This window comes from Pistacia vera, unplaced genomic scaffold (assembly GCF_008641045.1).
Source record: "Pistacia vera cultivar Batoury unplaced genomic scaffold, PisVer_v2 Contig219, whole genome shotgun sequence".
NCBI lineage: Eukaryota > Viridiplantae > Streptophyta > Magnoliopsida > Sapindales > Anacardiaceae > Pistacia > Pistacia vera.
The window spans coordinates 181940-253111 of NW_022196023.1; the positions used below are offsets into that span (position 1 = coordinate 181940).

Here is a 71172-nt window from a genome sequence, read left to right on the forward strand (position 1 = left end):
TAATTATTCAATTGGGTATATAAATAATTAAATGATGATAGAATCCATAGTTGGACTAGACAAAATTGTTGTAGATTAGTTATGGTATGTGTTCATTAGAAATGATATATTATATATGGTTAATATCTAATTTTCTTTGGTATACAAGTTCCAGTCACAAGCATAAGTTTCCCTACATTATCTGATCTTTGTCCATGAGTTATACAATGAATTTTATCTTTTGATTGTTGTAATTAATTAAGCTCTTTTTCTTATAATTACTGAGTACTCCTTTTCAAGAGGAATTCAAATAAAAGAAAACTATATATTAAGAATCAGCCAACTTAGTGCCCTGTCTGAGTAGTGGCTAGTGGAGCCTCATGTCTCTCCTCTCCAGCACCAATGATAGATTTTGAAAACTATAAAACCGAAAAACCAAAAAGGAAAAAGATTTTTCAATCATTATTGTTTCAAAGTGATTGGCTAGCTTCAAGATTTTCATTTATCATTTATTTTTTTAATGATAAGAAAGTTGCAGAAATACTTTACTTATAGAATAACTTCTCGGTTGAGGATTAGTTTTTTGACAATTTGTAGTGGCCAGCCAGATGGGAATATATACAATGAAAGGAATAAAGAGACATGTAATTCATTTAATCCTTATAATTTAACATAAGTGTTTTTGTTTTATGATCTTTAGAAATAAGCAAGATGGTAAAGAATAAAAATGAACAATGGAAATTTAACGATAATGTTTGTAGCTGATTTAAAAGATCATCAGAGTAATTTTATTTAACTTTACGAAAATTAAGTGAGTTAGATTGTGATTAATTTAATATACATAAGTAATATATTTGGTCCTGATCATAGCCACCGTCGACAACGGTGCGCTCCGTTGTCAGCAAAATGATTAGCAGAAGTTGATATATTTTGTGACGTTTAGCGCAAGAGGCGAAGATATATTAGGCTGCCTCTTGTCTTGTGGCCAAATGCCACAAGATACACTTAGTAATTCCACTGGCATCAAGTGGATTGACTTCCAAAATTGGTTCATCAAACACTTTTAATCATAAAGTTTAAGAATGGAGTGATTAAAGTTAAAAAATTGGAACAATCTCAAACACACCCTTAATACTTTAAAATAATTTTAAAAAAAAAAAAAAAATGTGGTTCTTGAAGTCGTAGATGCAATTGCAGGTAGCAAACATAAATGAAGATGATCTTGAGAGGTGTGTAGATTTTTCACTTTACATGTAAAACATCTAATCTCATGCCTGTGTAAATACTAAAACCTGCAGATAAAGAGAACAGCAGGTATTTAATGGCAATGATCTGTCATACTGGTTTTTAGTTTCATCTCATGTTCATTCATATTATTCATTTCTTATTGGCCTAAATGAGCAAGGATAAGGACATTACACCCACCCTACACCTATTCTCGACATTTGACATCCCACATGTTTTTAAACTAACAATCACACCCTTAATTGTTAAATTTAATTCAATTACAAATTACCCTTTCCAAATTCATCACAAAAATATTTGATGAAACAAACTGTGAATCAAAGAAAAAAAGAGTTGGTATAGGAACAAATATGAAAAAGACAAATATTCCCCCGTTGTTTAATATATTAATTATTGTACGGTGCTTTAGTTTTGAAAATCTGGGGGCGTTAATGGTAATTTACCACATAGATCGAGGTTTAATTAGCAGATGGATATATTATGTTGTAATATTACAAGGAATGGAATTTTTGCCGGTGAGTGATACATGTATAAATCCATCGTCTTCTTCGTCTCTCTCCTCTGCCATAATAATTAATAATTTCATCTTTTTATGAGGCCTATAAGGGAGCAGTTGTCTCTATCAAAGTGAAGTCTATGGTGTACGTTTGAACATTTAAGCTACCATACATTCATGTCAATCGAATTGTGAGCTTGAGCTTACGTTGACTTTCTCTGCATCTTTCTAGACACTGATCTCAATCAGATCATCTCTTATTACGAGATGGCAATGCGCATGAGGTTAAAAGTTTAAAACACAGAGAAACAGTCCTACTAGTCATGTGGTGTGTTTTTGAAGGTCAAATTTCATGTGGGCTAGCTATATCTTGATTTGGATTGTTCCTTTGTGGTAGGAGAGGCTCTGCTTTAGCTTCGATACCCAGTACCCAATCAATAGAATTATAACTGTTAAAAGGAGGAGGAATGGCGTTTTATTGTCTAGTTGGTTTGCATGCATGTCTACATCACTAAGTTAAAGGTAATTCACCATATTATATAAACTGAGATTAAAACAACTAATAAGCACTTCTTTTTGAATTTGAAGATACTCCCTTGATCAATTACAAAATTAACAGTTTTACGCATGGAGTTTAATTAATTTATGGCCTGCATATACATTTAAAAAGTAAACGACTTTTTCCCACCCAAGGTTTGCATATACATTTATCGAATATGTAATGAGTAAGGGGTGGACTAGAGAAGCCAACAGGAGGAGTATAAAAGGGAAGCTGTGAGATATGTGGTAAAGGTGTTGGTAAATGAGTTGTTGTGAGACGGTGAGATAGGGAAGCTAGATGATACTGTCCCTGTGATGACAGAAAAAGGTTTATCAATGGAGGTGTTCAGTGAGGCAACATGTGCTGAACTTAGTGAAAATTAGGGGAGTTGAATTTCTCTAATCTCATCTCATACTTTTGTAATAGGTATTGAGCTTCCTGTAGAGTGACTGAGTCAAATTTTCACTCAATTTTGGAGGTCAAATTAACAATGATTGCATCAAATTCCAGACCGAAATCATCTAATAAATGTTGAAGCAACTCATCATATGTGATTATGTGACCATTGGCCGACAAGCTCTCAACAATACTTCTCATTTTCTTAATGTAATCACCAACACGGTACTCAATCAGAAATTTGATCAGCATTTCCTCGATTGGTTTTCCTTCACTTACCCTACTTCTTTAATACTAGCTAAGATTCAAACGTATAATAAAAATAAGAATGCTAACGTAAATTTATTAAATCATCAATTTGAAATTTTTTATCATTCACAGATCTGTTGAAATATGAATGTCATGATTATGGCTAATTACTAAGATTATGTCGATCACTAAAAATCACTCAATCAATCAATTCTCTAACCGAATATAATACATTATTTTGTTTCCTTATTTTATAACTAAACTTTTGTATAAATAGATGATGTATTCACAATTCAAAATAATTCAATATAATACAATTGAATTCATTCTTCAAAATATTTCTCTTGCCCTCTTAATTCCGACAAGATCTAGTAATATGTGAACATAATGATCAAATATCTAATTCGGGAACATACATATGAACTTCTTAATTCTTGACAAGACAACCAAGTAAAAATCCATGTATCGATGATCACCATGCAGCTTTGGACACTCTCCCTCAAAGACAGATGGATGTGAAATAAAATAAAAAAACAAACCCGTGTCTGGATAAATGATTGTTTTCCCTTGTATGACTTTTATACATATCTTGCACACCTGCTAAATCATATTGCATTCAATTTGATAATCGTTTTCGATAACAGAGGCCTCATTTAAAACCAAGAAGCAAATTAAAGTTGCTTCTCTTTACGAATGAAATTAAATTAAATTATGGGAACTGTGGAACACATTTTACAAGTTTCTGAGAAAAAGGTGAAGTCTATAATAATAGGTAAGCTTGCTTGGTCGGTGTCTAGAACTTTTAGTCTCTATGAAATGAGTATGAAGGTTGACAAACACTTTCTTTATCAGAAGAGCATTGAACATATATCTGTGCTTTATAGCCACTGTAAAACCGTAGCAAGTGAAGCGGTATGATTTTTCCGAGGCCCGTGAACATGTTGGTAGTTGGTACATGTTCCATGTGCGTTTGCTTGTCCTTTTTAGATTCTTCTATACATTTTTAGAATTTGTAGATCCTAAAAAATTTCCTAAATATATTTCTTGTGGCCCAACAAGTACTTTTACATTGTCGCATAGAGTTCCTGCAATTAAATATCAAGCTACCTGCTCCGCTATAGGTTAATTTTCTTTTCAATTATATGTATATACGGAGATTATAAATTCGGAATACAGAAAACACGTCGCTAACATTTGCAGATCTCTCAGAAACTAATATGTACGATCAAATTTAATCTCTTAGTGATGATATGTATATGTGATGTGAGCTTTGGTTCCTAATCATAACGTATTTCGTTTGTCAGAAATGGATGGAGGCACAAAATCAATTAAATAAATAGTTGTTGTCTGTGGAACTAGCTAGGGCAGTGTTTCAAGGGTCCAGCAGCATGCGTGCATGCAAGTAGGTCATGGTTCAAATAGATTTCGACTTGAAAGGTGCATGCATGGAGCTTTACTCATCAAATATCTTAAATCTCTCTACTTTGGGTGCCATTTTTGTGTATAATATCTACATAAAATAGATGCCAGATGACACATCTACTTCTTCAGACTGGTAGCATCTTGCTAACCGAACCTTTCCTAGTGTTAGATATTTTTAGAAGCCTAAAATTATAGCATGCATTTCCTGTTATCTTGATCTATGATACTGTTACTGTATTTCATATATTGAAATGTAAAATTAAGAACAACCGTGTATAATATTAGCATGAATTACATGCTCTTTAAGGAAGCCAGAAGAGAGACTAATTAAGGTTCTTAGATCTTCTAGCTTATAGTTAAAACTTAAAACTACCACTACCACTACGACATTCGATATTGGATCATAGTGACAAAGGTGGTTAGGGATTTGAATTAGAAGTAGAAATAAGCACATAATTACGCAAAACTAGTGTAATAAATTTGACATTATTTTTACGGAATTCAACTCTATTGCCCAAACCCAATTCAGCCAAGAAGTCTGTTAATTTCTTTGCGGCTATGCTATTGGGTTTTGTCAGCCCAATCTGGGTGGTTTTCAGTCAGCCAATTGCTAACTGTAATGATATAATTATCGATTATGTACTGAGGCCCAATACTTGCATTTCCATAGCAGGACCTATAAAAAAGTTTGTGAAATTCCTAGGCCATGTTCTGGTAATGAAGATAATGATCAAGAGTGAGAGAGTTCTGGTACCGGATTCTTCTGTTTCTGGTATGTCCTGTCCTAATGTTTTTTTGTTTTTTTTTTTGTAAATATAAGGAATAAGTAAAGTGTTGTTGAGATAGATTAGATGCCAAAGTTTATCTAAGAATATTCCAATTAATACATCAATTTGAGGCCACACATGTGGAGGATCGGGGCTTGGTCCCCCACCATCAATGGGCTTCAGGGCTTGGTCCATGAGTATATATAAAAATGATGTGTCAATAAATGATTAGATGAGATTATTATTATAATCAAGCANACAGAAAACACGTCGCTAACATTTGCAGATCTCTCAGAAACTAACATGTACGATCAAATTTAATCTCTTAGTGATGATATGTATATGTGATGTGAGCTTTGGTTCCTAATCATAACGTATTTCGTTTGTCAGAAATGGATGGAGGCACAAAATCAATTAAATAAATAGTTGTTGTCTGTGGAACTAGCTAGGGCAGTGTTTCAAGGGTCCAGCAGCATGCGTGCATGCAAGTAGGTCATGGTTCAAATAGATTTCGACTTGAAAGGTGCATGCATGGAGCTTTACTTATCAAATATCTTAAATCTCTCTACTTTGGGTGCCATTTTTGTGTATAATATCTACATAAAATAGATGCCAGATGACACATCTACTTCTTCAGACTGGTAGCATCTTGCTAACCGAACCTTTCCTAGTGTTAGATATTTTTAGAAGCCTAAAATTATAGCATGCATTTCCTGTTATCTTGATCTATGATACTGTTACTGTATTTCATATATTGAAATGTAAAATTAAGAACAACCATGTATAATATTAGCATGAATTACATGCTCTTTAAGGAAGCCAGAAGAGAGACTAATTAAGGTTCTTAGATCTTCTAGCTTATAGTTAAAACTTAAAACTACCACTACCACTACGACATTCGATATTGGATCATAGTTACAAAGGTGGTTAGGGATTTGAATTAGAAGTGGAAATAAGCACATAATTACGCAAAACTAGTGTAATAAATTTGACATTATTCTTACGGAATTCAACTCTATTGCCCAAACCCAATTCAGCCAAGAAGTCTGTTAATTTCTTTGCGGCTATGCTATTGGGTTTTGTCAGCCCAATCTGGGTGGGTTTCAGTCAGCCAATTGCTAACTGTAATGATATAATTATCGATTATGTACTGAGGCCCAATACTTGCATTTCCATAGCAGGACCTATAAAAAAGTTTGTGAAATTCCTAGGCCATGTTCTGGTAATGAAGATAATGATCAAGAGTGAGAGAGTTCTGGTACCGGATTCTTCTGTTTCTGGTATGTCCTGTCCTAATGTTTTTTTGTTTTTTTTTTTGTAAATATAAGGAATAAGTAAAGTGTTGTTGAGATAGATTAGATGCCAAAGTTTATCTAAGAATATTCCAATTAATACATCAATTTGAGGCCACACATGTGGAGGATCGGGGCTTGGTCCCCCACCATCAATGGGCTTCAGGGCTTGGTCCATGAGTATATATAAAAATGAGGTGTCAATAAATGATTAGATGAGATTATTATTATAATCAAACATTAATAGGGGAGGTTGAGGAACCTACAGTAGAGTCACCTATTAGTATTAAAGGGGCTTCTTGTCTTTGTCAATCTTGACTATAATTGAATTTTAAGTTCAACTGTCATTTAATTAAACAATATGGTGGAGGTGGAGGTGGAGGTGGTGGACCCATTGAGATTGAGTGATAATTTCATTTATATAAAAAGAAAATTGTGAATATTGAATAACAAGTGTACAGTGGTTGACTTACTATTTTAATCCCACAGAGGCCAGGAGTTCCTAAAAGTTAAAACAATGAACCCAATTAGATATTTTGACTTGTACTTCCTTTACATTGGATCAAGATCAATCTTATCTTATATTATTAATCAGTGAAATTCTTCAATTTATTTCTTTTTTGGGTATATAACCATTTAAACTGTCTTATTTGTATATTGAATAAAAGTGTTTAAACAACCAACACCACCTAACATTTGAATTGGCTATTATAGTCAGGATTAATTTATTTATGTGTAATTTTTAGGACGTTTTATAAAATCCTATTATTATTATTATTTTGGAGAAAATCAATAATTTTTTTGAATTAAATAAAGATAATGCCAACAACAAAACAGTCCTACAATCAAAGTTATTAAAAATATTATGCGATAAATTATAAATACATACAAATCGGAGGGCAGAGACAGGTGTCACTTCAAAACACCCATCGTCACGTATCTGAAATACCCAACCAAGTTATCCAAGAAAAACTCTCCATTTTTTAATTTAGAGAGTGAAAGAACGAAACGTGGCTGTTGGGCTACACTTTGCTTTTGTCATATTTTATTGAAGAACAACTACCATCAGCATTTCAAGTAAAAGACATATATTTTAAGGTAAAGAAGGGTCAAATTATTACCGGAAGAAGCAGATATCACCGAAAGAGTGAGTGTGTACTTTGTTGTTGGTTGGTTGGGTGGGTTTTTTTGGTTAATATTTTATGTATGATAGTGTAATTGGTGATAATTGTTTGTGAAAATGGTAGGTGAAATGGCGAGCTCAGAGACTGCAAATGAAGAAGTTTGCTTTGAACTTCCAGCTCCTTCTGGTTGGAAGAAGAAGGTCATTCATTCTCTCTTCTCTTTCTCTATTGATATGCTTTCTTTTTTTCGGGTCTACTTTTGATGGTTTTTTTTGGACTTACTGTTTGTTGATTATATGTGGCTTTTTTGGTATGATTACTGTTACTTGGTGTGAATTTTTTAGGGGTTTTTCTACTTGTCAAATTTTATGGGGGTTTCATGGTGGAATTTGGTACGGTATAGTTAGGAACTTTAAGTTAGGGTTTTCAGGGTTGTTATGATGTTTATGCTGAATTACGAGTTAATTTATTGTTATTTCTTAAATCGAAAGTTGATTATTTAGGTTTATGTGGCTAGAGTTTGCTTTTCTGTTTTTACATTTGTGAGAAATAGTGGTGTATTTGTTTGCTTTAGGTAGAATTGCCCCTAATCTACTTGTGAATTATGCCGACTGTCTTCCTTTGGTGTTTTGATGTAAAATATTACTGACTACCGACTGTGCCTTTGGGAAATCACTATGGTTCTTTATTATTGGTTTCTTTTGTCAGTGTAATAGTTCTATGGCATTGAACTTTCATGAGATAAAATCCATGAATTATTTTTCCATTCTGCACTTAGGGTTGGAAAAGTTCTCTGGGAGTGGGATCTTTGCTTGTCTAATAGGGAATGCCATAATGAAACAACTTATTTTAATTTTGAAATTTCCAATTTTGTCGTATTTGTGGAGACTAAATTATATGATCCTGTCAAAAAATTATATTACCCTGTGATTTTGTAATGGTAAGGAAAAAAAAAAAAAAAATCTTTTGAGCTCTGGGCTATTCTATCGATTGTATATGACTGACTGTCTGTTGAGATGCTTTTAGCTTGTTTTCTCTCCTGTACATCTTTGTCACTGTGTTGATGTGAACAGTGTGCTGCTGGTCACTGTATTTTTACTTCTTGACTTGCAAAGAATTTGGACTTTACTGCTTTATTAGAGAAGGCTTTGCTGTGTACTTGAGTGTAGGCATTCATGTGGAGAAATGATTCTGTTTGGCACGCCAGCTATTTCAAAGAGTAGAATAGTAAATTGGCACAGTGTGATGTTTTAGTGTGAAAGAAAGGGCTAAAACAGTTTCTTAGTTTCCTCTTATACAGAATTGTATATTGAAATAAAGTTTCATATAAAGTCTTTTGACAAACATTTGATTTGGACTGGCTGTTGGCATAGCATCCAGAGCCGTGAATGGTTTTGCTGATCTTTAAGTTTGTTACTTGACTAGAATTTGTGTCCCAAGGACGGCACAAAGATGTTACTTGATTGCCTTGGCTCACATTGTCTCCTTTCCTATTCATTGCGTAGAATTATAAAGCTATCAAGGTGATAGGAAACCAAGGATTTAAACAGAATTTAGGATACAAGCGAGACAATGATGGATGAATTCACTCAACTTTTTAGTACTATTTCAATTCAACTTAACATAAGAGAAAACAGTACAGTCGATTCAGAGAGACAAAAATTTAAAAAAAAAAAAAGATAACAAAGGAAAATAAACTCTAGCCCTTCGAAGGTGCCAAAAAGCTCCCAATTTGATTCTACTTCCAACCCTCCCTTTTTCTCCCTGCAATTCCCTTCTTATTCCTTCCATATATAGTCATCCTGAACAAACTCTTCTCCCCTGATGATGACATGTGGTCCTCTCTGCTAACAAACTCCAGCTCAGCAATTGATTCAGTTATTTCTATTTTTCCTTTTCACGTACACGTGCAATAGGAGGTTTAATTCCCTCAGTACCCCTCTCAGTATTCACTTGGTTACTCAGTGTTCTATCAATACACCCCCTAGGAGACTTGCCTTGTCCCCAAGGTGAAATTTAGGATACTGTGCATCAATTGTATCATAGGATTAGGTTGCTTCAAAGGAAGGTAGATCATGCCATTAGATTAAAGCCTCTTTAGATCCATCCGAGAGATCCCTGATAGCTAACACTGACTCAATTTGAACCATTAACTCCAAGTCTTCAACTCTTCCCTCCATTATGGTATTCACCATAACCCACATCAGCTCTAATACCAAATTGATAGGAAACCAAGTATTTAAACAGAATTTAGGATATAAGCAAGACAACAATGGATGAATTCACTCAACTTTTTAGTACTATTTCAATTCAACTTAACGTAAGAGAAAACAATACAGTCGATTCAGAGAGACAAAAATTAAAAAAAAAAGATAACAAAGGAAAGTAAACTCCAACCCTTCAAGGGTGCCAGAAACCTCCCAATTTGATTCTACTTTGAACCCTTCCTTTTTCTCCCCGCCTCTCCCTTCTTTTTTTTGCTTCCATATTCAGTCATCCCAAACAAACTCTTCTCCTTTGATGATGACACGTGGTCCTCTCTGCTAGCAAACTCCAGCTCAGCAATTGATTCAGTTATTTTTATTCTTCCTTTCATGTATACTTGTAATAGTAGGTTTAATTCCCTCAGTACTTGGAACATACTCCTTCCGTGGGCAAAATGAGATTTAACAAGAATGAGAAAATTGTTTAGTCTGATGGAGGAGACTACGACCTTGTTCAAGCTATTGCTCAAAGGTTTGGATTAAAATCTGATGATCTTTATTGAATGAGCCGACCCAATTTATACAGAAAAAATCCCAAAGGAATAGCAACGGAGAAAGACAAGAAAGTTGCTAAACTTCAACAACTACTCCTAGAACTAAGGAAACAAATTTGACTAGCGATTATCTAAAATAATAACAGAACAGAATTAAACATTATTTCCTAATATCTTGGAATATCTGGCCGAACTCATAACAATTAGAAGACGTTTGCATGGTTGCGAACTGGAAGGAGCCATTGACTGCGGAAACTGTTGAAAAGAGAAAACAAAGGCCCACGTGCTTGATGCCCAAATTCACATGAGAGACATGCGCACGTAACAGTACCCCTCTCAGACTTTACTTGGTTAGTTGGTGTTCTATTACAAGGTTATATTATTTTGTCCAAGCAAGACTTATGTCTTGGTCGAATGTCAATTTTAATGCCACTAGTTGGAGGTCATGTATTTGATTGTATCTCATCACTACTATAAGAGGGAAATAGAAAACATATATGTATATCATCTAATTCTTCATCTTGTGTATGACACCTCAAACTTAGGCAGGTAGTTTAAACTAAATATATTAGTCTCATTGAAGTATATGAGCTATTAGTTGAATGACAATTCAAGTAGGCATGTTATCTTATGGATGGTGATACATTTTGGTTAGTTAAAGAATAAAGCTCCACTGTATCTTATATGTTTTTCTTGAAGTTGAAATTATGTGACGATTAATTTAGCACTTACCTAGAACATCATGATTTTAAAAGTTTGAATTCTAAAGTACTTAGTTCTCTAATGGACTGTATTAAATAAAATGAAAATAAAAGTAACATGATTCTATGGCTGTAGGTGGGTGAGTCAGAGTTTTCCTATTAGTGTTCAAGTGCTTGAGCATTGGACCAGTGTTAGGATCACTGGGTAGCTAAATCAGAATACTATTATGCATGGGCATTATGAACTTCTCAGTTGCTGGTTTTGTGTAATTTATATTGACTGTATTGAATAAAGTTTATGCCACACATATATTTCTTAACTTTGATATATATATGGCATTACCTTAATTTGTGATTTAGGAGTTTAAAAGTTTTGTAGTAATTTATATTTATTGATTCCATTATCACTTATTTCACTAGTCAATTGAGCCAGTATAACCTCAACGTTTATGTCCATTTGCAGTTCATGCCCAAGAAAGTTGGGACCCCAAGGAAGAGTGAGATTGTATTTATTAGCCCAACAGGAGAAGAGATCAGTAACAAAAGACGATTGGAACAATACCTGAAAGCACATCCTGGTGGTCCAGCATCTTCAGAGTTTGATTGGGGCACCGGGGAGACCCCAAGGAGATCAGCAAGAATTAGTGAAAAAGTCAAGGCATCACCAACAGCAGAAAGTGAATCCCCAAGGAAACGTAGTAAAAAATCATCAGCTTCAAAGAAGGATAACAAAGAAATAGAAAATGCCCCTGAAAGAAATGAGGAAATTAATGAAGTTCATATGAAAGAGGCTGAAAAGACTGAGAAGGATAATGCTGAGGTGGAAGAGGAAAAGGATGTTGTGAAGGAAAGTCAAGCTGAGAATAAAGATGAACAAGATCCGGATGCCAAAAATGAAGCTCCTCCTAACAGAGCCAAAGCTGAAGAGGATGTTGATATGTCTAATGATGCTGTAGAAGCATCCAAGAAAAATGCTGGTGCAGAACCTGGAAACTTACAAGGGGCTCAGAATGGTATTCAAGATGATGGTTTGGGAGTAACTGAGGATAAGATAGACATGGAGAGTGCAAAAGATCAAGAAAAGGTTGGTAAACCTCAGGTTGAGACACAGAAAGAGCTTAGATCTGGGGAACAGGACAAAGCAAATTTAGCGACTGCAGAAGGAAAGGGAAAACAGAAAACTGATGGCAGTTCTCCTGAAGCTGAAGGAGAGCTCAAGGAGAAAGATGCGGCGAATATCAATGATGAGGAACTGAATAAATCTGGTGTCAGTGAGATTAGCAAGAAGGTGGAAGAAGTGATTGAGAATGGCAGCCATGACAGTGCTAAAGTCAAGCCTTCAGTTACTGCTTAAATGGATTAACTTGATGCAGACTTCTTATTCACCTCTTTCTGACTCTTTTAGCTGATGAAATCTTTAAACCTGTACCTCTGTTGTTGTTAATTATAGATATCTGGTTATCCAACAAGATGTGCCATCTATAAAATCATAGGTAGGTGTATAATGTAGTCAGCCTCCATTCTACCGGAGAGACTTGTAGTTGCAGTGACCCTAATACTGTGTTGTTAAATACTGCTAATGTGATGTTTTTATGCAGTTATGTAATAATAAGTTAGAGATGTATGAATTCAGTATTACTCAGTGCCCCTTCTCTGGATGGATATGTAATAATAAGTTAGAGATGTATGAATTCAGTACTACTCAGTGCCCCGTCTCTGGATGGATGTTGGGTTTACTTGGTCATTTCAGGTTATCTGGAATTGACTGCCACAGGTTTCAGATTCAAGAAATTCTGTATAAAATTGAGTCTGCCAATTTTGGAGATGGATGCTGGATTTACGCATTCATGTTATTGGCTTCTCATTGGGGCGATAAGATGATTAAAGCTTTGAAGCATCTTTACATGGAATGCAGTCCGATTGAAAGGGATATCTTTGTGCCTCTCATGTATGATGTGCAGCCATAATCACAATTTCAGCTGCTTCTGTCAGTGAAAACTGAGCATTTGAGTTGTCCGGTACCATAGAACACTACTGAAAACTTGAAAGTTTCTTACATTTGCAGAATTTTTGTATTGAGTGGTAATTATAAATTTATACCGAATCAATGCAATCATGCAGGTAACTCAAATTGTAAAGAATATTTTACATCAAAATTTGCAACGCTCATTGAGAAAAGTTATAACCGAGGCTCAAGAACATTGAGCAATGATTTACAACCCAAACTCATTCAATTGAGATAACCTGTCAATCTCAAATCTTAGGGACTAGGGGAAACCGTGTAGTAAGTTAATGGAAGATACAAATAAATTCACCTGGTGTAGAATAAATGAAGCTTCATGTTGTTCTCTCAGCGAAAAGAAACAAAAAAGAAAAAGAATAAAACTTTCATCTGCCCTTCCTTTCCTTCAAAGTCCCTTAAGCTGTCCAACCAGTCCAGTCAAGGATGTCCATTTTTCAAATGCGCTGGCTGATGCCACAAAAGCATCTTTCGAGGACTCGATATCATTTTTAGTAACTGGAAAAAAAGGAAAAAAGACATTGTTAAGCTGCACAAGCACTAAAAATAAATTATGGCTTTCAGCTGAATTAGAGTTTCGTGTTAGGATCCTACATTGAGATCTCACATACACCAAATATAGTACTTAAGCCTACGGGCTTTCCCACTTATCATATTAGTCTTTTAGGTTGGGTTCTCACTTAGGCTTGAGTTCTAACATTAGTGTTTTCGTTAAAAGTTGCGATGTAGAAAATGTTAACTATAGGTTAAATTAAGGTGTAGTGTGAGTGAAGCTGCCCTCCACCCAAAGGGAGAAAGGGATTTCACTCATCCATAGGGGGAAAGGGCTACTGTCAAGTCAATGTCAATAAAGTGAAAGTCGGCATCCTCTGGATCCCCATCGGGATCTTACACCCGCTAAGTTGGGTACTTATGCCTAGGGTGGACGTCAGCTCTGGATCTCACGTCAAGATCTCACATCCACTAAGTGTTACTCAAGCCTAGGTCCTTGGGCTTAAGTTCTAACACTTCGTCTCCTACTTGAAGATTTCTCTGAAATATATTAGGTTTTGATACACTAAATGATACCTTGAAGCTGCTCTATCCAACATAGAAATGGAAAAAGCTTAAGAAATCAAATTAAGAAACTATTAGTTATTGAGTAGCCCACCTGAAGAAATTAATGAAGCTAGCGAGGAATTGAACGTATCCACCTCAGTCTTTGCTTCAGGACTAGAGCTCAGCTGTTAAGAGGAGGCACATAAACACTCAGAAGAAGAATAGCATAGACTACATATAAGCCATTGTATAAAAGCCGCACGCAACACCTAATCTTTGAGAAAGTTTTCCCACTCCAGACAAAACTACGGTATCCTCACAATGAAAATTTGAGAACTATCAGAATTGATGGTCATTCAGATGCAAAAGCAAAACAAAAATGAACATTCATGCCACTGATTACAAGTAATGCACAGACAATTTGGTGTACATAGCATCACAAATTAGCGAGACCTTGGTCAAGGCTGAATTGACTTTTTGGACCCAATCTGTATCAGTGCTTCTACCAAGAACTGAACTAGCGGTAGACAGATCATTGTTGTCTATGGCTTGACCCACTTTACTCAGCTTGTATACTAGATCCTGCAAATATCCTGCAACAAGTCATTTTGGTTTGTAAGCTTAGAGGAAAATCACCGCCTCTTTTCAATAATTAATATAATTATAATGATTTCTTTTCCTGGGGGAACAAAAGCAAATGAAGAAGAGTAAATGCATGACTCGATCAAAGATTTAATAGAAATGCATATCACATATCCTGATTTTCTACTTGGAACAAATTTTGATGGCTATAGGGAAAAATAAAATTGAGCGTTGAATCAATTTTTATGGTAATAGTGCAGCCAAATCAAAGCGCATATGTAGCCAAGAGCAATTTTTCAAAGCTTTTGCTATATCAAAAGCCGTTTGATATATCACAGCCAAGGCAAAAAGTGGTATTTGAATGTTCGATGGCCATTGTAAATTGGTAGAGTATCAAAATTAAGCTCCTGCACATCAATATATGCACCCCGGATTGGATTAATTTAGTTAAAGAAATCAAAGGACATTTACCACCCAAATTTTCTACCATAACACATTTGAAGATGACCAAATTAAACTCTGAGCTTGTAATCCCAAACCCCTATCTTACTTGAAGCAAAACTGTTAACATAATTGCAATGTAGGCAAATCCAATTCCAAATTATGCAATTTATTAGCCAGCTTGAATGTAAACATAAAGAAGAGACTAAAGGAAACCTGTTTCTGCTTTGGAGGAGCTAATAACACCTTGTCTTTCAAGTCTCTTCTTTCTGTCTCTCTTGACTTTCTCCATGAGCTCTTCATCGTCATCGGCTTCTAATATAGCTGCATTGGCATCAAAACAGCCTTTACCACCCAATGAGAAAACAAAGCTGGCGATGAAGCTAATATAGAGATTTCTTTTCGTTAAACATGGTGAAGGTGATGGCGACTCAGTGAAAGCCTTGCAAAGAGTACTTTGTTGTTGCCTTTAGGCATTGTGTTTGTGAAGGTAAACTAACAAAGAAGAAGAAGATGGTGATGATGATGATGATGATGAGGAGGAGGAGGAGGAGGGTATAGTGGAAGAGAGGAAGCTGTTTGCAGTTGAGAGAAATGATGTCGCCATTTCTGTGTTTTGGTTTGTTCTTCTGTGTTTTCTGGTAATTTTGGTGGGAAAAAAATTAGTGGCGCTGGCAATTTGGAACTTTCAGAAGATAAGGTTGCTGGATTCTGTTATCTGATCCAGTCATTTTTTATTTGCTTAAGGGTGTAGATGTCGTTTAATAGTTACACAGTTGACAGATATTTATCCTTTCTTCTTTATGAGAGGTGGACTCTGGAGAGTTTTAGGAATGTACTGGTCACTGATCAAATTTCTTTATAATAACTTAAACTATAAATATACGTTTCATCCCATAATTCACCCCAAACCCTAAACACAGACATACAATCAACAAAAGGGATTAAAAAATGGTTCAATAATTCAGATGCTCAGTAGTTGCTTCCAAGTTTTGGACAATCACCACGCTTATTTAAAAGCTCAAACTAGTTATCTTTTGTTCTTTTTGATTCCTTTTAAGTTGCTCTTCTGTAAGAAAAACAGGGGAATGTTAATGGGGTCCCTGAAGAACTGATACGCGCATACATATATGCTAGTGCTATTCTTACGACAATTTTTTTTTTTTTTTTTTTTTTAATCAACTCAACAAGCAGAAGATATTGTAAAAGTAGATTCCCATACGTGGATTGAAGTAGTTGGTAATACAAAAGCTACCCTTATCAATCAACACATAATCCCTTCAAGCCAGCTATAAAGACAACCCTTTTATGTCAGATTTCCGCTACCACAACATCTCTCACATCTCTTTCACCACGAATTCATACCGATTTCCAGAAAATTACACTCTGAAATATCCATGCAAATTTCTTTTTACACTCATCACTTTAAATTTCCCCACTTTCTAGCGCATTACAACGACAAAAAGGGTGTCCACTGAAATTGTTTTCTCCCTCTCACATCGCTTCCATGTATGCTTCTTTACTTGGTTAAGCCTATAAATAATTGGACTGCTTTTGGGATATTTGTATGAAATCATATTAATTATAATTGCAATGCAAGGCTTTACTAGGTTTGTGAAAGGGAAAAAGAGTTGGAAAAGACAAAATATGTTAGTTGAAGCTAACAAGTAGGAGGAGTCTTGTGCTGTAAGCAAAGCTCAATTTTTTTGCTTCTTTGATTGACACAATTAAGCAGCTTCATTTTTTTAAACATGGTAGGTTGTAATCAAATCACTAATTTTATGGAAATGATATATTACCCTACATTAATTTTTTAATAAATATTTATTATTCCTCAGTCCCTTTCTGTCCAATGCTTACTCTTGTTCATAACATTTTTTCTTACTTACTAAGTGATCTACCTGTCAACCAACATATTAACATAACTTTGACTTAAACTTTTCAGCTTCCTTACCTTTTTATAATTGATAACTTTTTTTTTTTTTTTTTCTTGGGTAACACTAGTTTTATATGTATTTCAATTAATCTTCAAAATTTATTGAACATCTTATAAACTCAGGAGTGGAGTCAATTGAACACTCTATAAGCCGAAATAATAGATAAGTCATAAAATTATTATGGTAGACCGCCTCAAAATTTGAAGCGGATAACTGAAGAAAGAGAATGACTGTCAAACCAAAGTTTATAATTGACAACTTTGATGGCTCAGCTTCAGGTGAATAGGAGAAGAAGAATTACTAACTGATTCTCTCTTAAGTTTAATTAACCGACCCTTTAGGGAATATATAACGCGTCTTTGTTATCATTTATGATTTATTTTAATAAAAATAATCACCCTCCTTTTCTCATTAATTACACCAATGTTTAAAATATTAAGTATGTAGGGGAATACTTAAGAAAATTAAAGAAAGAGTAAACGACATTTTCCCACCCAAGGTTTCACGAATCTACCAAACCACCCCTGGTTTTATAAATTCCAGTTTCCCACCCTTAAATGGACAGAAATCGTTTAATATGACGGTCGAAGGGTAAAATAATCATTTGAACAACATCAAATCCGAAATGAAAATAAAAATTTTACAGAAACCTCCACGTCTCAAATCTCCCTACAAGCACCCTCCCCATCTCAAATTTCTTTCACTTTCTCTCTTACGAACCTTCATTTCTTTCCCGTTAACTCCTTCCTTTCTCCTCTTTCCTTGCTTTCTTCTCTTCTTATTCTTCCTCTTCCCTTCTTTTTTCTTCTCATCTCCTCCCTTTCTATCTTCTCTCCTTCTCATCAGATCACTGTTACGCTTGACATCAATGCCAAATTGCCAATCACAAAGAGCTAGAATAGGAACAAAACACTATCAATATTGGCCCAACTATCAATATCAATCAAAACAGTGACGAATCCCTAGCACATACGCATAATTTCATCTCAATGAAACCATCAAACACATTAAAATGAGGTAATATAATGTTTCAAAGGAAGAACCACGAATATTAACCATCCATATCAAAGCCCAAACAACACAAAATTCATATTTATGAAAACCCACCTTAACAATCCAATCAACAGTCTCTTCAGTCCAAATCAGGCCGCCGCGATTTGGCCAAAATTCAGCCGCGGCGAGGCCCTTATGCGGCAACCCGAACCCACGCGAGGGCCAAGCAACCATGGAGAGGAGAGAAGAAAGAAAGGAAAGAGTGAAGAAGAAAAAAGAAAGGAAGAAGAGAAGAAAGAAATGAAAGAGGAGGAGAAATGAAGGAGTTGACTGGAAAGAAATGAAGGTTCAGGAGAGAGAAATTGGAAGAAAGATGCGCGGAAGAAGAGGGTGGAAAACGGAAAAAAAACTTTACTGGAGTGGTGGTTAAAAAAGTAATTTATTAATTTATTTTAAGGGCAGTTTGGTAATATCATTTGCTATATTCCATTAGAGTTAAAAAATTAGTAACGGTGTTGATATAAGGATGGAAATGTGAAATTTAGGAAATCAGGGTGAGGACTTGTGATTTGGCTTTACCTTGCGTGGGAACATGTTCTTTACTCTTACAAAGAAAAAGGAAAGCACACGGTAGCCGACAAAGCGCGTGGTCTTTGGGTTGAACAAAGAATAAGAAAGTGGGCAACTAGTTACACTGCATTAGTAAGTAAGTAGTGATCAATCACATAATATTAGTACATCACAAATTTAATTTAATTAATTATCAAACAAAACCCCCCTCTCTCTGAGACTCTCTCAGAGAAAACGACCGCCAAAAACAGTCCTTCAATCAATATTCAATCTGTTACGTTTCCAAACAAATCAACACTTAGATCCATTCTTCCAGTTTTTGCTTCTCTGAAACTTGTATGTTAAGCCTTTACAAACTGATAAAGCTGGAATCTTTTTTCTTTTATGTTATGGCCGAGGAACAAGAAGCACTTCTTCCAATTTGAATTTGAATTTGAATTCGGATTCGTTTTTGTTTTCAGTTACTGAATTGAGAAAGTTGAATAAATTATTGTTGATTCTTTCACCAAGACAAATGAGGAAAAGCTTGCGCTTCTTTCTTCGGTTTCATCTCCTCTTCTTTCTCTTCTTCACTACAATTGGTAATTTCTTTCTCTCTTTTCTTCTTTTGTTCTTTGAAAATTCTTGTTAATTCAGTTATTTATATATATTGGAACTTTGTATATGTATGTTACTTGGGTTGATCATAGAAATTTGAAGATCAGTTGCGATTTGCTGTTTCAATTCTTCTGTGTTTTATTATCCAAAATTAAAACGGATAGTTTTCCGATTAGAATTCTGATTATTGAAAATTCTTTCGAATTCATATAGTTTCTGCAGTGTCTGAAGATTGATTTTCCTTTTTAAATTTTCTTAGCTTATGAGTTTGTTGATACTTAAATTTAATTGATTTTTTATTCCCTTTTTAATGATTATAGATTCTTTAGCCTAATCATAGAGTAACAATAACATTATTGTCTTTTTTTGGTTGTATCTTGAATTATTTGTATTTGTCAATTATGGTGATTGGTTTCCATATCTAGATTGTAATGATTTTTTTCTTGAGGTATTGGTATGGAGAAAATTTTTGTTTAATCTGTATCTCTCTTCTCTTCTCTCTTCTCTTCGACCTGTTATGTTTTAAGTCAATATGGAAATTGGATTACAATATCAATACAATTTACCATGTAATACATATGTAAAACTTTTATTGGTTCTTACTTTTTGGATCCTAAAGTGAAGTCTACTTTTTTGTCATGCTCATCGTGGACTAGTTGCACAGTTTCATCTAAACACACTTGTAATTTATAGGACTTGAAAGAATGTTTGAATATTTTGCTGGAAGATCTCCATATACTGCTTCACCAATATAATGAATGCCATCAAGTTTCCTCATTTTTCTGCAGTTATGTTGAGAAAATTGTAGCTGTCAGATTTAAACTCAATACATAATGGTGATTTTTCATGTTATCGATATGTAGAATCAAATGATTGACTAATTAATCGATACATTTTTGTTCTTTTTCTCCAGCACCTAAGGTAGTGCAAGCCTTCACTGGTACTTATGGAATAAATTATGGAAGGATTGCAGATAACATTCCATCACCTGAAGAAGTTGCTACCCTTCTGAGGGCAGCAAAGATAAAGAATGTTCGTATTTATGATGCCGATCACAGTGTTCTCCAGGCCTTCAGTGGGACTGGGCTTGAAATTGTGGTTGGACTTCCAAATGGATATGTGAAAGAAATGAGTGCCAATGAGAGTCATGCAATGAGTTGGGTTAAAGAAAATGTGCAGTCATTTCTTCCAGGGACAAAAATTGTTGGAATCGCTGTGGGGAATGAAGTTCTGGGAGGGGGTGATTATGAAATGTGGGGAGCTCTTTTAGGTGCAGTTAAAAATGTTTACAATTCTATAAAGAAGCTTGATTTAGCTGATAAAGTTCAGATCACCACAGCTCATTCACAGGCTGTATTTGATAAGTCCTACCCCCCCTCATCATGTATATTTAAAGATGATGTTGCTCAGTATATGAAGCCATTATTGGAATTTTTCGCTCAAATTGGCTCTCCTTTCTGTCTGAATGCCTACCCATTTTTGGCCTACATGGGTGATCCAGAGAATATAGATATGAATTATGCTCTTTTCCTGTCAACTCAGGGGATTGACGATTCAAAAACTAATCTGCATTATGATAATATGCTTGATGCTCAGATCGATGCAGCCTATGCTGCTTTAGAAGATGCTGGATTTAAAAAGATGGAAGTTATAATTACTGAGACTGGGTGGGCTTCACGTGGAGATGACAATGAAGCAGCTGCAACAGTTGATAATGCTAGAACATACAATTATAATCTGCGGAAAAGGCTTGCAAAGAAGAAAGGAACTCCACTTAGGCCGAAGAGTGTGGTGAAAGCTTATATTTTTGCAATTTTTAATGAAAATTTGAAACCGGGGCCAACTTCCGAGAGGAATTTTGGACTATTTAAGCCTGATGGGAGCATTGCATATGACATTGGATATCATGGGCTGAAATCTTCATCTGCTGATTCGTTGCAGAAGGTATTAGGTTCTTCACCACATGCCATATATGTTATTTTGAATTTGCTAATATTTTGGGCATTAGATTTTCTCAATAGATGATATTCTATCCGAGAAGAAAGAAAGGAAAAATGGACAGAATGAACTACTTAATTTTATTGTATCTCTGAGTCTGTCTTCCCATGGCATGACTTCTTCATCTTGTTGGCATTTGAAAGGGTGAAAATGAAGCGTAGAAATATCTCTAAAATATGCATGGATCTTTCTAAATTCTACTAACATAGTAACTGCAAAAGATATGATAATAAAAAGATTACTTGCAAGCTGTTTCATACCAGACAAATCATAAAGTTATATAATGACTTTTAACGTTCTTAAATGCTGATAAATTCCGTAATGGATTCATTTACTGTATTATCCTTCAACCATTTTAGGATTCTGATGCATCTTTTCATTTGACTACTGAAAGATAGCATTTTATGAGAAGCAATTGGAAATCGATTAGGAGAAGAGCTGCTCTGAATATCATTACCCAAATAACTCTTATTATTTCATTAACTGCTATCAATTTCTTATCTCACAAATTGCATCTCATACCATCTCTCGTCATGCCTTTCCGTTCCTTGATCTAATGATCTTCCTTCATCTTTATATAATCAAATGCTTGCCGCATTACACTTCAACATCAACCCTTTTCTTCAATGAATCTCTTTATACTAAGCCTCAAAAGACAGTAAGAAATGGGAAGGAGAAATTTTAAGACATGGAAGGAACATTAAGAAAAATTAGAGGGAGGAAATACTTGATTCATCTTACATTCAAGTGCGTCTCTCACCAATTAATTAGACCTCAAATGGAAGACGATTAACTATGAAATTAATTCAAATTCAAAGACAATCAAATGAAATATCCAAGAAAATCATACCACCATCTAAAATAAAAGAGAATCATTTTTAACTAAGAAAGGTAAAATACTAGAAAATGAAATAAATATAAAATTCCTAAAGAAGGAAATAAACCTTAGGTCTTTAATGAAACGTCTAAATAAGTAGTTAGATATCCAGAATTACCTGCTTCTAGTGTTCATCAAGTGTGTTGGCTACCTACCAGTCTTCTCTTTTATCCAACCTAAAATGTAAAGTACCAGAAAATTAAAAAAATGTTTTAATTCCTGATTATTGTTTACGTTTGATGTAACATTGGGAATAGAAGTAAATATTCATATGATAGTGCAATCAGCCACTAGGTAGACTGTTTCACTGTGCCTCTGCTCGGATTGGCTGGCTAGCATCTCTTGCCTAAACCCCTGACTTGATCTTCTTATTTCAGTAAGTTACGGACGGCTGCAAATAGCTGGATATGCTTTCATCGGGCAAAGGAAAGATTAGTGCAACATTATTGCACAAATTATGGTTAATTACTAGTTGCAGAGAATGATATATTTGATGACAAAGCTGTTTATTTATTTAATTCGGTTTTGGTGAATACTTAGCAGTTGACCCCTGTGTATATCAAGTGAATAAAAGAAATGGGAAAACAGAATACCCAACCTCAGATAACTCTTTACTATTTACAGGAACAAATTATTGAGGGAGCAGACGTGTGCGTATGCAGTTATTTTTTTTTTTTTTTTTTTATGATTTATGATACTAAATCATCCACTGTGTTATCTCCCCTTTGTTACAGGATACCTGAGGTTGGACTAGGTCCTGTTCCTTGATTTTAGAAATCTTGCTGTGGCAATGCCTCTGATCATCTTTAGCTAGTGATTGAGCATATCTTGGGGCTCTCCCTCTTCCTCTTGTATTTTAATGCTAAACCAGTAACCACCACACATTCGTGGATAGAACTTAAGTTTTCCATTCCATGTCATACATGAAAGAGTAAAAACTATACATCACTGACTCTTGTATTCTCTACAAATGTATGCTAGAAATCGCTGATTAATTTTATATATATCAGAGATTGTGTGTCAGATTAAACCTACCGTCTTTGTTTAACTATATCATTTACAGGTGTGGTTGTTGTGATATATGGAGAGTTCATATCCCGAGTAGAATAACCATTTGGACTGTTTGCTGACTTATTGTTTTGTTGCATTCAAATGGCAAATCATTTTTATTTTACTAAATGTGTATCAAAATCATGTGGAAGATGACATATTTTGGGTGTTGAAAAAGTGATTCACTGACAAATTTCTTCTCTCTCATTTTGAGTTGTGCTTGTTGATGATAATGATTCACATTGATTAGGAGTGATAGGTTGATGATCACTAGTGTTTTGAGGTCCAATGTATCTGCCCTGTTTGCTATTGTAACACACATCAAGAAATAGAAATAATCCTTGATGAAATTTCTGATTAAATATTTCAGAAATTTGGCCTGCCGATGATGGTCAAGCATGAATGCCATGGCTTCTGGTTAAGAAACAATTATGCCCCTGTCTATTCTGGATCATTATTCTGTTATTCTATTTGGATTAAAAAATAGAATATGTGTTTGTTTACTTATTAGACTAATCCAATCTGAAAATTAATTCAACTCAAATAAGATTTTTTGTTTAAAAATGAAAAGAATGTGGGACTTGTTTCTAAATTATCTAACTCTATTCAACTGAAAATATTTTTCTCTCTTCTCATTTTTCCTCCTTCTATTGGTTGGATCTAGTCGATCATGCGTCGATTTGATTGTTTCTAGCTAGATCTATGGCCAGAGATCTTGTTGTTGACGGTCGAGATCTGGTCATTATTAACGGCCAAAATCTGGCTTTCAACAGCCAGTTTCTGACTGTAGATCTACTGAAAATAGTCATATCGACGCACGACTAGCTAGATCTAATCAGTCATGCATCGTTCTAACAACTATTGTCTGTCATCCAGCGGTGGTGATCGGTTGTCCTCTTGGGTGGTTGGAATGCTTTAGTTAATTTTTAAACTTTTATTGTGGAGGTGTTTAGCTAAATTAACAAGTGTAAGGGGTTAGAAAAATAATCAGAATATTTTTAAAAAATATACCAAACAACTATTCTGTCTTAAAAACTTTTTTTAAAAAATGTATCAAACAATTATTCAGCATTCTATTCAATTCTAATATAATTTTCAGATATTTTACTAAATACATTTTCAGATTCAAATTCAATTCGATTTGATTTAACTCAACTCAATTTAAGATGCTTTTTCAAAATAACATTTTTTTTTTTTTTTTTAAGTGTAAGAAACAGGCTCTATGAAACTCCGATTGCGTCAGGTTATGCATCAACGCGTCTACGTATTATTTATGTATTACTTGGTCTTGCTCATTTAAAATGTCACGGTTGGAGCTTCGGCCTTTGGTTGTTGGCAAAAAGTTTGTTAAAAAAAATATTAATAAGCGCCTAGCCAGACCAAATTATTGGTAAAAATGACGTAACGAAAACTTGCCTAATTTTTGTGGGACTTTTCTTTTCATGTGGAAAAAGAGAAAGAAATATGTTAAAATAATCTCAGAAAGAAGAAAAGGGCCATAAATATACAAGTCGAAAGAAGAAATCTGGGAATCAACGTGTAGCCTGGTCAATGGCCATAACTGCTGATTATGTAATGCATTAATTTTGTTCAGTCTCATGATGGCTCAATTTCTTTATGCTCTAATTCGTCAAAAACATTTATATTCAGAAAACGTAATAATTCATGAGTGTTTAAGAGTCTATCGAAGTTTCCCTGCTTGACAAACTACAGTATAAAGGCGCACATAAATTCTGACCAATTGAGCAGCGTGATTTCTTGGGTTTATGGATGATCCCATCAATGTAATTTGTAATACAAGGTTTAATGATTTATCAAAGTAGCTGACCAACATCCAATCCAACCATTTTTTATGTTCGCCCAAATACTTTGTTACCTAAAATGCTAGACTTTTCTTTTTTAACGAGAAACTTCCAATTCTGAAATTTGAACATATAGACTCAAGATATCATGCATGGTTCTTTTCTTCATTAAACAATTATGAACTCCGGTTTAAATGTGTTATACTTAAAAAGTCACGTCTATGTCAGCTCATTTTAATATCTTCTTGTACCAGCTGCCAAACCCATATCTCCAAAGATATTCTCACAAACTTTATCTCATTTCAAGAGATGAATGGACGAGAGCCTTCCATGTGTCAAGGCAACTTGCAAAACACTCATTATATTGAGTGCAAAGGTGTATAAATGGGCACTCCTCTTCCCGAAGAAGGAGGCTAGGCTGAGATTTGAGCTTCATTTCATTCTCTCTCTGTAAACACTGATTTCTTCCTCTTTGTATGCCTTACAGGCAATATCATAGAAATAGTCAGTGAGAAATAAAATAACAATGGATGTAGGAGTCACTTGTTGAGCATCCGAACCACTATAAAAACCCCCTCTTGCCAATCTTTTATTTATTTTTCTGCAAAATATATAATCTCAGCTCCATATTCAAATCTCATGGATCCATCACGTGTGTCTCCTGAGTCAGCTCAGTATTTTCCATGTGCGAGTCGTTGGTGTCCAAAATCAAGTGTCAACAAAATGATTTAATTGAAAACGTGGCCTTAAATAAATTTATAAGATTGAAGATGACCTACAGGCAGCGTTTACATTGTATATGGGAACGGAAGAACGTACCCAACGGACATTGCGACAACCACGTCTATACTTTAGTCAAAGGATTACATCGTTCTATAATATGCACACCGAAAATTCATTCCCAGCTAGTTTTTAATAATGAGTGAAGGAAAGATTTGAAAGACCCTGCAATTATTTCCTTGAAACTTCTCAAACACAAATACTAGTATAAAAATGCACACTGCCCCACATATATGGTATGTGAATGAAGGGTTATGACCCAAACAGAAAAGTTTATAATTTTGGCTAAATTCTGGCCGAGATCTTGTCACCAAATTTAGATTTATGTTTCAAAGTGATTCAGCAAAAAATTTTTTTTTTGTTTTTTTTGTTTTTTATGTGTGTTCATGAGATCATGATGCTCTAGCTATGAGGTCACAGCTCCAATAATTTGTTTTTCGCCATTTATATAAGCAGTGTGGCAGTGTCTCACCAAATGCCAAGCTGCCCCAATATGAATGGCCATAGACATCACAGATGGATTAAGCTGACAAAATCAATAATGATATATTAAATTACGGATATATATTCTGGTCGGCTTATATCTAAAATAATATGTCCATTATTGACTATTGGGAATTCCAAGGAACAGTGTTCATAATTAAAATATAATCATCCCAATTGTTCTTTCGTATTGAAAAATGATAAGGAAGTGTAGGCTGTAGCAAAAATTACGGATCAAGCAATAAAAAATAATGGATCCCTTCTCTGAATTGACTTAGTTTGCTTTTGCTGATGCCATTCAACAACTGCCCCGCTGCAGGAAATCTCCGGTCAAATAAGGACAACTGACATCATATTACACGGCTTCAAGCAAAGCCATCTGTGCACCAGAAAGCACCCAACCACAGTTGAGTTCTTCTATATATACTCAACACATTAACTGCCCAGCAAACAAACTCCAAAGTCCAAACCAATTAAAGAGCGGAAATAACCAGGGGCGACCTGAGATCGGTGAACACTACACAAACAAACTATGGCTAGGATCAGTATGGCAGAAGCTGTTATAGCTCTAGTTTTATCGGCAGCGATGCTGCAGGTCACATATGCCGATGATTACACTGTTGGTGACACAAGTGGCTGGACGAGCTCTGGTGTTGATTATACCACCTGGGCTGCTAATAAAGTCTTCGAAATTGGTGACAATCTAGGTGAATTTTTAATTTCTTAAGCGTACTTGATAACTGATCCATCTCTTTTGATGGCTGTTTAATTTGTTTATGTTAAATTTGTGATAAGATTAACATTAACACCATTCTTTCTTGCAGTCTTCAACTTCGCTACAGGAGCGCATGACGTGGCCATAGTCACAAAGGCTGCTTATGACAGCTGCAACACCGCAAATCCCTCCCAACTTTTAACAACTGGACCAGTGACTTTGACCCTCAATACCACTGGTGAACACTACTACATATGTACCATTTCTGGACACTGCTCCGCTGGCCAAAAGCTTGCCATTAACGTTGTTGCTGACTCTGATAATAACACATCCCCTGGTCCTTCTGGCACCACCACTCCTTCTGGCACCACAACTCCTCCCAGCGCCGCCTCATCATCACGTGGCCTTACTTTTGCTTTCTTAATGTCTATTGTCATCGGCTTATTCTGCTAGTTCCTCAACTTGATAGTATTGCTTGAATCTATATAGAATTTGGGTTTTTAGTTTTATATATATGCTCCGGATTTATACTAGTCATTGTATCATGATATTGGTTTTGTATATTTGAATAAGGCTGTTTGCATCGGCGGTTTTACTTTGATTATGGCAGTTTTTTTCTAGTTGATTCACCGGATAAGAGATTTAAATTCTCTCAATTATTTACAGTATACAGGACCTTGCTTATAGTATTGTTGTAATAGACTCAATCACTGCAGTCATAAATTACTGAGCAGAAAAGGGATTTTAACCATTGTAGCGATGTAAGTAATCAAGAGAAAGGCAGCAAATGGGGTGGGTGGAAACGGGCTTCAATCAACTGAAATTGGATACAATTAACGAATTGCATTCATATTTTCAAGAAATGTCTTTGTAACTTGTGTAGATTTTGTTAGCGGAAGGAAAAGCCATTGCTCAAAGGAATAAGGTTTGGTGTGAGTGAGACTATTATCTACTCAGGGCTGAGTAAACGACTAAAGTTCCTTAGTATGAAAGAACAACTTCACCAACTGATGTTGACTATGAAATCCAGAGCTACTTTCTTGCCAACAAGACCCGGTTGCATAGTGACCTAAACTGACATCCTAAATGACGCAAATCAAATTTCATTATGCAATCTGTAGGATTTCCTAAGCACTTCTAAGCAGAAAAAACATTGTAGAAGTCATGGCACTTCCCTTTACTGTTAGAAATCGGAGGAGTAAAAGTAAAATAAAGAACGGCAATATGTGAAGAATATCACGCACACATAAACATGATATTTACTTGACTTAGCATAACTCGCTACCTCCATGGATGGGAGAATTTTATTATAATTTCATGAACACGATATACAATAGTGCATAACACCATCAACCTAGTATATAAGACGGGAACAATCCTAATTTCTAGGACATTTTACCCTATGGTGTTTAATAACCCTTACATCAAAACCCTTGTGTTTTCACATTCTTTTTCTCATAATCATGAATTGGTTATCACCTCTATATTTTTAGGTAGTATATGAGACATCCAATTTCTAATAGGATTCATATTTTTATTCTTAATAGGACTCCCATATTTTAATTTCATTCTCTTACTTTAATTCAAAGTAAAGTCATTAACCAATTCTACTTTCCTAATTCATCTCACGATAGGAAAAGGAAAACAAATATTCCCAAGCTCAAACTCCTAAAATAGGATTTTCCTAAAACTCAAATTTTGGAACTGCTTTCTCCACGAGTTTCTGGTTTCCAGAGTTCTTCAACCTTCGCTTCTTCTTGCTTACCTTTTTTTTCTACAACAACATATTCACCGGTTATCAAAATGTGTTCACATTCCAACATTTACTAATACAAAATGAAAAAAAATTAAACCCCAACTCTAGGAAATACAGGTAACACCTCCAGAATTCATTTTTTTTATGGCGATCCCCCGTTATTAACGTTAGGCAGTAGCGGATCCGAAAGTGGAGGGAAGGTCTCTAAAATTGATATATTGTTGAAGATGAGTCATTTATAATTAAGCAAGATGTCTATCAAACATTGCTGGCCCAAACACCTTCGGTCAACAAAAAAAAAAAAAAAAATTACAATATTTCTGATTATTGCTTCCGTATCAATTCACTCTAATCTAAACCAGTGAGGTTGAAGACATTTCGAGAATAGGTAGTGTTATAAGTAAAAGTAAACTCAATATCAGTTAACTATATCTGTAAATTAACTGCACTAACTAACTATACTAACCGTTTGAACTTCTGCTACTAACTAATTATCTGCTGCTAACTGTACAAACACATTGTAATAACATACTGCTTCTCATTACAAATATATACAAATTATATTGCTAATAAAACTTATTTTATAAACCTGACCCTGAGGTATTACCAGTCACCTCTTGAAAGGAAATGACAAGGAAGTTATGGCTTATTCATATGGTTCTACCCTTCTCAAGCAATTGACCGATATATAAATTGCCAAAATAATATAAGTGCGCTCTCTCTCTCTCTCTCTCTCTCTGTTTGTATATATATATATATATATATATGACCCAGTCAACAAATGCAAACATGTAATATTTTATCGCAATTGCTTAATTTATCTTGTTCATTAAGTAATAAAAAGTAAACCCTGAAAGGTCTTCAATTTTTTAAGTTCCAGCTTATTTCCAAGTAGTTTTATCTTATCATATTTTTAGTATATCAGAGTAATTAAGCACCCCACAACTCTCTCATTCTGCATTTTTCTATGCATCACAAAGGTATCGGCCACGGGAACATCACAGAAGTGAACATTTAAGCAATCTAGCTATTTCGTTGAAGGAGTAAGATGGAGGATTATTCTTTGGAATCAAATGTAAAAGAAGGCGACGACAAATTATCCGATGTCTCTCTGAGGCCATTGGAGGTTTCAGAGACATTGATGATTTCATGGTGTGGGCTACTGATGATAACGTGACTCGTTTTTGCCTTTGGGATTCTTACAATAGTAGAGAAGATGACATTAACTTCATCAATACACTAGCTAAATCCCACCCTTGGCACAGGTAATTTTGCATAAATGACAGGGCAATTGGTTTAATTTCAGTGACACAAAATTCAGGTGAGAGTAAACCAAGAGGTGAACTTGATTACGTTTTAGCCTCAAAATATTGGGGCAAGGGCATTACAACAAGAGCAGTGGAAAAGGTGGCTAAAAGGGGGGTGTTTGTGAGCTTATAAGCTGGTCAAACCAACTTATAAACTCTAAAGCTTATAAGTCAAAAAATATAAGTTGAGGGGAACTTAATTTTCATAAGCTCGGCCAAACAGGCTTGTTGATACTTGATTTTGACACTAATGATTCGCACTTGTAAAATGCTAAGTTGGCTTAGAAATTACATGTGAATGAAAGAGGCAATGAAGAAAATGGAAGATGATTTTTAAAGTGGTTCGGATGCTTAAAGTGAATCTTACATCCACTGTTCTTTTATATATATATAAGGTTACAGGAAGTCTCATATAGCAAACAGTAAGCAGTAAGCAGAGGTACAAATGACTGATTATTTAGAGAAAATATCTCGTTAGTCTCTTTCTCGCAGGTTATCAGTGCTTTGAGAATAAAAGGTTATAATAAGAATCCCGAAAATGAGAGGGGGAGTCCTCTATTTATAATAGAAGGTTTCAGTGTAATGATTACAAGTTTGTAAGTGGGCAGGTGTAGTACAATTTCTACCGCGCTTCCTATTGGCTAATTATATAGGAAATATCTTCAAATCGCGCAGGGCTCGGACAAGTGGGCGACTCCCATCCACTCGTAGATAAAGCTTGAGTCTGCCATTAATGACAACTATACTCTTTCTGTCTTTTGATGACATGGCAGCTCTTGGATGGCACAAAGCCTTCCTGAACTCTGATTGGTGCTTGTTGACGTAAACTCGCGTCAGCCCTGATTTTCTAAGCATAACAGAAGCTCCCCAATTCTTAAGGTTCAAAAATTGAATCTTGAGAAATTCATGATTATGCCGCAACCTAACTTATTTTGAAGAGCACTTGCTCGAACTGTCAGTTGAGAACAGCCTGATCGAAACAAGGTCGATGACTTCACTCAACCAACGAACTGAATAGAGGTTGCGATATGGATCTTCAAGATTTATATAAGCGACCTGAGGTGCTTGTCCCAAAAGGTTCAACGACCTATGTCGAATCCTACCTAGTGCTATACCGATGTGTTTCGAACTTTATCTGTCATCCACGACCTGAAAGTACTTAGAGTATTTTGCTGTCGGAAGTTGGAAATCACTTCACTCTGAGTTTGATAACTGGGGAAGAGTGTTTTTTTTTTTTTTTTTCAAATGACCTCTTCAGATGTTATTCATTGCACTTGACAGTTGTCTTGGTCAATAAAATAAGCTTTATCTGACAAACGTGTCTTTGTGCAATAAGTGTCAGCCATAAGCATTAAATGCAAGTCATGCTGAAACGACATTCTCTTTTAAAGCATTAAGTGTGGATGAGGGCACATGTAATGTGAAGGCGATAACCACGCCAACGTTTGGCATGGGCAATCTAAATCAGCACTTGGCATTGGCAGTTAGAGTCATGTCAAACAGCGAAGTTGGCTAAGCTGGAAACTTGGTGAAGCTCTATGAGGTCGTTAAACTCATAGAGGTGATCCTGCATATCAGAATTCTCATCTAATGCCCGCATATCGGGCATTCTAAACCTTAACGGGAAAGAAGCAGTTAACACTATTGAAGAAAAAGGGGAGCTTCAGTGGCTCACCTACGCTCATTCAGCTGAGCTCTAAGTTGATCTAGAACTCGCTATAACTCCTCAATCTAAGGAAGCAGAGCTATCTGGGGATCGCTTTCCGCAACGTGGGTTCAACCTTCACGATTGCGGTTGAGGAAAAACTGCAAGTCGGACTCTTCCTCATCTCTACCAGAGCCTTCGATGTGCCTCGACACACACTAGCTAGAGCCATGTGTGGGCATTGAATGGCCAAGGGACTTATCCCGACTTCCACGGTGGTTAAAACCGACCCATGTATGGTGAGCATTTCCCTTGTGGTGATGGTGAGGACCATTATGCCGACGATGAAAGGAATCTCCCTGCCTTGTACTCTTTCGAAGGTGCCCAAGCGATGTGGCGTGGGACGGCTCATGATACAGCATATCGCCAAGTTGTAAAGCCATGGGTATTTTACCTGCTTCATGACTGGCAATCGCTGGTCCCTTGGAGCCCTGGGGCCCATTATCTGCCACCTGCTTTCCCTTGTCTTTAAGCGTTGTAGGGCACGCGGTATTGGCTTTCACCCGTTTTCATGCTGTAACGTGACCTACAGGTGACTTTGGTGGCAGTACCGCTTTATCGAAATTAGGCAGTATGACCTGATCCAAACGGTTTAGCCGAACGGTTTAGCCTTCGGTTAACCATTTCGAGAGTATTGTTGAACCTCTCTGATAACTCCTCACAGTTGGATAGAGCTGTGAGCTCGAGGGAAAATCCGTTGTGGTATTTTGCAAAATGGGAGGTACTTCAGAAGAAGTATCGTCCTGTACCCAAGGGGATCTCATCGGGGCTAGGGCTAGTTCGCTCGATTTCGAAACCACAAGCCATTTGTCAACAAGTAGAGCTGATTGATCAGAGATTCTTGATGAAGAGTGGATACCAAATCACGCCCTCCTTCTAGTGCCAAACTGTTGATTCTTGATTTTGACACCAACGATTCGCACGTGTAAAGTGCTAAGCTGACTTAGAAATTACAGGTGAATGAAAGAGGCAATGAAGAAAATGAAAGATAATTTTTGAAGTGGTTCGGATGCGTAAAGCGAATCCTATATCCACTGTTCTTTTATACATATGAGGTTACAGGAGCTAGCGTGTAGCGAACAGCGAGCAGAGGTACAAATGACTGATTATTCAGAGAGAATATCACGTCAGTCTCTTTCTCCTACATTATCAGTGCTTTGAGAATAATAGGTTACAATCAGAATGCAGTTTTTTTTAATCAGAATCCTGAAAATGAGAGGGGGAGCCCTCTATTTATTTATAGTAGAAGGTTTCAGGGTAATGATTACAAGTCTGCAAGTGAGCAGGTGTAATACAATTCCTACCGCGCTTCACATTGGCTGATTACATAGGAGATATCCTTAAATCGTGTTTGTGAGCTATAAGCTGGTCAAACCAACTTATAAACTCTAAAGCTTATAAGCCAAAAAATATAAGTTGAGGGGAACTTAATTTTCATAAGCTCGGCCAAACATACTTGTTAATGCTTGATTTTGACACTAACGATTCGCACTTGTAAAGTGCTAAGTTGACTTAGAAATTACACGTGAATGAAAGAGACAATGAAGAAAATGGAAGATGATTTTTAAAGTGGTTCGGATGCTTAAAGTGAATCTTACATCCACTGTTCTTTTATATATATATGAGGTTACAGGAAGTCGCGTATAGCAAATAATGAGTAGTAAGCAGAGGTACAAATGACTGATTATTTAGAGAAAATATCACGTCAGTCTCTTTCTCGCAGGTTATCAGTGCTTTGAGAATAAAATGTTACAATCAGAATCCTGAAAATGAGAGGGGGAGCCCTCTATTTATAATAGAAGGTTTCAGTGTAATGATTACAAGTCTGTAAGTGGGCAGGTGTAGTACAATTCCTACCGCGCTTCCCATTGGCTGATGACATAGGAAATATCCTCAAATCGCGCAGGGCTCGGACAGGTGGGCGACTCCCATCCACTCGTAGATAAAGCCTGAGTCTGCCAAGTTAATGACAACTATATTCTTTCTGTCTTTTGATGACATGGCAGCTCTTGGATGGCACAAAGCCTTCCTGCACTCTGATTGGCGCTTGTTGACGTAAGCTCACGTCAGCCTTGATTTTCTAGGTATAACAGAAGCTCCCCAGTTCTTAAGGTTCAAAAATTGAATCTTGAGAACTTCATGATTATGCCGCAACCTGACTTATTTCTAAGAGCACTTGCTCGAACTATCAGTTGAGAACAGCCTGATTGAAACAAGGTCGATGACTTCACTCGACCAATGAACTGAATAGAGGTTGCGACATGGATCTTCGAGAGTTACACAAGCGACCTGAGGTGATTGTCCCAAAAGGTTCAGCAACCTATGTCGGATCCTACCTAGTGCTATACCGATGTGTTTCGAACTCTATATGTCATCCACGACCTGAAAGTACTTAGAGTATTTTGCTGTCGAAAGTTGAAAATCACTTCACTCCGAGTTTGATAAATGGGGAAGAGTGTTTTTTTTTTTTTTTCAAATGACCTATTCAGATGTTATTCGTTGCACTTGACAGTTGTCTTGGTCAATAAAATAAGTTTTATCTGACAGACGTGTCTTTCTGTAATAAGTGTCAACCATAAGCATTAAATGCAAGTCATGCTGAAACAACATTCTCTTTTAAAGCATTAGGTGTGGATGAGGGCACATTTAATGTGAAGGAGATAACCACGTCGACGTTTGGCATAGGCATGGGCATAGGCATGGGCATGGGCATGGGCAATCTAAATCAGCACTTGGCATGGGCAGTTAGAGTCATGCCAAACAGCGACATTTGGCTAAGTTGGAAACTTGGTGAAGCTCTATGAGGTCGTTAAACTCATAGAGGTGATCCTGCAGATCAGAATTCCCATCCAATGCTCACATATCGGGCATTCTAAACTTTAACGGGAGAGGAGCAGCTAACACTATTAGAGAAAAAGGGGAGCTTCAGCGGCTCACCTACGCTCATTCAGCCGAGCTCTAAGTTGATCTAGAACTCGTTATAACTCCTCAATCTAAGGAAGCAGAGCTATCTGGGGATCGCTTTCCGCAACGTGGGTTCGGCCTTCACGATTGTGGTTGAGGAAAGACTGCAGGTCGGACTCTTCCTCATCTCTACCAGAGCCTTCGACGTTCCTCGACACACGCTAGCTAGAGCCATGTGTGGGCATTGAATGGCCAGGGGACTTATCCCGACCTCCACGGTGGTCAAAACCGACCCGTGTATGGTGAACATTTCCCTTGTGGTGATGGTCAGGACCATTATGCCAACGATGAAGGGAATCTCCCTGCCTTGTACTCTTTCGAAGGTGCCCAAGCGATGTGGCGTGGGACGACTCCTGATACGACATATCGCCAAGTTGTAAAGCCATGGGTATGCTACCTGCTTCATGATTGGCAATCGTTGGTCCCTTTAAGCCCTTTGGCCCATTATCTGCCACCTGTTTTCCCTTGTCTTTAAGCGTTGTAGGGCACGCGGTATTGGCTTTCGCCCATTTTCACGCTTTAGCGTGATCTACAGGCGACTTTGGTGGCGGCACCACCTTATCAGAATTGAGCAGTACGACCTGATCCAAACGGTTTAGCCTTCGGCTAACCATTTCGAGAGTATTGTTGAACCTCTCCGGTAACTCCTCACAGTTGGATAGAGCTGTGAGCTCGAGGGAAAATCCGCTGTGGTATTTTGCAAAATGGGAGGTACTTCAAAAGAAGTATCGTCCTGTACCCAAGGGGATCTCCTCGGGGTTGGGGCTGGTTCGCTCGATTTTGAAACCACAAGTCATTTGTTAGCAAGTAGAGCTAATTGATCAGAGATTCTTGATGAAGAGTGGATACCAAATCACGCCCTCCTTCTAGCGCCAAACTGTTGATGTTTGATTTTGACACCAACGATTCGCACGTGTAAAGTGCTAAGTTGACTTAGAAATTACAGGTGAGTGAAAGAGGCAATGAAGAAAATGGAAGATGATTTTTGAAGTGATTCAGATGCTTAAAGCGAATCCTACATCCACTGTTCTTTTATACATATGAGGTTACAGAAGCTCGCATATAGCGAACAGTGAGCAGAGGTACACATGACTGATTATTCAGAGAGAATATCACGTCAGTCTCTTTCTCGTAGGTTATCAGTGCTTTGAGAATAATAGGTTACAATCAGAATGCAGTTTTTTTTAATCAAATTCCCGAAAATGAGAGGGGGAGCCCTCTATTTATTTATAGTAGAAGGTTTCAGGGTAATGATTACAAGTCTGCAAGTGAGCATGTGTAATACAATTCCTACCGCGCTTCCCATTGGCTGATTACATAGGAGATATCCTTAAATCGTGCAAGGCTCAGACAGGTGGACGACTCCCATCCACTCATAGATAAAGCCTGAGTCTGCCAAGTTGATGACAGCTATACTCTTTTTGTCTTTTGACGACGTGGCAACTCTTAGACAGCACAAAGTCTTTCTGAACTCTGATTGGCGCTGGTTGACGTAAGCTCGCATCAGCCCTGATTTTCTAGGCATAACAAGGCTCATGATATTTGATGAATGGACACATCCAGATAGACTTGAGGTACCGGTGCATGTTGAAAAGTTGGCGCCACAAAAAGTGCTACACAAGGCTGAATTCAAGAAAGAAGGTGTTCTGAGAAAGTCTATCACAGGAAAAAAAAAAAGTTGACATCCCTAGGTTATATTTTTACAAAAATTCAGGCCACATATATTTTTCACTTGCAAAATAGTCCCTACTAAACTCTGTTATCAATTACATAATCTATTATGAAAAGTCTAAAATACCCCGAGAAGCAAATTTTAGAAAAATAGAAACCTAAATTACATTTTAACCCTTATTACAGTTTTATTCATTTTAAACAAAATACTTACCGTTCATTCGTGAGTTCATAAATTTGTTGAGTTGACAATATTAAATATTACTTTTTAATTATCAAATCTCCATAGAATGATTAGAATTTAATGTTGAATTTTTAATTCAAAACTTCAATTCAAAAGATATGTTAATAATTTATAGTAAAACTAAAACATATAAGAGTTTTTAGTATATATATGTACTAAGAAAACAAACTCTTGTACATAATTGATGTGTTATGAATCTTTTGTGATAGAATCAATCATCCACATACATTGAATTGATGTTCATGCTTTAATCCATTTATTTTGTGTCTCATCAAGTTTGTATGTGAAAGGAATAATCATGTTAAAGAAATAACTTGTAAATATATTAAAGTGAACAATAAGATTATCATTTATAGTGATGTCTAGCGTGTTAAACGAGTATTGTGCAATATATGTTGAATCTAGATGGTTCCTCACATGGGTATTGTCTACAGTGTTCAACGAGTTTAGCGATTAAGAGATTCTGGTAAGATAGGGGAATCACCTTCTATGGTTAGAGAGAAGAGGTTTAAGCTGTGAAATTTAAAACTTAACCATACTTCACATTGGATACCTTGTTATTGTCAAAGTATTCAACTTAAATGGCATTTATATATATGTACGGGATTACCTTATTTTGATTCCTTACCAAAAACAGAAGGATTTTGTGGAAGTAAAGTACCTTTTCTGGATGGTTACCATTAAGTCATCTGATAATCCACAAGAGAGGGTAAAATTACCCTCTCGGCATAACCCATGACCAAAGTATAATCAGCAAACATTGACTTGCCAAGTCAATTCCATTAAATGTTAGATTGAGTTGTAATACAGATCGGACTTTTAATAGTATTCTGGAATGCTCCCCCATTTCACCTAACCTTTCTAGGAACCAACCGCGCATATCATGCTCCATACTCCATGGTTGTTATATTCTTCTTTAATGACAATTACACTTTACACAACATTAAAAAAGCATTGACTAATAATCGCCCAAAATCACAAAGTTGTGTGTATCAATTCTAACACGGCTTCAAATATTTGACCAGTAAACGCCTCTAGTCTCAAAGTTTGGTGTATTCTAACGCGGCAATGTCAAGAAATTATGCAAACTTCAAAGTAAACGCAGCCAATGTAGAATCAGCTAACTCCAAACAAATCGGTTCGTTGATCACACCGTCAAATATCATGCACGTTTCGTCCATCCAACGTCTCAGACTCCATCAAAATTTCTGAGTCTATTCAATAAGAAAATATGATAATTGTAGACATTACAAAAGATGCAAATCCGAATAAATATAAAGTAACTGGAATATGCTTATTAAATAATTTATCTTATTATAAAAGTTGACATATATATAGGGATATGATATCCCAAACACTTATATAACTTGAGTTCTTATCCTCTTATAAAGAAAAAACAGAGCCCAAAAACAGAGAAAGCAGAGCAGAGGCGACTTGATTATAAAACAAAGCAGGCGCGACCTGAGTTTAAGAACACATACTAGGCAATGGCTAGAAGTTTGAACAAAATTTTTGTTGTAGCAATTGTTGCTATAGCGGCTCTGCTTCATAGCTCCAAGGCACAGACAACACATATAGTGGGTGATGCCCTAGGCTGGATTGTCCCTCCAAGTACTGATACTTACACAACATGGGCTGCAAATCAGACCTTCAAAGTTGGTGACGTTCTAGGTAACTTTCCTTTTTTAAAATTATGGTCTCTTCACAGTTGTAAATGAATCGATCAAAAGTTTTATATGTATAATTTTAATGTGTTTAATTTTTATGGTTTGTTCAGTGTTCAATTTCGCCGCTGGAAGACATGACGTTGCTCAAGTCACAGATGGTGCATTTAATGCATGCAACACTAGTAGTCCCATTTCGAGAGAAACAAATAGTCCTGCAAACATTACTCTGACTTCATCAGGCGAGTATTACTACATTTGCACAGTTCCTGGCCACTGCAGTGGCGGCCAAAAGTTGATGATCAACGCTAGTGCTGCAGCTGCTTCTCCGGCTCCTCAACCCTCCACTGCTCCCTCTCCCGTTAACGCTCCAACACCAACACCCGTTACTGCACCACCACCACCACCAACACCAACACCAACAACTGCACCAACACCATCTCCCACAAGAGCACCAGTGACTTACGTTGTTGGAGATAATATGGGGTGGATTATTCCACCAAACACTTCCGCTGGTTACCAAAACTGGGTTCGTGGCAAGACCTTCGTGGTTGGAGATATTCTAGGTGAGGACAATTAGATTTTTAATATTTTTTTTAAATGATCTTGATTTTCTATTGAATGTGTTTGAAAACACTAAACACATCTAACATGAATAATCTCTCTTATTTCTATTTGCAGTTTTCAACTATGCGATGAATGCTCACGATGTGGCCGAGGTGTCAAAACAAGCATACGGATCATGCGACAGTAACAACACCATTTCTTTCAATTCAAACCCACCTACAAGAATTACTCTCACAACTCCTGGCGAACATTTCTACATCTGTACCTTCCCTAATCACTGTTCAGCTGGCCAAGAGCTGGCCATCAACGTCACCGGAACCGGCACTGCCGCGTCACCATCGCCCAGTACTGCCACGCCACCATCACCCGGTACTGCCACGCCACCATCACCCAGTACTGCCACTCCTCCTTCTACAAACACTCCTTCAGCGCCATCTCCAACAGGTGCGACCACCCCTTCTGATCAATCAGGAAACTCTGCTAAGTCTCTAAATGCTGCCGGCTTATCTATCACTTTCTTAGCCATTATCGTTATAGGTTTGTTGTATTAGACGTGGTATAGAGTTAGTCATTTTCTTTGTAAGTTCAATGTATTAGCCATTATCAATGTGATTCATTTTACCAGAAGTTGACATGTTACAGAAATTGAGATTTTTGTATTACAACAATAAAGCAGATTTTGACATTTTGGCTTTGTGATTTTATTTTCTAATTAAACATTAATGATCGTACTAACTAGATCTCAAATTTTCAACCCATATCACGATAATCTTTTGTCTGATATATCGATTGAGGATCTGGATTTGACAAGATTACTAAGCAGCAGTTTCTATCATTCACAGATAAGGGTAGGTTTGGTAGGTATCAAGAATTTTTTTTTTTTTTTTTTTTTTTTAATTGTATACCCGACAAGCGATATTTTGGGGTAGAAAATTAACAATTCTAATCAAAAAGTCAAAGCCAAGTGTACGCAATGGTCCTGCTCTTCTATCTTCAAGTCTATGTTTAATTATGTTTGACATGGAATACTTGATAAACTTATTTTATATGTTTCTTGATCACTNAAGGACAAGTGTTGAAGGGTTTTGATGGGTGAGGCTCAAGGAAGAAAAGGGTGGTGGTTGGTTAGGTTAAATTGATTTGGAGAAGTTGAGATTTAAGAAGAAGAAGATGAGAACTAGAGAATTGGAGAAGTTGCGATTTTCCTTTTTTTTTTTTTTTTTTATTTAAACCGGGTATAATTCGGGTATTCAATTTATTCTTAATCTGACTCGGTACCTAAACCAAAAATTTGGTATTTCCTAATGTACTACCCGAACCTGACCTAGATTTTTGGGTATCCGAAAAATTTGGTTCAATTTAGTTCGGTTATCGTGTTCGGTTTGGGTAACGGGTAATTTGCACACCCGAACCACACATAATCAATTTGCTAGAGTGATTTGTGTAGTTTAAAGAAGAAAAGAGTTAAGAAAAATGTTAGAGAATTTTTTCTCTCAACCTTTAGCTTGGCGGCAATTGAAGGGATATGGGATATTTAAGGAAAAATGCCTTTTTATAGGCTAACCCTAATCTCCCCTTATTAGGATCTATTACTAATATACCCCCATCTAATTAAATAATTAGATATTATGATTTTCGAAGAAATTAATTAACCGGGTATTAAGCAATTATTATTTTATTCATCCAATAATAATTATTCAATATTTAAAACTTATATACACCAATATATATATATTTAACTAATGATATTTTCAATCTTATAAATTAAATCCAATACGGGATTAGATCCAGGCAACAACCTTTCCAACAAATTTAATTGCTCCTTAACATTTACCAAAATACCCTTTTATCAGTAAATGATGAAAATGCCCCTCACTTGTTATCTTCTTTAAATTGCCTTTTAAATGTGTGACATGCAGACTCCTTATCATATCAGCAGTGAGTAATATTATGATCAACACCCTATTAATCATCTCATTACACACATACCAAGATTGGCCTCTAGCAAGGCATCATGGCTACCTAACAGATTCGGGTTCAACGTATTCCCTACCTATCAATAGTATGGTTACCATGCAATCAAATCTTTTCATCATCTATTATCTTATCAAGGTTTGAAGCATAGAAATAATGTCAGCTTCAAGTATGAGCCACCTTGACATATTCAGATTCGGTTATTGGACTAATCGACTAACCGAGCAAAAACTTGATTCCACCGTGGCCACAGATTTAAGGTCGTTGTCTCTTACCAAATATCTCACCGAGATAATTTCTCCTATACTCAGGGGTGATGAATCCTTTCTCAATCCACCATGGCCATAGTGTACTTCTCAATGCAGCCAATCACCACCATACTGATAACCCTAAATAGGATTATGTTAGACTAGTGTCAAACTACACCAATGTTTACACACAATGCTTTGGTGATCTCAAGTCTAAGTACCACATGAACCACCATCCGTTAGAGGATGTATTCCTTAGACATTGGGGTTACCATCTATATGGGCCAATTCGATGAACTTGTGAATAACAAGCACCCATGCGTCGCACTAAGTTGTCACCAAACAACATTGACATGTGAGATTTGTCACTACCTTCTGGTAGGGTTGTTCAACACTATGATAATCTTATTGTATTATGTATGTCCTAAGTCAGGATAATACTGGGGCTACGGACATTTCTAGAATAGCCACCAAATGTGATCATAGGGATCTCACAATCAAGACTTAACACTGCTTGATTCCCTTGTTATGGTTCAACCACTCTAAGGACATATATTATCACATACATATGGAATATACCTTACATAATATAAATGATGCCTTTTATTAATAAAATAACATGATTCATAGAGTTAACATACAACAGTATGATTGACTCTAGGGCACCTACTATAACAATCTCCCACTTGCACTTATAGAAAATCATTTACATATTTAATACCAACTGAAGCTAGGTGCCTATCATGCTTCTATTGCGACAGTGCTTTTTTAAGCGGGTCTGTGATGTTGTCATCGGTAGGTACTCTACTTATTTGCACATCTCTTATCTAAACAATTTTCCTGATTAGGTGGAATCGTTTGAGTATATGTTTGGATCTCTAATGAGACAGTGGTTCATTGGCCTAAGCAATGGCCATATTGTTGTCAAAGAATAATTGTACTGGATCAACAATGATTGGAACCACACCAAGTTTAGTAATGAACTTCTTGATCCATACCGCCTCTTTGGCTGCATCTGATAATGCAATGTACTCAGCCTCCATTGTAGAATCAACTATAGTACTCTACTTTAAGCTTTTCTAACTCACTACAGCTCCATTGAGACAAAAGACAAAACCTGATTGTGATCGATAGTCATCTCTATCAGTTCGAAAACTGGCATCACTATATCCTCTTACAGTGAGTTCATCCTCTCCTCCATAAACCAAGAACATATCCTTAGTCCTCTTCAGGTACTTAAGAATGTTCTTGATTGTTATCCAATGATTCTCACTTGGATCCGATGGATATCTACAACAAATGCTTAAAGCATATGAGACATCAATCCAAGTACATAACATGGCGTACATTATGAATCCAATATCAGATGCATATGGTATCCTATTTATCTTATCTCTCTCCTCGGATGATTTTGGACACATGTCCTTTGAGAGATAAAAACCATGTGACATAGGAAGAAGTCCTTTCTTGGATTCTTCCATACTAAATCTCTTTAGCACCTTGTCAATGTATATACTTTGACTTAGGTCGAGCAACCTATATAATCTATCTTGATAGATCTTGATACCAAGGATGTAGGCTGCTTCACCTAAGACCTTCATAGAAAAGCACTTGGATAACCAAGTCTTTTCCGTTTGTAAATTCGATATATCATTCCTAATTAGTAATATGTCGTTGACATATAATATTAGGAATGCCATTGCACTCCCATTGGACTTCTTATAACCACATGGCTCATCTTTGTTTTTGATGAAATCGAATTCTTTAACGGCTTCATCAAAATGAATGTTCTAGCTCCTTAATGCTTGCTTAAGTCCATATATTGAGCTTTGCGACTTGTATACCTGTTCTACTTGTCCTTCAAGAACGAAACCATCGGGTTGCGTCATATAGACATCATCTTCAAGGTTTATGTTCAGAAAAGCAATTTTGATATCCATTTGCCAAATCTCATAATCACGGTATGCAGCTATTGCAAGCATAATCCGAATGGACTTTAGCATTGCTACTAGTGAAAAAGATTCATTATAGTCTATGTCATGCTTTTTTTTGAAACATTTGGCAACCAACCGTGCTTTATAGGTATGCACGTTACCTTCTATGTTTGTCTTCTTCTTGAAGACCCATTTACATCCTATGGGTTTGAGCCTTCGGGTAAATCCACCAGAGTCTATACTTGGTTCTGGTACATGGAGTCCATTTCCAATTTCATGCCTTCAAGCCATTTTGTGGAATCTAGATCCGATATAACGTCACCGTAGGTTTGAGGTTCATTGTCTTGATAAACCAGTACGTTACCATGCTGAGTAAAGGTGGAAAAATAACCCACCCGGCCCGGCTGCGACGGGTTATAGGGATTGGTGGGTCGAGCCTGACTCGACCTCCTAACCCGACTCGCCTCTTGGCCAGAAAGGCTAGCCCAGCCCTGCCCGCCAACCCTAACCCGACGGGTTATGATGCGGACCAGGCCGGGTTAGCCCATAATTTTTGTTTTTTGTTTTTTAATTTTTTCTTTTGTGTAATTGTTTTTAGATAACTTTTCAAATATCAATAATTCAATTAAATTAATTTTTTTTTGTTAACATTTCAAATATTAATTCAATTTTAATACAATAAAATTGTAATATAAGAAAAATTAGATTTATTCATTTATCAAAAAATAAAATAAGAAATTACAACAATTATTGCCTTGCTAAAAACCTTACCAAGAAAAACCCAATGGGACAAAAACTTGGTAAGGAAAAAAGAGNTTCCTTGATATCTGCATTTTGTTTAGTGATGGCAATGGCCCGGGCCAGGACTGGATACCCCTTGACTCAGGCCCAAGCCCAACCTGACAAAGGCCCAAGTCCGGCCCGGACCTGTCATTGGTATGATAGGTAAAATCTAAGTCCAGTCCGATGAGTTTTTTGTAACCTCAAGCCCGGCCCAAGCCCACCCATTTTTATAATGTGAATTTCTAAATATTAATAAATTTCAATTTTTTTATATTTTTAATTCTAAAAATAGTTTTTAAATATTAATTTATTTTTGAATACCCAATCAAATGGGATGAGATTAGGGTTTGAGAAAAATTGGTATATACGTAAGATAATCTTGTAATTAAATATATAGTATAAAGATAATTTAGTAAAATTAATACTAAAATTATCGGGCTAGGCAGGGCCTGAAGACATACCCAGACCCGACCCGTACCTGAGATCGGGCCTTAAAATCAGGCCTAGGTCCAAACCTAAGCCTGTGAACATCGGATAAAGCCTGACCTTTTTAGGCCAGGCTGGCCGGGTACCCAAAAATATGGGGCCCTTGCCATCTCTAATTTTGTTTGTAATTTAACATACGCGCCAAAGCTCAAGAAACAAATGCACTAATTACTCTAGTTTGTGACTAACGATAATTTTTATGCATTGCCATCATAATTCCCAACAGCCGTTCTTCACTTTTGCCCTGACATAAGTATCTGATTGGTATCTGTCTGAAAAGTGATGACACCACTTTGTTGCCATGACCACAACTCTATCTCTATTCTCAAAGAGGGTTCTTTGATATTTCTCACAGACTCACAGGATAGAAGTGGTGGAAAAATAACCCGTCTGGCTAGGCCTGCGGCGGGTAACAAGGGTTGGTCGGGTTAGGCCCGTCTCTTGACCAGAGAGGCTGGCCTAACCCTGCACGCCAACCCTAACCCGATGGGTTATGATGCAGGCCGAGCCGGGTTAGCCCACAATTTTTTTTTTTTCTTTTGTGTAATTGTTTTTAGTTAACTTTGTAAATATCAATAATTCAATTAAATTAATTTTTCTTTTATTAACATTTCAAATATTAATTCAATTTTAATACAATAAAATTGTAATATAAGAAAAATTAGATTTATTCATTTATCAAAAAATAAAATAAGAAATTACAACAAATATTGTCTCATTAAAAACCTTACCAAAAAAAAACCCAATGGGACAAAAACTTAGTAAGAAAAAAAGAGTGCAATAATTGATAATTAATTTACAATTTACAAAACAACTAATTTTGGGGTTGACTAGGACCTTTCTCATTCGTATCATCTATATTATAAAATTGAAATGATTCTATTAAAGTATCGTCGACAACCTCGTATTGATCTTGATGGCGCGACCGTTCCCAATCTCGAAGACATGTAAGGACTTCAATCATTTTTTGTGAAAGTTTAGTCCTCCTTTCATTTAAAATTCTTCCACTTGCACTAAATGTTTGTTCGGATGAGACAGTTGAGACAGGAACAGCGAAAACATCCAAGGCAAGTTTTGATAATACCGGATAAATATATTTTCTGGTTTTAAAATATTCTAAGACATCAAAGTTGACTCTTTGTTGTGGATCTGCTGGTAACACTTTGGGGGTTCCAAAATATTGCTGAAGCTCATTACTCTGTGACTGCATGGAGGACAGTACATTCGTTGTTGGTGCTTCTGAAAAGGAGTTATGCTTCGGGTTCGGGTCCTCTTCGGCCTATTAAGTGCACTCCAAGAATCGAAGTCTTCATTTGTTTCTTCTGATGCAACTTCCCTGAGTATTTCGCCTCTTTGCTCGTTCTCATACCTGTTTTCATATTGCAAATATACCTCTGCAAGACACTCTCTTACCTTGCCTAATTGATTGGCATATGCTTCGTTTTATACATTTTCAGTTAATGTGTCTAAACCATTTTTTAAACCTGCAACTTTAATTCTACGATCAAATATAACACCTAAACAATAAAGAAAAGGAATGGGTTTCCAATATTTAAAAAGAAAAAAATTCATAGTCTTTATTGGTCCTCCTAAAATTTCATTGTTTCTGTTTTTTTCTAAATAAATCTGAAATTTTTATAATTGTATGTATTACCAATGGACTAATAGGATAATACACACCAGAAAGTTGTAAAGTGGATTGGTAAAAAAATTTAAGAAAAGAATGAAATTTTTTAACTATATGTCAATCATTTTCTACCAAATAATAAGGACCTCTATTATTTGCTACAAAATAACTAATTAAATTTGCATAATATAAACATGAATCAAGCATTAAATAAGTATTATTCTATCTAACAGGTATGTTTAATGCAAAAGTTCTAGGAGACATAATTGATTTTATACAAACATCTTGAAATTGAGCATTTCTTTTATTACTACCAGTAATCCAAGTTAAAGAATCTCAAATTCTATCAATATTATCTCTAATTATTTTCATACCAGTTTTCACAATTAAATTAATAATATGACATGTACAACGTTGGTGAAAAAACTTTAAATTATCATAAAAATGATAATTACTTTTAAAAAAATCTATAGTTGTACTATTAGAACTTGCATTATCTAAAGTTAAACTTATCACTTTATTAATAACATCATAATCTTCTAAAACTTCAACAATTTTATTATAAATTTGTTGACCACTGTGATCTACATCCATTGATCTAAATCCCAATAAAGATTTATTTAATTTACATTCGTTATCAAAATAATGACTAGTCACATAAATATAATCTTATTTAGCTCTACCACTCCAAATATCAGCGGTTAGAGTCACATTAACATGACAAGTATGTATTTTATTTTTTAATTTTAATTTCATTTTCCCAAACAATTTTATTAAATTATTTCTAGTTGCAGTTTTAGAATAACTTTTAAATCCGAGAAAAAAATGAATTTTTAATAAATCTTTTAAAATATTTATCTTCAGCCATATTAATAGATTAATCAGTTACAGCAATATATAAAGCTAATTGTTCCCTATATACATCAAAATTATAACGCCAAGTAGTACCCATATTAGTTATTTGAGTTTGATTGGTTTCTGTATTTCCATGTTGAGTAATATATTTATTAGCATGCCTTTTTAAAGTATTAGTATCATTACTTGAATCAGCTTTATAAATATTTCCACAATACTTGCATCTTGCTTTCTTCACTTGAACTCCATTTTCTGTCTCGTAAAACTTATCGAAATGCACCCAAACGTCTGATGTGTGCCTGTGGTCGGTTTCGACAGCAATTGATGAACCCGCTTCTGCTTGAGATGAAGTTGGACGAGGACGACTTCTAGAACCACCGAGAGCTGTAGCAGCATGGGGAGGAATCAGGGGAATATTATGAGGTGTATCGATTCTGAGACTGGGAAAGCGGGACTATTTGAATCTCCTGCATTTATGTTAGTAAATTCAGGGGGACTATGATAGTTTCCTTCATCATTGAAATCGATGGGATGAAAATATCTATCCATTGTAGTTAAAAAAAAAATTTTGCTATAGAAGAAATAAAAAATTAAAGAAGGATAGTTGAAATTTGGAAATATGAATTGAAAATTGCATAAACTAATAAAAATTAAAATGAGAGCAAATTGACAAATGACAACAAAGAGAATAATTGAGAGATTTCAATAGAGATTAGAGAAAATGAGAGAAAATGAGAAAACATGAGTTTAGGGGCTATTTATAGAAGAAAAAAAAATAGGAAAAAAAAATGACTAAAAAAACCCCTCTAACTGTTATAAAACGGTTATATTTCAAGGGTAAAATGGGTATTTGTAAAAATATATATATATATATATTTTTTTTTTTAAAATTTTTTTGTCCAACCCAACGGGTTGGCGGGTTTTTTTTTTTTTTTTTAAAAGTAACCCGTCGGGTCGCCAGGTTATCATAATACAACCTAGCCTGCCCAGCGAGGTACATATAGGTCGGGTTCAACTCGACCCGCCTTTTAACGGTCCAGATTGAACCCTCCTTAATGCGGGTCAGGTTAGGATTGACCCGTCTAACCTTTTGTTCCACCTCGAATATTTGTTCCATCTCGTCACTCATCGAACATAATGAAAGAACCATTGAATACAAAAAATATACAACTTTCAAGTAAAACAGTGATTAAATTCCCTTTATGGGTCAATAACAGAAGTTGATTGCTAATCCTACATACTGTACTTTGTCAAAATATTGAACTTTCAAGTGAAAAACTGATTATAAAAGTGGGCCATATAGCATTTACGAATTATATCATTTACAGATTTGGGAATCTTCCATCCTTATGCCTTTTGTTAAAAATAGTCAAAAGAAAGAAAAGAAGGTGTCTTTTTGTGGGTTTGGCTGGGCCAATACTATTGAATCAGATTGGATAAGTCATCTTCTAAATTCATTTTTCAGATAAGACATAGGGAGGTGCATGGTTGCGAGGATTCGCCCTGTAGAATCATGTGCCTACAGTCTTCATTTTTTAATATATTAGCCATTAGTCAAATGTCTGTGAAAATGCTTCTCAGAAATTTTTCTTATTTCTTTTTTCATTTTCTGTTAATAAGGTATACTAAAATAATAATAAAAAAGTTATTTTTAGTGTTTTCAATAGGGTATGCTAACAAAATCCTCACTGATTTCACCCATTTTCTTTTTTGTTAACAGAACAGGTCCACTGAAAACAATTACAGTACGATCGAGGAAGAGGTACTTCAAAGTTTAAAGAGAAACACAAGCAAGCCTAAGTGAACTGTATGGAGTGTTCGAGATTGTGGAGCTAAATTCAATCTAAATTAGAATTGGATTAGAATATGAGTTTTCCTAATTTATATTTAAGTAGAATTATTTTCTTTTAAGAATATTATTGGAAATATGATTATAATTATATGAGGAATTAAAATATAATTCATATTAGGATATGAGATTTGAGTTCTATTAAGAATTGTGTCTCATATATTACTTATAAAAATGGGTTAAGTCCTAGAATTAGAGATCGCAAATTGAATAAAAGATAAAGTCAACAATTAAAAGTAAGAGTCACCAAATAAGGTTTAATGAATAAGCCAATTTGTGAAGCTTGCGAGAGATTCTTGTAATTTTTTTTTTTTTCTTCACAGTAAAATTCTGCAGCAATAAAATTGATGTAATTCTCATACAAAGAGTGAACCACTATAAATCTTGTATTTATATGTGTGATTATTTTATGTCTTTTATTCGTACTATTTTTTCGCTTTCTTAGATTTAGAATTTGCTAGTATCTACTATAATATAATTAAATCTAAATAGCAACCAGAACATACAAAAAGCAATTTGAAAACTTTAGCCTGCATAAGGATATGGTTGCGTTTGCTGTCTGATCAAATTCTCTATTGGTTAGGTTACTCAACAGAGTGCCAGATGGCAGTTTCTGAATTAAAGAAAGAAAAAGAAACTTATCCTACTTCAGTCACATCATTTAGCTTTTACGTCCAATGGTCAGGCTTGCCAGCCAGCTCCATTATTGCTGATCTCTGTAAGTATATTAAACCAGTTAGCATACTGATCATGCATCCATTCTTGCTGAAAGTTTGAAACAAAGACGCTTCTAATTAAGTTGTCGAGAGAAAAGAAAAAGGAAAACAGAGTGCATATATCCAGGGTGGACCTGAAGAACACAAGAAGAATAGGAAGATGGGTTTGCGCTTCGATATGGTTTGGTACATGATAGTTGCAGTAAGTTTGATAGAGGCTGCAGCTGCTGCAGAGTATCATTTGAACTGGACTGTTCCCCCTTCCCTCGATTTTTATTCTAATTGGAGTAGAACGACTTTTGAGGTTGGAGACGCAGTGAGTAAGCATTCGTAAAACCCTTTGCACCTTTATTTTGTCTTTCAAATTAAATTATGGAAGCCTATAAATAAGTATAATAGATACTATTTAATCCAGTATGAATGTCTAATTCTAATTCTTTATATATATAGAGTAGTAAACTAATTTCATGCAAAGCATCGGATATTCATAGAAGGTAAAGTTTCAAATTGAAGGTGGGCCCAAATTCAAAGAAACCACAACTAGAACCGGAATCGGCAACTTTCTTGGATTTGGAATCGAAATTGGAACCAAAAACATAGGTTATGTTCCGGTTCTGGCTACTCAAGTTAATTTCAATTACCCTTTTTAGAAAATGACAAACAAACCCTCTAAAAAGTAGAATACATGTCCAATAGTTTACAAAAATTACAATTCAATCCCTGCTCCTACTCGGGTACCCGGATCTTGGTTCCAGTTCCAGCTCTAGTTTCTAGTTCTGGTTCCAGCTCTACTTTCTGGTTCCTGCAGTGGTAAATGGAAACCCCGGATACCCACTAGTTCTGGTTCAACTGGTTCTTCAGCACACCCCCAGTTTCAATTAGGTAGGATTTTTTTTTTTTTTTATCCCTCTTAACACCGGTTTGAATTGCTTTCTATGTATGTACACTTCTATCATTAAAACTTTCAAAATTAGATTTATAATGAATTCCTAATTTCATAATTCTAGAATATACTAAAGACAAATTTAATATATAAATACTTAAATTTAATAAATAAAAAAAGAATAAAATCTTTATAAATGTTGTGATATATTAAAAAGTACTTTTTAGAAATGATTTTTCTTTTCAACACAGCTTTCAATTAAAAAAAATTTAGTAGAATTTTTTTTTTTTTTTTAATTTCTTGTTTTGGAATTTATTAACTTAGAAAAAATTTAAGAATGGAATTTGATGTTGAGAGCACTTCTAGAATGGTGCAGATAACCCATTTTATGTTTTAGCAAGCATCAAATCAAACAAGATACAATTCTTGCAACCTCTAGAGTGATCACCATCTTAATGTTTACATCATTATCTTCAAGAATGCATCTAACTTAATAGTTCGTCGTCTAGAGTTTCAGACATTCAATATTATTTCAAAAGAACTTAATTGAATTACACTGTACATTAATTTTTATTATTATTTCACCAGTATTCAACTGGACTGGAACGCACAATGTTGCTGATGTATCGAAGGGAGACTATGATAATTGCACAAAGGTAAGGGCGGTTCTTGATAGCGATGATCCTATAAGGGTCAACTTCAGCTCAAGTGGTAATCGTTACTTTATCTGCACTGTTGACTCACACTGTGAACAAGGCCAAAAGGTGGCTTTCCTCATTAAAGGTACGGTAAACAACAACTCCTCCTCTGCTCCCTTCGTGACTGTTCCTGCGTCATCTGAGGTTTTCACCTTCTTACTCACAGTTTTCTTGATTTACAATGTCTAAGCTAAAGCTACATGGGTTATATATGTTCATTCCCTTATTGTAGCAGAGTAGTAGTTCGCTTTTACGTTTCTGTTGCACTGATAAGAATATGGAGTTTGTAATATATACAATAAAATCATGTGTCATTTACATGTAGTTTTGGTTTTGCCATATAAAGAGACGTTGCTAATATACACTTCCTCTCTCAGGTTCTGTTTGGGACTGATGTTTTAAGTCTTATAATTTCTAATAAGAAAATAAAAATGATACACAGTACTGGTTAATAACAATATATTGAAGTTGGTTGCTTCAAAATAATAATAATAATAATAAATCTAGATTAAAATTGTTTAAGCAAACACTTGACTTACAATTTATATTTTATTGATTGATCTATATGTGTGTGTGTGTGTGTGTGTGTGTGTGTGTGTGTGTGTGGTATGGCTTTTAAGGATACATGAGAAAATAGGGCCACCTTCAGTGACTGCAAAAAAATAGCCTCACCCTTAAGCCAGAACTGTCTATTGATGCCAAACTTCAAAAGAGAAAGTAACAAGAAGGGAGTGCCTCCAGGCCGGCCGGCTACAGAATCAAGGAAATGGCTAGTGTCGTTGGTTTCATTGGGTGGTGGATTATTGTAATGAGTTTACTAGAAGGTGAAACCACAGCAGAGATATACAATGTTGGAGACGGCTATGGTTGGGCCGTTCCTCCAAACAGCTCCAGTAACTTCTACGTTGAATGGGCTAGCAATAAGGCATTTAATGTTGGAGATTTGGCCTGTAAGCCTATATTAATTATAAAAATATTACTTTTACAATCTCTTCTTATAAATTTTATCTCACCACCTTGGCATGGTAGTTCATGAATAATCAATTTATAAATTGGTAGGCAATAACCATTTGTGAACTGATTAATTGTGAGCTGTCACATTAGGGTTGTGAGAAAAAATTTGTGAAAAGAGGTTATAAGTGTAGTATTACCCTATTAATTATGTTAAAATTGTGATGGGTGTTCCTATTTAATTATTAGCTTAATTTATTTTTTTCTTAAATAAGGGACAGATTATTAGGTTGATTAGAGGAATATTCAAAGTAAAGGTCGTGCCAGATGGAGATGGCTATGATTTAAGAAGACACGTAAATCCTTGTACAAGTAAGAAGAAATAAAAGACGACGGAGGCTGAGCACGTGGGTGGATGTGATTCAGTGTTTGAAGATCATGAATTTTGACCTTTTTGCGTCTCTGTTTCTAAATAATTAATTAAATAAATATATCCAACCATGCATGCATATTATCCTCCTTTTTCGTTGATTTTAAAAAGAGAAGATTATCCAGGGACAGAACACACAGAATAATTAAGATTGGATAGCGGTGTTGGTTTAATAGCGGTGCTGGACTGCTGTAATGTCTTAAGTAGAGGGTGCAATAGCAGCAAGCAAATCCAAATATAAAGTTGGAGATCATTTTGATTGGGCTGTTTCCTCCCAACACCTCCACTGATTTCTATGCTAAATTGGATTACCAATAAGACATTTCTTTTCTGCGATTCAGTGGATAAACACTTGCTGTTCGGTATTTTTCATTCAAAATTTTCAATAGAATTTTTATTTAACACATAAACTATCAAATTAAAATCCAACGTCATATCAAACACTGGCTCAGCTCAATCTCTTACTGCAATTGCTTTCCTATTATCTCTACTTCTCTTCACTTTGTTCTTTTATTTCTTGAGTTAATGCACCCTTGTCCATGTCCATGTGTAGCTGATTTGCATTACAATAAAGGATCTTGGATATTACAACTGCGGTTTTGGTTTGATTTAGATGGATGTATGTGTATGAAGCAGATGATGATAAGATTTTAATCTTTTAAACCTCTGGACTTATCTGTACACAATCTTAATTTTCGTAAATCTTGATTGAAGTTGGTGAGTGGTGGGGTTGGCCGGTTGCAAGAGAAGACTAAGTTAAAAGGTCTGAAAGGGTGTTTATTTACACAACTTACCTAACCTTTGTATAATCAGACGCAGCTAAGCTAACATATTGATAAAAATGTTATTATACTTGATAATTTTTCGCTATTTCACAATGGCTCAAAGAAAATTTTAAGAAATCCAAGGTATATCAGGTACATGTTTGTTTCCTGACGAAAGAGACAGACAGCCAAGATAAGAAATTAGCTGCAAATTGGTGGGAGGTGGCGCCTCTTTGACAAAGACCAGAGTATTGTAAATTCCTGACAGATTTAAGTTGTCACTGCACCAGCTATTATTTCTGTCGATAAATTACATGTCGCTTGGCTTGAGAACAAATAATGAACATTTGATGTAACCATTTCACAAAAATTCGTATTGGGGGTCCCAATATTAAAAGAAGTGCCGAAGCTATCAACATCAAATAACTTCTAGATTCTATAAAGTTGATGCTAGAAGCCCTGTTTTGCAAGAAAGGAGTTTGCTCTGTCTAGTGCTTGTAAAATGTGATTTAAGGAAAGGCCCCATCAGATTGGGTCGTTAGTTTTTACTGCATTCGAGATGGGTGAAGCATACCTATAATTCCTTAAAAGTTCATAAACTCCCCTTCACATTCAAGTGTATACGATTTATAATATACATTCCAACTATTTTCCAGTATTTTAGCTGGCCTGCAACACACAATGTGGTTGAACTATCCAGGGGTGACTATGATAAATGCAGAACCAAAAACCCCATCGGTGAAATCTAACAAATCAGCCCAGCAACTTTTACTTTGGATTCAAACGGCAGTCGTCATTTCATCTGCACCGTGGATTCACAATGTGAACGTAGCCAGAAGGTGACAATCAACATTGGCCACTACAGCTCTGCTTCATCAATGACGGTCAGCTCCATGTCGGCACTTTTCTCCGCGTTAACCTTACTCTTCTTTATATCAAGTTATTATTTTTAAGTGGCATCACATTGTGTAGCTATTTATTCGAGTCAGTGTTATTGCTGGGATGTTTATTGTTTTGAGTAAATACACGACTCTTGGACTATTGCTTTTACAGGATTGCTGACATGTTATTACAACTTATAAGACCGTGTCAGTGTCTTTGCCGGCAATATCTGTTTTTAGCAGTTTCTGCAATCACATACAATTTAATGACATGAGAGACATTGTCGATTCAAAATTTAATGAAATTGAATATAGTGCTGTATTTCCTTTTGGGTCTTGAATATAAATCCTAATCTCAAAATCGTCACACAATATTCAATAGTGATGGCAGAAAAGATTCAGTGATCAAGCAGGCAAAATAGCAGTCCAAATCAAGATCAAACTTGTCTGCCCAGTATTTAGATACAAACCTGTCATTTGAAACCGGCACAAAGTTTAAACATATGGTGCCGTGAATGCATGAAACAATAGCTTCTAGTTTGAAATTATAGAACTAACCACACCGAACGAAAGTAAGCTAAAACATGCTGGAGGGGATAGGAATAGGATGACAAGACAATTAGGTCTCTTAAGAAGATAAGTTCTTAGAACATACTTTCAAGTTAAGGCTACTTCGCAAAAACCTCTCTCATACCATCCTTATCTCCACAATCAGTAGCCTAGCAAAGCCCAACTTACTCCACCTCACACAAAAGTGCAATGCCTATGGAATATTTCTTTAACTGGCAACCAATGCCACTTGCACACATAAATTGACCAAAATAGAACAAGGAGAAGAACGATTAGGAAATTGACCAGGAACCAGTCCCACATCAAGTCTTTCATCTCAATTCCAAAATTTAACGGTTATAAACTACACTTAACTCACAACAAATATTAGATCAGTATCTAAATCATTAGTACATGGTAAACTAGTTCCTGTTAATTCTATTCATTCATGTAGAGCCTGGTGTGACATCTAGTGTAGACTACTTTCAGTGCAGTTCAGTACCATGCTTGTAAGTTCAGATTTCTATTCCAATCAATGAATTTGTGGTTCAAATTTCTTAGATCACCTGTGCAGGACATAATTTTTCTCCTTTACCAAGCTGAGTCTTTATTTAACCAGAAAGCTAGAGATCATTCAATTAAATGTCTGTGGTGTTAAAGTGACACCAAAAAAATTTAAGTTCAGAGATCGTTTGTGGCTTGTTGTCTACGTGCTGTACTCTGTGATCACAGCCGAAAGTTCATATGATTTTCAGATTTTATTTACAATTCACTTTACTGTGCATCCCATATTGCTATTTATAATCCACATGAAAGATTTTTATGTTTAGAAATAAATAGAAAATAGAAGTTGCAAAATGATTCTCCGCTAGATTTGAGGCATCTCACATTTTAAGTATATAAGCTACAACTTGAAAAAAGTGTCTACAAACCTGGTCCTCTTATTCGACCAATGACTTGGTTGGACGGAAGCCCTGGCTGCAAGCAAAATTGTACATTGTCCAAAGTGTCATTGAATGGTGCCTTAGACTTTCCAATAGTTGCCTCTAAATTGTGAAATTCACCCTCAGGAAACCACTTAGTTGAACAGGACTCGAAGGGATCATTAGCAGTCTTCCCAGGAAAGAAACTGAACTCCTTATTTCTTTGTGAAGAAAGATTGCTGAACCTATTCTCTTCCTGAGAACTACTTGAACCAGCATCTTCCATTTCACGAGCAGAACTTCTATCCATGCTCATACAGGGGTCTGCAACAAGGCCCAATCGCAAGGATAAATCACATTCTGTAGCAAGTGGCCTCTTGTGGGTGTCCCTAAAATCTGGTTGTGTGATTCTCTTAGAAGCAACATCAGAGCCTGGACAGGAGAAAAGATTCTGCAAGACACCCATTTCTGAAGGCTCTGGAATTGACATACCAACAGGTTTGCCAACAAAAATTGGGGCAGCGTTAATATTTTCTGGAACCTGGAATCCTAACTGGGGATCTTCAGTTCCAAAGTGAGTTCCATAGTACAATGGATAAACCGAACCCAACTTCACTGGGATGTTAGTCTCCACTGTCATCGCCTTGTTATGGCCAGAAGGGATAGTAAAAGAAGGGTTACTATGAGAAGCCGCTAGGTTATCATTTCCAATAACATGGCAGTTTGATTGTGAAACTGGAAAAGTTGAATTCACGTTCACAGAAGATCTTGCAAAGTTTAATGAACTTCCAGAATGAAGTGCTGATAACTTAGGGCATTGTTCATCAACAGATTTATCCACAATTCTATGAGGCATGGATGGAGAATCTTGTGGTCTCAAGTTGAGATAAGTCCTAGGGTTACTGTGCCGTTGGCTTCTTGAAGCTCTCACCGGAATGCAGCCCAAATTAAGGGCAGCTAAGCAACAAAAAGAAAAATTGTGAACAAACAGAAATTAAAACCTCTGGTCTATTTGTTATGAACTACTTGAAAATTTAATTAAGTTTGAGCTAATATGCATCCACAATGAAAACAATCCAAGAGCATAATTTGAGAGTTGGATCTAAAATAGCAGGGCAAATAACAAATATAATGTTACCTTCAACACAAGGCGGTAAAAGCTCTCCAGTTTCAGTGCTTTCGTCTCTTCTAATAATCGTGTTAATGGCATCATTTACACGGTCCCATAATGTATCAAGATTAGTGTACTCACCCTAAGTAATGAAAGCATGCAAAGATGAATACGAAAAAAAAAAAAAAAAAAAAAAAAAAAAAAAAAAAATAGAAGATCCAAGAACTTGAAAGCAAAATCAAGAAGAGTAACCTCAGAATTAGCTTTGGAGTACATGATTTCTTCGGCTTTTAAAACTACAACAGGTAGTTTTTCTTGCCACTCCCTGTTTTTTTTAGTTCGAGGGCTATGACTCTCATGGACGACCCTAATCAAACACATGGTGGACAATCATAAAAATGCAGAAAACAGCATAAAAATAAAAAGAAGCAACATAGAGAAGACCCAGAACCTGAAAATCTGTTGAATGATAGAACCTCTCATGGGTTGATGTCTTTCGCTGTGCCATGCTCTTCTCACACACTCATATGGTCTTGGCCCTGGCCTTGGCATCTTCAATCAGAAACTCACCACCTAAATCTTTAGCCTACAAGAGAAAAGATGTATATAATTTGTGTTTTTTTCTTTTTTTCTTTTTTTCAAAGAGAAGAAGAAGAGAGTGAGAGAGTCTACATGAGAGAATAGATACAAAGATTGACAAGTCAGTTGGTGCTGTGTTTTGGTGTGAGTAACTTCAATCCCCAGTTTTGCAATGGGGATTTTTTTGCTGGGGAGTTGTACACAATAGAGAGAGAAAGAGTTGCTTTCCCATACTAGCTTTGTCTTCCCCCAATAATTTAAGATAGTTTGCCATTTTTTGATGTACAGTTAGTTCATTATTTAAAAAAAAAAAAAATTATTTTAAATAATAATAATAATACAAGAGGTTAGGTCATTTTCTTTGGGAAAACGTTGTGTGGGTGGGTATCTGAAAGTGCCTGGATTCAAGCCTACCATTAAAATCTCCCTGCCCATGCCATCACCAATTTGCAAATTGATTACCCAGCATGGTCACAAACAGAAATTGACATCTTAACCGCCCCTATTTTCAGACTGAATCCTCTTCCTCTGCAACAGTCACTGTAAAGCAACTTGTGCTTACACTACACACATTGGGACTCACTCTCATTCACTTATCACTTTTCTTTCTTTTTTGGAAAATGCCTCTATGCCTATGGCCAATTGATGGATGTAACAGCCACCTTGAAGAATGGAAGATATCCATATCCATCACCATGAATGTCAATTGCATAAGCATAATCCTCTTTCTCATTAGTTAAAAACTTAATGCATCCACTCTTTGATAATGCCATTGCATATTTAACACACAAACTTTCTTCTCACACCATTCAGTACTTTTCAAACTCTTCATCATGGATCCTCTTAAACAACCAAAGTGTCCCTTTTGCTTTGATATCTTGTTACATGACAAATCTTCTTCACCAAATATTTTTACCTGTTGTGATCCTTGATCTCGACTTTCTTATAGAAATCCTACCTAACAAATAAAAAGGATTGAATGCTTGCCTGGGTGTTGGTGTTGCCTATATATGTACGAGTTGATCAAGCTTTGGTGTGATATCTCTGTATGCTCAACTTGCTTTACAAAGTGCAACACCAATGGATTTTGAATTGAGTCTAGTTTTCATTTGGATTTATTAGCTTTTTCTTTCTATTGGAAATATTGATAAGCATAATTTCCTCTATCAGGAGGAACACTAGGGTTGTCTACTGTCATGTTCTATTTCTACTTGTATGTTCAACTCACCCACCTCGTAATCTGAAAGCTCCTGTTCCATTTGTAGAAAAGGATAGTGAAACTAACCCATCCATTTCATATGAGATGTGTGATATGGGGTCATCATCACCATACATCAATGTGATGAAGAGAAAGCAAGCAGCAATCCCTGGCTTCATGGTTAATACAGATTAGACCTCCTGGCTCCTTCCCAAGCACAAGCACTGACGTTTTTTTGTGGGGTCCAACTTTCTTTTAATCTTAGCCACACCTTTGTTTTGATGGGATTGGGTTTCCATTTAACGAACTCCCCTGAAATTTCAAAAAGTTGTAAATGATTACTTACCTCTCCTCCCATTCCCAACATTCAAAGTAGAGGTCAACAAATGTGTAATTAGCTATACTACTTTACACGAGTTTAAACTTGTTAATTCAATGAGGCTTGGATATTGCCATATTGGTAAGGATAGCAAGAGATTATGGGGTGGTCAGAAACGCTGGTCAAAGTCCAAGTTCTAAGCCATGAAAATCGAAGCTTACAAATCTTGTATTTTAACATATATTTAAAACTGTTATTTTTTTATTTTTTAGTATCTTTAATATTAATTTTTTAAAATGCACTTTAGGTATTCTACTAAACAAAAGTTTAATTGAAATGCATATTATTATTTATGGCACAATTTGATGGATTTTTAAATTAAATGGAGCTAACCAACGCCACATTGTCGATAAGAATTAAAGGGGGGAAAAAACAAAGGTTGTAAGATACAAATTTGCATTTTTGGTATCTATAAAGTCTAAACCAAGCCAAAGGTAAAAAAGGTACTTGGAAGCAAGATACACACCTAACTGCATCTGCATGGGCCTTCAAGTTATACTGGGTACATGCTGTCGTTTTCTTTTCAAAAATAAAAGTACCCATTAAATTGGTATAATTGGACCCCTTTTATAATTTCTTAATTTTATGATTTTAATTCTCTGTCTTAAAACCTGGCCCGGTCTCACCAGTTTAACTGGTCTAACTAGGACCCGAGGCCTTCGTCGGGCGTGGTCACCATTTGTATTGTTCACCATTTCCACTATCCACCCATTTCAATCTCAAACCCTAGAGAAGAGAGCAGTGATCGACGAGCAGACGATGGCAAGGATGTTGGGGGTTTTGGAGAGAAAGTGTCGGCAAGTTGAAAAGTGGCAACAGAGGTGATTTCTGGTGAGTGAAACGACTGAAAAAGACAAAAGTCACACAACCAAAATAGCAGGTTGTTGTCGGCAATTGGCGAGGCAAACAAGGAGGTGAGATTGGCTTTGGTCAGAAGGCTGAGGGGAGTGTTTTGATGGTGATGGGAAGTGTTGTCGACACCGGAAAAATGCCTTATTTGACTTAGGTTGTCGATGTCAGTAGTGGTGTTTTTTACCGCAAAATATTTATATTTCAGCCAGATCTTGGGCATATTTGCTAGGGAATGGCTCAAATGATGAGTGGGATTTGCATTTGATATATTGTTCCCGCCAACTAGTCGATTGCCGATTTGCATTTGGGGTGTCTTTGATAGATCTCAAACCTATATAGACTTCTATATAATTTTTAGGTGTATGTTTGCTGGATTTCAAAACTTCTTGACATGCTAACATCACCGATTTGACCCACTGGCCAAACCAGTTTAATCAGTCAACTTGAGACCCAGTACCATTAAATAATATTTAAATACTTGAAAAGTTTGTTTTAAATTGTCAAGTTTGAAATATTTAGCTACCGAGATCTGATTATGAGTTATTAAATAGTAAAATGAGTAAAACTTGGCCTCGAATCATACAAAAAAATAAGTGATAGGCTCCGTCGAGTTCTTAATAATCATAATATTATGTTTTGTTCATATACGTATAAATGACAATATAGATCACTTTTCCGATGCTTCAAAAAATTCCATTTCATTTTAGTTTCTAATGATTTTTTTGTAATGAACTTACTTAATTGATTCAGAACATTTGTTCCTGATAGTATCTATCGAGACTTTCAAAGTTAGAAAAAGTAAGTAATCACTCAATTTCTTTTTCTTGGATCACAAAATCATAATTCATCTATATATAGATTTCTTTCGATTAGATATTAAGAAATACAAAAAAAAAAAAAAGTTATGATAAGCCTGGAAAAAAATCTAAACTAAGAATATAAGAATAGGAAAATTTGATGAATGGAATAAAAAACCATTATTTTTTCGATTAGGATACCAAAAAGGGATGCGGAAAATTCCCTTTCTGGTATTGAGGATTAGGACAACGAATAATACCTTTTAGAATCCCTCGACAAGTCAGTTGGTGCTGTGTTTTGGTGTGAGTAACTTCAATCCCCAGTTTTGCAATGGGGATTTTTTTGCTGGGGAGTTGTACACAATAGAGAGAGAAAGAGTTGCTTTCCCAGACTAGCTTTGTCTTCCCCCAATAATTTAAGATAGTTTGCCATTTTTTGATGTACAGTTAGTTCATTATTTAAAAAAAAAAAAAATTATTTTAAATAATAATAATAATACAAGAGGTTAGGTCATTTTCTTTGGGAAAACGTTGTGTGGGTGGGTATCTGAAAGTGCCTGGATTCAAGCCTACCATTAAAATCTCCCTGCCCATGCCATCACCAATTTGCAAATTGATTACCCAGCATGGTCACAAACAGAAATTGACATCTTAACCGCCCCTATTTTCAGACTGGATCCTCTTCCTCTGCAACAGTCACTGGAAAGCAACTTGTGCTTACACTGCTCACATTGGGACTCACTCTCATTCACTTATCACTTTTCTTTCTTTTTTGGAAAATGCCTCTATGCCTATGGCTAATTGATGGATGTAACAGCCACCTTGAAGAATGGAAAATATCCATATCCATATATGAATGTCAATTGCATAAGCATAATCCTCTTTCTTTTTAGTTAAAAACTTAATGCATCCACTCTTTGATAATGCCATTGCATATTTAACACACAAACTTTCTTCTCACACCATTCAGTACTTTTCAAACTCTTCATCATGGATCCTCTTAAACAACCAAAGTGTCCCTTTTGCTTTGATATCTTGTTACATGACAAATCTTCTTCACCAAATATTTTTACCTGTTGTGATCCTTGATCTCGACTTTCTTATAGAAATCCTACCTAACAAATAAAAAGGATTGAATGCTTGCCTGGGTGTTGGTGTTGCCTATATATGTACGAGTTGATCAAGCTTTGGTGTGATATCTCTGTATGCTCAACTTGCTTTACAAAGTGCAACACCAATGGATTTTGAATTGAGTCTAGTTTTCATTTGGATTTATTAGCTTTTTCTTTCTATTGGAAATATTGATAAGCATAATTTCCTCTATCAGGAGGAACACTAGGGTTGTCTACTGTCATGTTCTATTTCTACTTGTATGTTCAACTCACCCACCTCGTAATCTGAAAGCTCCTGTTCCATTTGTAGAAAAGGATAGTGAAACTAACCCATCCATTTCATATGAGATGTGTGATATGGGGTCATCATCACCATACATCAATGTGATGAAGAGAAAGCAAGCAGCAATCCCTGGCTTCATGGTTAATACAGATTAGACCTCCTGGCTCCTTCCCAAGCACAAGCACTGACGTTTTTTTGTGGGGTCCAACTTTCTTTTAATCTTAGCCACACCTTTGTTTTGATGGGATTGGGTTTCCATTTAACGAACTCCCCTGAAATTTCAAAAAGTTGTAAATGATTACTTACCTCTCCTCCCATTCCCAACATTCAAAGTAGAGGTCAACAAATGTGTAATTAGCTATACTACTTTACACGAGTTTAAACTTGTTAATTCAATGAGGCTTGGATATTGCCATATTGGTAAGGATAGCAAGAGATTATGGGGTGGTCAGAAACGCTGGTCAAAGTCCAAGTTCTAAGCCATGAAAATCGAAGCTTACAAATCTTGTATTTTAACATATATTTAAAACTGTTATTTTTTTATTTTTTAGTATCTTTAATATTAATTTTTTAAAATGCACTTTAGGTATTCTACTAAACAAAAGTTTAATTGAAATGCATATTATTATTTATGGCACAATTTGATGGATTTTTAAATTAAATGGAGCTAACCAACGCCACATTGTCGATAAGAATTAAAGGGGGGAAAAAACAAAGGTTGTAAGATACAAATTTGCATTTTTGGTATCTATAAAGTAGAAACCAAACCAAAGGTAAAAAAGGTACTTGGAAGCAAGATACACACCTAACTGCATCTGCATGGGCCTTCAAATTATACTGGGTACATGCTGTCGTTTTCTTTTAAAAAATAAAAACACCCATTAAATTGGTATAATTGGACCCCTTTTATAATTTCTTAATTTTATGATTTTAATTCTATCTTAAAACTTGGCCCAGTCTGACTAGTTTAACCGGTCTAACTATGACCCGAGGGCTGAGGCCTTCGTCGGGCCGGGTCACCATTTGTATTGTTCATCGTTTCCACTGTCCATCCATTTCAATCTCAAACCCTAGAAAAGAGAGCAGTGATCGACAAGCAGACGATGGCAGGGATGTTGGGGGTTTTGGAGAGGAAGTGTCGGCAAGTTGAAAGGTGGCAACGGAGGTGATTTCTGGTGAGTAAAACGACTGAAAAAGGCAAAAGTCACACAACCAAAATAGCAAGTTGTTGTCGACAATTGGCGGGGAGAACAAGGAGGTGAGATTGGCTTTGGTCAGAAGGCTGAGGGGGGTGTTTTGATGGTGATGGGGAGTGTTGTCGACAGGTGGTGTTTTTTGCCACAAAATGTTTCTATTTCGGCCCGATCTTGGGCTTATTTGCTAGGGAATGACTCAAATGATGAGTGGGATTTGCATTTGATATATCGTCGCGGCCAATTAGTCAATTGCCGCTTTGCATTTGGGGTGTGTTTGTTAGATTTCAAACCTATATAGACTTCTAATAATTTTTAGGGCTGTGTTTGCTAGATTTCAAAACTTCTTGACACGTTAACATCACCGATTTGACCCACTGGTCAAACCAGTTTAATCAATCAACCTGAGACCCGGCCACTTTGCCGGGCTTCACCTCGTGTTGGGTATTAAAACACTTACCATTAAATAATATATAAATACTTGAAAAGTTTGTTTTAAATTGTCAAGTTTGAAATATTTAGTTACCAAGATCTGATTATGAGTTATTAAATAGTAAAATGAGTAACACTTGGCCTCGAATCATACAAAAAATAAGTGATAGGCTCCGTCGAGTTCTTAATAATCATAATATTCTGTTTTGTTCGTATATGTATAAACGACAAAATAGATCACTTTTCCGATGCTTCAAAAAATTCCATTTCATTTTAGTTTCTGATGATTTTTCTGTAATGAACTTGCTTAATTGATTTAGAACATTTGTTCCCTGATAGTATCTATCGATTAGAAAAAGTAAGTAATCACTCAATTTCTTTTTCTTGGATCACAAAATCACAATTCATCTATATATAGATTTCTTTTGATTAGATATTAAGAAATACAAAAAAAAAAAAAGGTTATGATAAGCCTGGAAAAAAAATCTAAACTAAGAATATAAGAATAGGAAAATTTGATGAATGGAATAAAAAAACCATTATTTTTTCGATTAGGATACCAAAAAGGGATGCGGAAAATTCCCTTTCTGGTATTGAGGACTAGGACGACGAATAATACATTTTAGAATCCCTCGTTACCCTCATTTCTCCTTTCTTTCATTATCTTCCCCGCTTACTTTTTACTTTAATANAATGGAATTTGATGTTGAGAGCACTTCTAGAATGGTGCAGATAACCCATTTTATGTTTTAGCAAGCATCAAATCAAACAAGATACAATTCTTGCAACCTCTAGAGTGATCACCAGCTTAATGTTTACATCATTATCTTCAAGAATGCATCTAACTTAATAGTTCATCGTCTAGAGTTTCAGACATTCAATATTATTTCAAAAGAACTTAATTGAATTACACGGTACATTAATTTTTATTATTATTTCACCAGTATTCAACTGGACTGGAACGCACAATATTGCTGATGTATCCAAGGGAGACTATGAAAATTGCACAAAGGTAAGGGCGGTTCTTGATAGCGATGATCCTATAAAGGTCAACTTCAGCTCAAGTGGTAATCGTTATTTTATCTGCACTGTTGACTCACACTGTGAACAAGGCCAAAAGGTGGCTTTCCTCATTAAAGGTACGGTAAACAACAACTCCTCCTCTGCTCCCTTCGTGACTGTTCCTGCGTCATCTGAGGTTTTCACCTTCTTACTCACGGTTTTCTTGATTTACAATGTCTAAGCTAAAGCTACATGGGTTATATATATTCATTCCCTTATTGTAGCAGAGTAGTAGTTCGCTTTCACCTTTCTGTTGCAGTGATAAGAATATGGAGTTTGTAATATATACAATAAGATCATGTGTCATTTACATGTAGTTTTGGTTTTGCCATATAAAGAGATGTTGCTAATAGACACTTCCTCTCTCAGGTTCTGTTTGGGACTGATGTTTTAAGTCTTATAATTTCTAATAAGAAAATAAAAATGATACACAGTATTGGTTAATAACAGTATATTGAAGTTGGTTGCTTCAAAATAATAATAATAATAATAAATCTAGATTAAAATTGTTTAAGCAAACACTTGACTTACAATTTATATTTTATTGATTGATCTATATGTGTGTGTGTGTGTGTGTGTGTGTGTGTGTGTGTGTGTGGTATGGCTTTTAAGGATACATGAGAAAATAGGGCCACCTTCAGTGACTGCAAAAAAATAGCCTCACCCTTAAGCCAGAACTGTCTATTGATGCCAAACTTCAAAAGAGAAAGTAACAAGAAGGGAGTGCCTCCAGGCCGGCCGGCTACAGAATCAAGGAAATGGCTACTGTCGTTGGTTTCATTGGGTGGTGGATTATTGTAATGAGTTTACTAGAAGGTGAAACCACAGCAGAGATATACAATGTTGGAGACAGCTATGGTTGGGCCGTTCCTCCAAACGGCTCCAGTAACTTCTACGTTGAATGGGCTAGCAATAAGGCATTTAATGTTGGAGATTTGGCCTGTAAGCCTATATTAATTATAAAAATATTACTTTTACAATCTCTTCTTATAAATTTTATCTCACCACCTTGGCATGGTAGTTCATGAATAATCAATTTATAAATTGGTAGGCAATAACCATTTGTGAACTGATTAATTGTGAGCTGTCACATTAGGGTTGTGAGAAAAAATTTGTGAAAAGAGGTTATAAGTGTAGTATTACCCTATTAATTATGTTAAAATTGTGATGGGTGTTCCTATTTAATTATTAGCTTAATTTATTTTTTTCTTAAATAAGGGACAGATTATTAGGCTGATTAGAGGAATATTCAAAGTAAAGGTCGTGCCAGATGGAGATGGCTATGATTTAAGAAGACACGTAAATCCTTGTACAAGTAAGAAGTAATAAAAGACGAGGGAGGCTGAGCACGTGGGTGGAGGTGATTCGGTGTTTGAAGATCATGAATCTTCACCTTTATGCGTCTCTGTTTCTAAATAATTAATTAAATAAATATATCCAACCATGCATGCATATTATCTTCCTTTTTCGTTGATTTGAAAGAGAGAAGATTATCCAGGGACAGAACACACAGAATAATTAAGATTGGGTAGCGGTGTTGGTTTAATTGGGTGCTGGATTGCTGTAATGTCTTAAGTAGATGGTGCAATAGCAGCAAGCAAATCCAAATATAAAGTTGGAGATCATTTTGATTGGGCTGTTTCCTCCAACACTCCACTGATTTCTATGCTAAATTGGATTACCAATAAGACATTTCTTTTTCTGCGATTCAGTGTAAACACTTGCTGTTCGGTATTTTTCATTCAAAATTTTCAATAGAATTTTTATTTAACACATAAACTATCAAATTAAATCCAACGTCATATCAACACTGGCTCGCTCAATCTCTTACTGCAATTGCTTTCCTATTATCTCTACTTCTCTTCACTTTTGTCTTTTATTCTTGAGTTAATGCACCCTTGTCCATGTCCATGTGTAGCTGATTTGCATTACAATAAAGGATCTTGGATATTACAACTGCGGTTTTGGTTTGATTTAGATGGATGTAGGTGTATGAGCAGATGATGATAAGATTTTAATCTTTTAACCTCTGGACTTATCTGTACACAATCTTAATTTTCGTAAATCTTATTGAAGTTGGTGAGTGGTGGGGTTGGCCGGTTGCAAAGGAAGACCTAAGTTAAAGGTCTGAAAGGGTGTTTATTTACACAACTTACCTAACCTTTGTTAATCAGACGCAGCTAAGCTAACATATTGATAAAAATGTTATTATACTTGATAATTTTTCGCTATTTCACAATGGCTCAAAGAAATTTTAAGAAATCAAGGTATATCAGGTACATGTTTGTTTCCTGACGAAAGAGACAGACAGCCAAGATAAGAAATTAGCTGCAAATTGGTGGGAGGTGGCGCCTCTTTGACAAAGACCAGAGTATTGTAAATTCCTGACAGATTTAAGTTGTCACTGCACCAGCTATTATTTCTGTCGATAATACATGTCGCTTGGCTTGAGAACAATAATGAACATTTGATGTAACCATTTCACAAAAATTCGTATGTGGGTCCCAAATTAAAAGAAGTGCCGAAGCTATCAACATCAAATAACTTCTAGATTCTATAAAGTTGATGCTAAGAGCCCTGTTTTGCAAGATAGGAGTTTGCTCTGTCTAGTGCTTGTAAAATGTGATTTAAGGAAAGGCCCCATCAGATTGGGTTGTTAGTTTTTACTGCATTCGAGATCGGTGAAGCATACCTATAATTTCTTAAAGTTCATAATTCCCCTTCACATTCAAGTGTATACGATTTATAATATACATTCCAACTATTTTCCAGTATTTTAGCTGGACTGCAACACACAATGTGGCTGAACTATCCAGGGGTGACTATGATAAATGCAGAACCAAAACCCCATCGGTGAAATCTAACAAATAGCCCAGCAACTTTTACTTTAGATTCAGCACGGCAGTCGTCATTTCATCTGCACCGTGGATTCACTGTGAACGTAGCCAGAAGGTGACAATCAACATTGGCCACTACAGCTCTCTTCATCAATGACGGTCAGCTCCATGTCTGCACTTTTCTCGACGTTACATTATCTTTTTTTTAGTAATCATATATATATTTATTCTCATACAATATAATAGTAAAATATATAAACTAATTTAAAATTAAATTAAACTTTAGATCAATATCTTATCATATAATTTATGAGATAATATATGTTTAGTATTATTTTTCTTCGAGTCATTATTTTTAGTGTCTCACATCGTGTAGCTATTTATTCGAGTCAGTGTTATTGCTTGGTGTTTTCGTTTTGAGTAAATACACGACTCTTGGACTATTGCTTTTACAGGATTGCTGACATACTATTACAACTTACAAGACCGTGTCAGTGTCTTTGCCGGCAATATCTGTTTTAGCAGTTTCGCAATCACATACAATTAATATGACATGAGAGACATTGTCGATTCAAAATTTAATGAAATTGAATATAGTGTTGTATTTCCTTTTGGGTCTTGAATATAAATCCTAATCTCAAAATCGTCACACAATATTCAATAGTGATGGCAGAAAGATTCAGTGATCAAGCAGGCAAAATAGCAGTCCAAATCAAGATCAACTTGTCTGCCCAGTATTTAGATACAAACTTGTCATTTGAACAGGCAAAAGTTAAAACATATGGTGCGGTGAATGCATGAAAGAAATAGCTTCTAGTTTGAAATTATAGAACTAACCACACCGAACGAAGTAGCTAAAACATGCTGGAGGGGTAGGAAAGGTGACAAGACATTAGGTCTCTTAGAAGATAAGTTCTTAGAACATACTTTCAAGTTAAGGCTACTTCGCAAAACCCTCTCTCATACCATCCTATCTCCACAATCAGTGCCTAGCAAAGCCCAACTTACTCCACCTCACACAAAAGTGCAATGCCTATGGAATATTTCTTTAACTGGCAACCAATGCCACTTGCACACATAAATTGACCAAATAGAAACAGGAGAGAACGATTAGGAAATTGACCAGGAACCAGTCCCACATCAAGTCTTTCATCTCAATTCCAAAATTTAACGGTTATAAACTACCTTAACTCACAACAAATATTAGATCAGTATCTAAATCATTAGTACATGGTAACTAGTTCCTGTTTTCTATTCATTCAGTAGAGCCTGGTGTGACATCTAGTGTAGACTACTTTCAGTGCAGTTCAGTACACTGCTTGTAAGTTCAATTTCTATTCCAATCAATGAATTTGTGGTTCAAATTTCTTAGATCACCAACATAATTTTTCTCCTTTACCAAGCTGAGTCTTTATTTAACCAGAAAAGCTAGAGATCATTCAATTAAATGTCTGTGGTGTTAAAGTGACACCAAAAAATTTAAGTTCAGAGATCGTTTGTGGCTTGTTGTCTACGTGCTGTACTCTGTGCAAGCCGAAAGTTCATATGATTTTCAGATTTTATTTACAATTCACTTTACTGTGCATCCCATATTGCTATTATAATCCACATGAAAGATTTTTATGTTTAGAAATAAATAGAAATAGAAGTTGCAAAATGATTCTCCGCTAGATTTGAGGCATCTCCATTTCAAGTATATAAGCTACAACTTGAAAAAATGTCTACACCTGGTCCTCTTATTCGACCAATGACTTGGTTGGACGGAAGCCCTGGCTGCAAGCAAAATTGTACATTGTCCAAGTTCATTGAATGGTGCCTTAGACTTTCCAATAGTTGCCTCTAATTGTGAAATTCACCCTCAGGAAACCACTTAGTTGAACAGGACTCGAAGGGATCATCAGCATTCTTCCCAGGAAAGAAACTGAACTCCTTATTTCTTTGTGACGAAAGATTGCTGAACCTATTCTCTTCCTGAGAACTACTTGAACCAGCATCTTCCATTTCACGAGCAGAACTTCTATCCATGCTCATACGGGGTCTGCAACAAGGCCCAATCGCAAGGATAAATCACATTCGTAGCAAGTGGCCTCTTGTGGGTGTCCCTAAAATCTGGTTGTGTGATTCTCTTAGAAGCAACATCAGAGCCTGGACAGGAGAAAAGATTCTGCAAGACACCCATTTCTGAAGGCTCTGGAATTGACATACCAACGGTTTGCCAACAAAATTGGGGCAGCGTTAATATTTTCTGGAACCTGGAATCCTAACTGGGATCTTCAGTTCCAAAGTGAGTTCCATAGTACAATGGATAAACCGAACCCACTTCACTGGGATGTTAGTCTCCACTGTCATCGCCTTGTTATGGCCAGAAGGATAGTAAAAGAAGGGTTACTATGAGAAGCCGCTAGGTTTCATTTCCAATAACATGGCAGTTTGATTGTGAAACTGGAAAAGTTGAATTCACGTTCACAGAAGATCTTGCAAAGTTTAATGAACTTCCGAATGAAGTGCTGATAACTTAGGGCACTGTTCATCAACAGATTTATCCCAATTCTATGAGGCATGGATGGAGAATCTTGTGGTCTCAAGTTGAGATAAGTCCTAGGGTTACTGTGCCGTTGGCTTCTTGAGCTCTCACCGGAATGCAGCCCAAATTAAGGGCACTAAGTACAAAAAAGAAAAATTGTGAACAACAGAAATTAAAACCTCGGTCTATTTGTTATGAACTACTTGAAAATTTAATTAAGTTTGAGCTAATATGCATCCACAATGAAACAACTCCAAGAGCATAATTTGAGAGTTGGATCTAAATAGCAGGGCAAATAACAATATAATGTTACCTTCAACCAAGGCGTAAAAGCTCTCCAGTTTTCAGTGCTTTCGTCTCTTCTAATAATCGTGTTAATGGCATCATTTACACGGTCCCATAATGTATCAAGATTAGTGACTCACCCTAAGTAATGAAAGCATGCAAAGATGAATACGAAAAAAAAATAAAAAGTAAAAATAAATATAAAAAGTTAGAGATCCAAGAACTGAAAGCAAAATCAAGAAGAGTAACCTCAGAATTAGCTTTGGAGTACATGATTTCTTCGGCTTTTATAACTACAACAGTAGTTTTTCTTGCCACTCCCTGTTTTTTTTAGTTCGAGGGCTATGACTCTCATGGACGACCCTAATCAAACACATGGTGGACAATCATAAAAATGCAGAAAACAGCTAAAATAAAAAGAAGCAACATAGAGAAGACCCAGAACCTGAAAATCTGTTGAATATAGAACCTCTCATGGGTTGATGTCTTCGCTGTGCCTGCTCTTCTCACACACTCATATGGTCTTGGCCCTGCCTTGGCATCTTCAATCAGAAATCCCACCTAAATCTTTGCCTACAGAAAAGATGTATATATTGTGTTTTTTTCTTTTTTTCTTTTTTCAAAGAGAAGAAGAAGAGAGTGAGAGAGTCTACATAGAGAATAGATACAAAGATTGACAAGTCTTGGTGCTGTGTTTTGGGTGTGAGTAACTTCAATCCCCAGTTTTGCAATGGGGATTTTTTTGCTGGGGAGTTGTACACAATAGAGAGAGAAAGAGTTGCTTTCCCAGACTAGCTTTGTCTTCCCCCAATATTTAAGATGTTTGCCATTTTTTGATACAGTTAGTTCATTATTTATTTATTTTTAATTAATTTAATAATACAAGAGGTTAGGTCATTTTCTTGGGAAAACATTGTGTGGGTGGGCATCTGAAAGTGCCTGGATTAAAGTCTACCATTAAAATCTCCCTGCCCATGCCGTCACCAATTTGCAAATTGATTACCCGCATGGTCACAAACAGAAATTGACATCTTAACCGCCCCTTTTCAGACTGAATCCTCTTCCTCTGCAACAGTCACTGTAAAGCAACTTGTGCTTACACTACCCACATTGGGACTCACTCTCATTCACTTATCACTTTTCTTTCTTTTTGGAAAATGCCTCTATGCCTATGGCCAATTGATGGATGTAACAGCCACCTTGAAGAATGGAAGATATCCATATCCATCACCATGAATGTCAATTG

At 35.8% G+C, this 71172-nt stretch overlaps 7 protein-coding genes across 11 annotated transcripts; 5 read left to right on the plus strand and 2 right to left on the minus strand.

Annotated features, from left to right (window-relative positions):
- The first annotated feature begins 7385 nt into the window (after positions 1 to 7385).
- Positions 7386 to 12671, plus strand: LOC116130302 (methyl-CpG-binding domain-containing protein 11-like). The gene is made up of 3 exons (XM_031416045.1): positions 7386 to 7534; positions 7635 to 7711; positions 11434 to 12671. Exons 2-3 carry the CDS (start codon positions 7640 to 7642, stop codon positions 12322 to 12324), a joined length of 963 nt encoding a protein of 320 aa, XP_031271905.1. The 5' UTR covers positions 7386 to 7534; positions 7635 to 7639; the 3' UTR covers positions 12325 to 12671.
- Positions 12672 to 13061: 390 nt separating this feature from the next.
- On the minus strand, positions 13062 to 15807 carry LOC116130326 (thylakoid lumenal 16.5 kDa protein, chloroplastic). The gene is given in 4 exon segments (XM_031416074.1): positions 13062 to 13488; positions 14141 to 14213; positions 14482 to 14621; positions 15268 to 15807. Coding segments are annotated over 4 exon segments (714 nt in total). The 5' UTR covers positions 15659 to 15807; the 3' UTR covers positions 13062 to 13378.
- A 2794-nt stretch (positions 15808 to 18601) lies between these two features.
- On the plus strand, positions 18602 to 23046 carry LOC116130306 (glucan endo-1,3-beta-glucosidase 11-like). Of its 4 annotated transcripts, none has more exons than XM_031416051.1 (3): positions 18602 to 18683; positions 19013 to 19132; positions 20062 to 21321. In XM_031416051.1, the coding sequence occupies exons 2-3, from the start codon at positions 19066 to 19068 to the stop codon at positions 21171 to 21173; spliced, it is 1179 nt and encodes a 392-aa protein (XP_031271911.1). In that variant the 5' UTR covers positions 18602 to 18683; positions 19013 to 19065; the 3' UTR covers positions 21174 to 21321. The 4 variants fall into 4 exon arrangements, with proteins under 4 accessions (XP_031271911.1, XP_031271912.1, XP_031271913.1 ...); XM_031416052.1 differs by lacking the exon at positions 18602 to 18683 and adding an exon at positions 22758 to 23046 and having other exon boundaries at positions 18709 to 19132; positions 20062 to 21092; XM_031416053.1 differs by lacking the exon at positions 18602 to 18683 and adding an exon at positions 22401 to 22734 and having other exon boundaries at positions 18709 to 19132; positions 20062 to 21092.
- Positions 23047 to 26316: 3270 nt separating this feature from the next.
- LOC116130317 (umecyanin-like) lies at positions 26317 to 27482 on the plus strand. Its single transcript, XM_031416064.1, has 2 exons — positions 26317 to 26845; positions 26963 to 27482. The coding sequence occupies exons 1-2, from the start codon at positions 26671 to 26673 to the stop codon at positions 27304 to 27306; spliced, it is 519 nt and encodes a 172-aa protein (XP_031271924.1). The 5' UTR covers positions 26317 to 26670; the 3' UTR covers positions 27307 to 27482.
- A 10368-nt stretch (positions 27483 to 37850) lies between these two features.
- Positions 37851 to 39430, plus strand: LOC116130310 (uclacyanin 1-like). Its single transcript, XM_031416056.1, has 3 exons — positions 37851 to 38171; positions 38278 to 38730; positions 38846 to 39430. The coding sequence occupies exons 1-3, from the start codon at positions 37988 to 37990 to the stop codon at positions 39280 to 39282; spliced, it is 1074 nt and encodes a 357-aa protein (XP_031271916.1). The 5' UTR covers positions 37851 to 37987; the 3' UTR covers positions 39283 to 39430.
- A 9753-nt stretch (positions 39431 to 49183) lies between these two features.
- On the plus strand, positions 49184 to 50973 carry LOC116130299 (umecyanin-like). Its single transcript, XM_031416043.1, has 2 exons — positions 49184 to 49523; positions 50675 to 50973. Exons 1-2 carry the CDS (start codon positions 49364 to 49366, stop codon positions 50971 to 50973), a joined length of 459 nt encoding a protein of 152 aa, XP_031271903.1. The 5' UTR covers positions 49184 to 49363.
- Positions 50974 to 54810: 3837 nt separating this feature from the next.
- LOC116130322 lies at positions 54811 to 57241 on the minus strand. Of its 2 annotated transcripts, XM_031416069.1 has the most exons (5): positions 57066 to 57241; positions 56845 to 56979; positions 56646 to 56760; positions 56421 to 56535; positions 54811 to 56239 (listed from the first exon to the last, which is right to left on the minus strand). In XM_031416069.1, the coding sequence occupies exons 2-5, from the start codon at positions 56943 to 56945 to the stop codon at positions 55284 to 55286; spliced, it is 1287 nt and encodes a 428-aa protein (XP_031271929.1). In that variant the 5' UTR covers positions 56946 to 56979; positions 57066 to 57241; the 3' UTR covers positions 54811 to 55283. The 2 variants fall into 2 exon arrangements, with proteins under 2 accessions (XP_031271929.1, XP_031271928.1); XM_031416068.1 differs by having other exon boundaries at positions 56845 to 57241.
- Between the last annotated feature and the right edge of the window lie 13931 nt (positions 57242 to 71172).

What these genes read in the sequence shown, in the direction of transcription:
- LOC116130302 (XM_031416045.1), top strand. Translation starts at nt 7,640, where the DNA reads ATGGCGAGCTCAGAGACTGCAAATGAAGAAGTTTGCTTTGAACTTCCA. An exon ending in CTTCTGGTTGGAAGAAGAAG is followed by an intron (nt 7,712 to 11,433) that starts GTCATTCATTCT and finishes GTCCATTTGCAG; the next exon opens with TTCATGCCCAAGAAAGTTGG.
- LOC116130306 (XM_031416051.1), top strand. Translation starts at nt 19,066, where the DNA reads ATGAGGAAAAGCTTGCGCTTCTTTCTTCGGTTTCATCTCCTCTTCTTT. An exon ending in TCTCTTCTTCACTACAATTG is followed by an intron (nt 19,133 to 20,061) that starts GTAATTTCTTTC and finishes CTTTTTCTCCAG; the next exon opens with CACCTAAGGTAGTGCAAGCC.
- LOC116130317 (XM_031416064.1), top strand. Translation starts at nt 26,671, where the DNA reads ATGGCTAGGATCAGTATGGCAGAAGCTGTTATAGCTCTAGTTTTATCG. An exon ending in CGAAATTGGTGACAATCTAG is followed by an intron (nt 26,846 to 26,962) that starts GTGAATTTTTAA and finishes TCTTTCTTGCAG; the next exon opens with TCTTCAACTTCGCTACAGGA.
- LOC116130310 (XM_031416056.1), top strand. Translation starts at nt 37,988, where the DNA reads ATGGCTAGAAGTTTGAACAAAATTTTTGTTGTAGCAATTGTTGCTATA. An exon ending in CAAAGTTGGTGACGTTCTAG is followed by an intron (nt 38,172 to 38,277) that starts GTAACTTTCCTT and finishes TGGTTTGTTCAG; the next exon opens with TGTTCAATTTCGCCGCTGGA. An exon ending in CGTGGTTGGAGATATTCTAG is followed by an intron (nt 38,731 to 38,845) that starts GTGAGGACAATT and finishes TTCTATTTGCAG; the next exon opens with TTTTCAACTATGCGATGAAT.
- LOC116130299 (XM_031416043.1), top strand. Translation starts at nt 49,364, where the DNA reads ATGGGTTTGCGCTTCGATATGGTTTGGTACATGATAGTTGCAGTAAGT. An exon ending in TGAGGTTGGAGACGCAGTGA is followed by an intron (nt 49,524 to 50,674) that starts GTAAGCATTCGT and finishes TTATTTCACCAG; the next exon opens with TATTCAACTGGACTGGAACG.
- LOC116130322 (XM_031416069.1), bottom strand. Translation starts at nt 56,945, where the DNA reads ATGCCAAGGCCAGGGCCAAGACCATATGAGTGTGTGAGAAGAGCATGG. An exon ending in ATCATTCAACAGATTTTCAG is followed by an intron (nt 56,761 to 56,844) that starts GTTCTGGGTCTT and finishes GTGTTTGATTAG; the next exon opens with GGTCGTCCATGAGAGTCATA. An exon ending in TTTACCGCCTTGTGTTGAAG is followed by an intron (nt 56,240 to 56,420) that starts GTAACATTATAT and finishes TTTGTTGCTTAG; the next exon opens with CTGCCCTTAATTTGGGCTGC.